The following is a 72,089-nucleotide window of genomic DNA, read 5'->3' on the forward strand; positions in this document are numbered from 1 at the left end:
TTAGCTTAAATATTATTAAGATGTCAATCCATCCTTTTTACTTGTTCAAATTAATTTTTGTGACCTTTGCCAGTGTATGGAGAAATATATATATATGTATATGTGTGTGTGTGTGTATATATATATATATATATATATATATATTCTCTGGCAGAGCTCAAAAGACCATTCTGACAAATGACCCCCTAATATTTCTTATTGAACTGGTTGTTTTAAGAACATTAGTCATAACATTTTTCTCTTGCAGTGTGCCATCCGGTGTTAGAGGAGGTGATCAAGAGGATGTGACCTCTGGCCGACTCTCCAGCTGGACCCAGACAATTGGAGGCTCCCTCCTCTGTCCTTGGAACGTACACTCTGTCTACTGTTCCCACACTGGGAGCTGTTCCAAGGACACAGCCTTAGGGTAGTAAGGTGTTGTTGAGACCATCTGAACTGAATACTTGATTGAACCCGACTGACTGAGGTCTCTCTATAAACACTTAAGACGCTGGCAGGCAAGTGCAGAGATCTACTCATCTTCTGGCCTCTCAAGATAAGCCTAGTAAGTAAGTTCTCTTGCTTATTAAAACTGCCACGTGCCAATGTGGCATGGTCTGCTTCTCTCTTCCGTCTCTCCTTGCCTGTGTATGCGACCAATTTGTGGTTTACTTGAAGGCTATGTGGACCTTTTTTAAATCCCCATTCTTGCAAGAAGCAAAAAGAAAACATCACTACTGATGCTTCAAAACTTAATAATATATTTGGAAACAAAATGATATATGATTTACTCTTCAAAATAATTAACATTTGCTAACTTTATTTTATTTCTTGTGGACTTTATAGTAGATTACATAATATGGGATCCTGAAGTTAGGAACATCATTAAGTCATTTATCTTAATCATACTTTGGAGCCAAAAAATGTAAAATAAGTGTTTAATGTTTATATATTTCAAAGTTTTATTAGCATTCAAATACATTTAAGGGAAAAAAAGAAAAAGAGAGAGTTAATCACAACAGAAACAGCAAATTCAAAGCAACAAAATAAGGATGGAGTTATAGAGAATCAAAATGAAAAGAAATGTAATGGGGACCGAAGTGAATGAGTTACAGAAATTGACACAATAGATAAAAAATGTACTCAAATCATGATATTATAAATGTTTGCACTTGGGACAAATGATGGTGTATTTTACATATTTGTAAAATTACTATCATTTATTGGTAATTGTCTTGCTGCAAAATCAGGTTAAATTAAATCTAACATTGGGTTCCTTCTATAGTTCCAAGATTTCCTTGCAAGCTAGGAAAAACTGTAGATACCTACGGTTAAAAATTATTAGTTAAATGGGCTTTCAATTTCAACTCGAAGATATAAAGAGTCTGGAAGTTGACATTAGCAAATGTTGGGCAAACTCAAAATCAATGATTTTTCTTGGATTCATCCAAGAATTGAGGTTGCCTGGCCAACTGCCATCCCAATATTTGGAGAGATGAAGCACACCCAGAGAGAGAGCAACGAAGATCTGCTTACCTGAAGCCAGCACTCCTGTCTCTGATAATTGCCTGTGCTGAAGTTGGCTGATGTATCCAGCCCAGAATATTAAATGCTACCATACATCCATTGTCAAGTCCAAGCATTCATCAACTCATCCTGTCACAAAAGAAGCAGGAGGGACAAATATCAATACAACCACAGGCTATATTTCTTAAATAGTGTCCTGATCAGCAAATTTTTAGCGATGGTGAAGATGTTTATATCATAGGTTGATGCCCTGCAGCCTGAATTTATTTGTCTTTGGGTAGAAAAGGGGGGAAGGATATACAAAAATATGGCTCTGACAGTCAGGAACTGGCCTGTTGTTGCCAGGAGTTAACCTGCCATTCACAACTAGGTAATTATAGCTAGGCTTTGTGTTCTACTGAATATAAAAATTCTCATAATACAAACAATAGATAAGACTACTCTTTGATCTTTATGAATTGAGACAAAAACAAGCCCACTCCATAGTCAGGGAGTGAACTCATATAAAATAACTGAACTCATATAAAAATAAACCACAGTAATGACCAGCATTCACCTATCCTGACTAATATAAATGGCCACTGCTTCTTCACCAGTTAAAGGTCCATCTGTCCATAGTTCCCCGTACATTATTACCCACACTTCATTCCTATCATTTTCTAAATAAAACTTAAGATACCCAGTCAAAGAATTACCACCATTTCCAGACAACACCCATTCCAGAGCAAAGCACCACTTTCTTTAAACTTCCCTTAAATCTAATAATATCTTTTATCAAGTAACCCTACAGTTCTCCACGGTGTTTGTTTCCTTTCATTGCAATGAGTCAACAGTCAACTTTTTAAAACTCTATGTGTGTTCATGGTAATCTTTAGCTAAAGGGCACTGATACCTGGAATAAGAAAGATTTTACTCTGATATGAATAATCAGCTATTATTTCACTGAGAGGAAGTTATCTTCCAATTTGAATGTAATTGTAATTTCCACATCAATTGTCTTCTCTCCTTAAAGTTGTCTTAAACATTTTATTTTCTTTAAAATGTTATGTCCCCCTGAAGTCCTTATGTGTGGTCAGGCCATGCATGCCCAGACTAAGAGACCCCAGAGAGCCTGGCTGCCAGGCTGAGGTGGGAGCGGAGCACGTACATGCACAGTTCACTTGCAGTGCACCTGCCCTCAGGTGTCCAGGACCTTTAGGCCTTTGCGCACAGGAGCCACCAAGCCCATAAAGCCGTCTTCTGAGAACGTTGATTCTCCACACTGCACCCTAGATGGAGAGCTTTGTAGGTCCTTTGAGTCAGACCCCTTATGGCCCTGTGCTGAGAAGATACACAGGGGCTCCTTGGGAGTCAGTTTTCCCAAGAGTGTCTAATCAGTGGCCTCCTTGGCATTGCCCTGGTTGGCAGGGTTAAGGAGTTCCCTTGAGATCTGGGGACAGGGGAACAAAATTCTGTCTGGCAGAGGGCTGGACCTTAACAGCACTGTGTGCCCTTCCCCTAGAAATCCCATCTCTGGCCCATTATATCCCTACAGGGGCAGGAACCAGGGCCAGACCCTAGAGGCCTGGAGGCTGAGTCATGCCTCTATACATTTTTAAATGGGTTTTAAATTTTCTCTCTCAATTTTTATCATTATCTTCCTCATTTTAATCTCTTTATTCTTACCCTTATACTCTGAGCAACCTTTCAAAGTTTGCCTCTCTTTGTTCTTTCTTCAAATAACAAATATACATGGAGTACCTCTAATATTAATTTTAGTTAAGCTTTATAAACTTAGATACATGTCAATGCTTCCTTTTCATCCTCTGCTCCATTTAATTTGCTTTTTTTGTCTTTGTATCTCTTTCTGTTCCTCCCTAATTTCCCTCCCTTTCTCTACAACCTGCAATTGTTAATTTCTGTTCATGATTTATGTTTATTTTATTATTTTGAGAATCTCAACCATTGCCTTTTTTGTTTTGTTTTGTTTCTTACAGAAAGTCAGTTTAAAAATATTTGTTTGTTCTTGTTATTCTTCAGAATGGACTCTCTACTTCCACTGGTTCACTAGTCCTTTTCAACTGTTATTTCATACGTTATTTTTCTTTAGTAATATTTTCCCTGATACAAATATGTCAACAAGGTGATAGGGATAGAGTAGGATAATCAAATAGTTAGCTCAGAAATCCCATTAGGGGATTGTAGATAGACAGGGAACTTTAGGGGGCTTTGTGAGACCACAGTAAATTAATGATCACTCAAGAAAGCAGGTTTGCTTAACCATAAAACCAAGCAGGCTTGCTTAGCAACAAAACCATGCAACAGAAGCATGAGACATGCCTCAAAACAATAAAACAATGGTGGCATGAGACCCACATTCTGTCCAGTGAGCTCAGTAAGTTAATGATCCCTAGGACATGCTCTCTGTACAAGTAAAAAACAATAATTTATGGAATGGTGACATTTCAAAGTGAAAGACCCTCATTGTACTGAGACCTGAAATAATTTTTCCATAGTGCTGTGACAGTCTTGGCTTGACCATGGGGATAAGAAAACTCCCTTGCCCAACCTGGAGGAGAAGCTGATGATGGAAGTGTGATGTCTACTCAAGAATGAGGAAGAAGGTAGTCTTTTCCTGCTCCCTACTTTTCTTTTGGTATAAAAGTGTATTCCACTAAGTACCTGGGGCAGCGCGATGCTTGCTCGCGCACTTGTAAACCTCACAGGTGTCCTATTCTCATAAATCACTTCTTATCTATCACTTTGCCTCTTGCTGAATTCTTTCTGCACTGAAACATAAAGGACCGGAGCTCCTTGGAGCCCCCTGAAATGCCACCTAGCGGTTTCAAAGTTATGAAGGGTTTTTTCTGGGTGTGTTCATTGACCAGTGTATGCTAGTTGACTTTTCTTTTCACGGTGTAGTGTAGGTTCTAGTATAATTAGGGAGGTATGGGGCATCTATCTGGTTTGGCTCCTGTCTTGCCTCAGCTCCCTGTTTCTGTGAAGATTCAGAATAGATAGGTTATTTGAAATGCTCCATACTCTTGGCATGCATCCTATCAGAGATTTTTGTCACTATACTAATACTTTTCCTAATTGAGCTCTATATGTTAGCATTGCACCTTCAAAAATGCATGCTTCATCACCATTGCTCCCCATTTCCTGCCTTAGTATGTTCTGGGCAGTTTTAACTCTGTATCGTGTGTGTGTGTGTGTGTGTGTGTGTGTGTGTGTGTGTGTGTGCCTGTATACATGTGCCACTGGGAGAAGAATGGTAGGTTGTCTCTCAATCAACTGGCTTAAAGCCCATTTGCCAAAATACAATTCACCGAAAGTCAATTCACTGAGTGGTATTATTCAGTAAATATCCAATTTGTTTAGTAACATATTTGCTAAATAAACAAAGCTTTCTTCATATTATTTACCTGAAGGCTTATAGCAGTTCATGGGAAAAAATGTGTTTATTTTCAAAGTATATATGTATCAACACGTTTTTTCTGGCTATATATTTGATGCTTCAATTTTGCCAAAATTGGATAAGTTTAGAGCACTTGTATGTTTTTAAAAGTCATTATAGAATGAACATTTCAAAGTCATAGTAAAAAGAGTCGAGTGGAAGGGTAGTTATTTTAGATGGAATTATGAATAGGTATTACAGCACACTGTGGAGATAAATGTGGTGTGTGGCTTCATAGTGGGGGAATGTTGTCTTTTTCTGTGTGTCCAAGCACTCCCTCTCCCTTAATGTCCATTAAATTTTCCCTGTAGTAAAGAACACCACTTGATGGGTTTGTTTTTGCTTATTGTTCAGCTTGTCTACACTGAAATATAAACTCCCTAAAACAGGGGCTTTGTTTTGTTCCCTGCTGAATTCCTAGTGCCTAGAAATAGTGTGCGCTCAACGATAAAACTAATAACTGTGGTAGATAGTAGTAATTCCAGTATGTATTCACTTTTCCCTCAGCACACCCTCTGTAGGAGAATTATACTTCCTTACTTCTTGGTACTAGGTTTAGTTACATGATTTGCTTTGGCCAAAAGAATGTGACTAGATTGTTGGCTGGCCCATTCTAAAAGAGGTTTTAACTGATTCATAGGCCAATGAACAAGAAATAAATATTTGTTGCTGTAAGTCAATGAGTTTTGGGGTAGTTTATTGCATGGCAGTATCACAACAAAGGCTGAAAAATACCATAATTCATACATATGTTTCCTATAAGACAGATACTATTCATAGTACATTACATATTTAACGTATATATGTATATATACATATATGCACACGTTTTCAACCTAATAGTAAGGTAGATACCATTATAAGCTAAGTTTTACAAATGAAAAATCTGAGGTGCAGAGTTTAAGTAACATACTCAAGTCCATATAAACTACCAATTGCAGAGTTAAGATATGAATTAAGCCTTTTGGCTCCAGAATTAGGGTTGTCAGATTTAGCAAGTAAGAATTACAGGATACTGGCTAATTTGAATTTCATATAAATGATGAATAACTTTTTTTTTAGTATAAGTTTGTTCCAAGTACTGTAAAAATGCCTTGTATTTTATCTGTAATCTTATCCAGAGTCATTTCTCTTAACCACAGTGTGGTGTTGTTCCTTTATAAATATTTATACAGTCTGTGTTAGTCCATCCATGCTGCTGTAACAGAATACCACAAACTGGATAGCTTATAAAAAACAGAAATGCATTTTCTACTGTTCTGTAGGTTGGGAAGTCTAAGATCAAGGTGTTGGTGGAGTCAGTGTTTGATGAGGTCCCATTTCCTGGTTCATAAACAGTCATCTTCTCATTGTGTTCTCACTTAGTGGAAGGGGAAAGGGAGCTCTGTGCGGCCTCTTTTATAAGGACACTAATCTCATTCAGGAGGGCTCCACTCACATGAATTAATGACCTCCTGAAGGCCCCCACCTCCAAATATCTTCACACTGGGAATTATGTTTCAACATATGAATTTTGTGGGGGGGAACATAAACATTCAGTCTATAGCATATTTCAAAAAGAAATTTAGCAAAGTCTTATAATGGATGTCCAAGTAGTGCTTTCTAATATAAAAAGGGGTAATATTAATTATTCAAGGTTTTTTTGCATTTACAAATTCAAGTCATTTAGCAATTCAAAAGCAGCTGTAAAAGAAAATAAAATAGCATATCTGCTTATTTTATAGCCAAAAAATGCTCAAGAAAAAAAATGGGATCGTGATAAATTGATATTGTTCTTGACTTTTATTCTGATGTTGGATAACTCTGTGTGTAACTACATTAGGTCCAAGTACAACTTTATGTACTACATTTACAGAAATAAATCTCATTAAGTAATTCATAACTATGTACTCTATAATCACCTACTATAAACCAAATAATGAACAGATGTAGTTCACTTATTCATTTTTCCATCCAAAAAATACTTTCTAAAAACTGTTTCCTATGGGCAAAACAGTACTTTATCGGCTGAAAATATATCTTTCTGTTCTCAGAGAATTCTAAAATAATAGTCATATTACCTACCCTCAAATATTTGACTTGAAGAAATATATGCATGCACATGTATTTATATTAAAACGTATCAGATGATAAAAGAGGTATTTCCAGAGAAATTTGGAAAGTGGGGCAGAACTAATTGCCTTGGTGAATTAGAAAAGAGTTTACTGATAAGCTGATACATGAATTTTATCTTTAAGGAATAGCGCATGTTGAGAAGTTAAACAGCATGAAACTTACGGAACACAAGTTCATGTAACTTACAGTGAGGCCAAACAAACGGAAACATTGGAGTCTGGAGCAGAGAAAGGTTTATTGCAGGGCTAAGCAAGGAGAATGGGTGACTGATGCTCAAAAAAACCGAACTCCCCAATGGTTTTCAGGGAGTTTTTATAGGCAAAGTTTGGGGTGAAGGCTGCAGGGCGTGTGACTTTCCTCCAACTGGTTGGTGGTGAGGTGACAGGGCGGTGTTCCAGGAATCTTGCGCTCAGCCTTAAGTTACCATCCTCCATCTGGGTGGGTGGGGTCTTAGTTCCTGAAAAAGAACTCAGAGACACTGTTCTGTATATCCCTTGAACAGGAAACAGAATCCTGCTTTAATTGCTGCACTATTGTTTCTTGATTGCTCCTCCTTTTTTTTCATCCCCTTACTTCCCTGATTAGTAACTGTTTGAATCTGTCCTTTGGTACTCAGGGAAGGTCTGGGAGGCTGAAGCCTTTATCCTGCACATAAGAAATGGGGGACCTGGAAAGGCTTTTGTGCCCAGGAGGGCCCCCTAGAATCCTGCGTGGTTTCATCATGTCTGAGAGATGTTACGAAGCTGGATGGGCTGCAGTAAAGGAAGTTTCATTTGAATTGGGTCTTGAGAAATGATGGATAATAAGAAAAAGAAGCAGCTCAAGGGTGGGAAAGGAAGTTGGCCCCAGGCGGCTGGCAGGTGCTCTGAGTTTCCACAGGCCGTGCCATTAGGTGGTAATCAGCTGAGAGGCGGGAAAGCGAGGGCAGGCCTGGGAGGCCCGGGGAGGTGGGGCATGGCCCACTGGGCTTCATCTGCGGCTGCGCCTCGCCCTCCCCTCCCCCTCAGCGCTGGGGCCTCTGAAGTGCCCGCCAGCGGCTGCAGCAGACCTGGGCCGCAGATGAGGCTTCGTGATCCACTTCTTGGGTGCGAAGGGGCTGCTGGACTGGGGCCAAGGCGGGCAGCAGCCCTCGGAGACCGTGGCGCAGAGGTGTTTCTGCCAGGTAAGTGGTTACTTGGATGATTATACCTGTGATGTTGAAACCGTTGATAGATTTAAGAGCTACAGGCTTTTCCTAAGACTTTCGAAACTTCTGGAAGGTCACTACTTTAGCTATTACAAGGTAAACCTGAAGAAGCCATGTCCTTTCTGGAATGATAAGGGACTGTGCTGTCGGGCTTTGTCAACTGGATGAAGTTCCTGTTGGGGATAAATCTGCGAGCTACAGGTATTCTGAGGAAGCCAGTAACCCCATTGCAGAATGTGAGCAGACCTAGCGCCTTGCAGCTGAGGATGAATCAGGGCGTGAGGAAATGCAGAAAGCTGCTCTTCAGTGGTCCAAGCATGATGATGACTCAGGCAGCTTCTGTGAAACTGATGGTATAACTTTTTTTTTTTTTCTTTTTGTGGTACGCGGGCCTGTCACTGCCGCGGCCTCCCCCGCCGCGGAGCACAGGCTCCGGACGCGCAGGCCCAGCGGCCACGGCCCACAGGCCGAGCCGCTCCGCGGCACGTGGGATCCTCCCGGACCGGGGCACGAACCCGCGTCCCCTGCATCGGCAGGCGGACCCCCAAACACTGCGCCACCAGGGAAGCCCTGGTATAACATTTTTTATGCTGTGCATACGGTTTAAAAGCGTGCCTAAGGAACAAAAATTCTTTTAAAATAATTTTTAAAAAGCCCTTCAATTTCTAACGGTTTGGCAGTTCCTCAAAAAGCTAAGCACAGAAATACCATATGACTTAACAGGTCAACTCCTAAGCATATACCCAAAAAGACCGAAGACATGGAAATGGATACTTGTACACCCATGTTCACGGCCATAGCCAAAAGGTGGAAGCAACCCAAGTATCCACAGAGGTATTTTACATAAAGAGCTAAAAGGTAGAGATTGCAAAAACCTGCTTTTGTTATATTGGCCTTGGATTGTTAAATATTTTCCTAATGATGCTCTGTGTTATTTTTGATAAAGAAAACAAACATCTAAAATTAAGCCAGAGTACTGGTACTCTTAACATCTAGGAGCCCTAGAACCCATTAGAATCATTTGATTTATGGATTTATGAAATTACATTTATGGATTCTCCTATTCTTCCTTTTTTTTTTAGTATCTCCTTTTTTGTAAGTTTAATTGTTAGCCTTTTAACTGGCTAAACAAAATCAAACCAAATTGAGTTTTTGTATCCTTTGATTCTTTTGGAACAGATTAATGATCTTTTAAAATATCAATGGAAAGAATGATACAGATCATTTTAGTTACAAGCAAAATATGAATTCTGCAAACTTACCACCCCCAACAAAAAAAGAGGAAGAAAAAGTACTTACTGTTAACTTGTGGCTTTATTTTGGAAAAAAGGAAAAAAGATACATATGCTTTCCTTAATAAAAGCCATGACCATATTTTGGCAGATACATATCTATAATCCTTGATTCTTAATTCCCAAGTTTGAAAATGAACATTTTTCTCTTTAAGTTTAGTACAGATTCATTCAGTGTGAATATTTATGTGTTTTACTGAAGCAATATTTATGTGTTCGATTAAAGGTTGCTACCCCACTCCCTGATGGGATAATATTCAACATATGTTGCGTGTACTGTTATTACCTTTCTAAAGTCTGAGAAGTTCTGGATTCCAAAACACGTTTGGCCCTTGGGGTGTTGATTAAGGAGCTGTGGACTTATATCTAGCTTTAGGCCAGTAAAGAAAGGGGGATAAAATGCTCTCCCAACCATCCTAACTTTGCCATCTTTTCTGCAAGGATTCTTTGGCCTAAACATTGCTGTGTGAGATAGAATTAAGAATAAAAAATGAGAAGCAACACCTTGTTTGTAAAGAGATAGATAGATAGATAGAAACATGTAAATAATTTTTTCTGGAGTTGATGGGAGGCACCACAGTTTCATAAGCAAGTATGTGTCATTCTTATATTTGTGTTTTGGAGGGAAAATGTCAAATATATCATGGTACTTCATGCTTTCCCTCTGGAAAGATGTGAATCCCAGAATTAAGGAATACAAAAAAAAGTCTTCCTAATTATATCAGTTTAGTAGCTCTGAATAGAGTTTAATGATGAAAAAGATATTTCTCCAACTGATAAAAAGACTTATATGCTGCAAAGACTGGAATATTCTGTGTCTATATCACTAACAGGAGTAAAGGCCTTCCATGTAGAGGTAAAGCATAATCACTGCTGTGGCTGGAGCTGAATGAATTCCTGGGGTGACATCTGGTCTGGAGTGTGTAGTCTTAGATGACCTCTGCTGTCGGGATTTCTTGGGCACTCTTTTTTTTTATAAGATTTTTTTTTTGATGTGGACCATTTTTAAAGTCTTTATTGAATTTGTTACAATATTGTTTCTGTTTTGGTTTTTTTGGCTGCGAGGCATGTGGGATCTTAGCTCCCTGACCAGGGATCAAACCCGCACCCCCTGCATTGGAAGACGAAGTCTTAACCACTGGACTGCCAGGGAAGTCCCTACTGGGCACTCTTTTTTTTTTTTTTTCCTGGCTGCGTTGGGTCTTCGTTGCTGCGTGCGGGTTTTTCTCTAGTTGCGGCGATCGGGAGCTGCTCTTTGTTGCAGTGACCGGGCTTCTCATTGCGGTGGCTTCTCTTGTTGCGGAGCATGGGCTCTAGGTGCGCGGGCTTCAGTAGTTGTGGTACGCGGACCCTAGAGCGCAGGCTCAGTGGTTGTGGCGCATGGGCTTAGTTGCTCCGTGGCATGTGGAATCTTCCCTGACCAGGGCTCGAACCCATGTCCCCTGTATTGGCAGGTGGATTCTTAACCCCTGCACCACCAGGGAAGCCCCCCACCCTTGGGCACTCTTAAACCTGGACATTGATTTGTTGGTGGGGTTTATAAGGTAGGGATGAAAAATCATCACCTTAAGTAAATGTGAAAAATTCTGTTGTTTTGAATAGTTAGTTGCTTGGATTCAGTCAAAGAAGTGGAATAAATAAGATTCTTACCTCCTATACACATTTTATGCAAACTATACACATTTTATGCAAACTTTAAAGGACCAATGAAAACATATGTGTTCATTTAGTGAGTACTGTTACATAGAGTAAGTAATGAATTAATAACTAGATTAGATAAGTCTTCCTTAAATATATTTTAATAAAAAATTTATTAGTTTTAAAATACAATAACAGTCTTTGGGTTGAGAATGTAGTATTAAAGACATTTCTTAGGCACTCCATTCTCTGAAACCAATTGAAGACAAGAATATCATGGAAAAGTAAAGGATAAAGTTAGTGTCAGTGAAACTAGAAAGCATCTCAGATTCCAAATTTCAAACTAAGAAGAATACTTTAAATACAGTACTTTGTATCTATAATGTATCAATACTTTGATTCAGGTAGTATTTTTCTAGCATTTGGGATGTATTAGTGGGGGAAAGAGAAAAGCAGGTAAAAATTCCTATACTTGCAAAACTTGCATTTTAGTAGAAGTTAGACAATGAACAATAAACATAAATAAATAAATTATATAAAATATAAAAAGATGATTAATGATGTGAAACAGAGAGAAAATATAGCAGGGTAAAATTGGACGGGGGATTTTTAATGGTGTCAAAGAGAAATTGCACCTGACAGAGTTAAATGGTCAAAGAAGACTTTATTCAAAACTGTTGCTGTGCATTACATTCCCAGTAGTGAAGGGAGGTTGAACTGAACTGTGCTGAAACAAAAAGTGGGAGAGGTTTTTTTTTGTTTAATTGAAACATATGCGATTTACAATGTTGTGTTAATTTCTGCTGTACAGCAAAGTGATTCAGTTGTATTGTACCTATATATACATTCTTTTTCATATTCTTTTCCATTATGGTTTATCACAGGATATTAAATATAGTTCCCTGTGCTACACAGTAGGACCTTATTGTTTATCCATTCTGCATATAAGAGATTGCATCAAAAAGTGGCAGCATTTTTAAGAGCTGGGCTGAGATAGTGGAAAATTGCTGGAGGATATTAGGGGGGGGATGTAGGTCAAAGTGATTAAGGCATCTGTGTTTGCTAATTGGCACTGATTGAAGTTAGGCTCCTACTCTCCCTCTGAGACTGGAAGATAGAGGCACTGTTTTCTTGATCATCACATTTCAAAGAGATGGCTCCCAGGTCCTTGACAAAGATATTCCTGGGTTGTAAAACTAGCAAGAGGCTGGGTGAAAATTTACATCTCAAAGGAGCAGAGAAAGAATATACAAATGCAAGTTATCTAAAGTAAATGCTCAGAGAAAAGGGAGGTCAGGGCCTCTTTAAACTTGTCTAAAGTTTAGTCAAGCTGAGAACTTCAAGGCTCTCTTGGTCCATGGTGGGGAGGTGGGATGCAGGTTGTAATCATCATTAACAGGAAAAACACTGAGGAGAGCACAGATACATGCCCTTGGAAGAGAGGTCTCAGCAGCTGTGGTAGGGAAATTTAAAAATTATCTGTATTAAAAATGCCTGTGGAGCCTGTTGTTCTCCCTGTCCTGCCCTTACACTACAATGAGCAAACCAGAGGCCCAGAGAGACTTGGCCACAGACAACGTGAAGGATAAAGAAACAGCAAGAGCCACATGCATAGAGACACAAAAAGAAAATTAAAGTTATAAAAGGATATAGCGAACAATGTTGATTAAAGCATACACAGACAAAAGGAGGTCTTAAAAATGCAGAAAATGTTTCTGACAAAAATTCTTGGTATTCTCAAAGAAATATTGTGGTTTGTTAGCTGAGAGACAAGGTGCAGTCAAAAAAGAAATGAAAGAAAAACCAATTGTTAATCTCATTCCATAAGTAAGGAAACTGAGAGTTTAGGTTAGGTAACCAATATCACACAAAAAGTATGGATTTTTATCTTATAAACTTGAAACTCCAGGTCCAGTGCTCTAAACCACTGTTCTGTATAGGCTCATCTATTCTTTCTGATGAAATATCTTGATAAAATTCCTCCAATAAAAAATTGAATTAAAACAGAGAGCTCAAGATTGGAGAAACTGTGGTATTTGAAATGACCAATGGTATTAAATTTGGTTACATCTAGAGAACTAAGGTTAATAACTGAGAACTATGTGTTTAGAAAAAAGTTACCGTAGCAGGCTTAAGGCTACTAATTTTAGAAAAGCCTACTTGTCAGTTTGGCCCTTGGCTGGCATATGGAAACTTGGATTTCAGGAGTATTCCAGCTATTCCCCAAACAGATAGGAATGTATTTGAACTATGCCTAACCTGTTTGTAAGCAATATGGTTTTATAGTGAACACCTGCTTTCCTTCTGGGAGTCTTGATTTTTGGTTCTTCCTAGGCAGAGAGTGCCTATGTGATCAGACCCCAAGAAAAACCCTGGACCTTTCACACATGTGCTGTGTTGTCACTACTTCTTGCTGGCAGAATTAAGCACTTCCTTTGTGACTCAACTGGGAGAAGCTGGCACTAATTTCCTCTGCACTTTGTCCCATCTGCCTTTGCTGATTTTATCGTTTCACTGTAATGAATCTTAGCCGTGAGTGTGACTATATGCTGTGTCCTCTGAATACTTCTAGTGAATCATCAAACCTATGGCTGATTTTCAGGACCTCAGGCACACTATAGTTTACCTAGTAAATTACTAATGCTATAAATCTTGAAAATGTAAAAGTACAATATTAAAAATAGTGAACACATATAATATTTGTGAGACTACACCACATTCTTTTTGGGAATCAAGGTGACCCCTCTCCTTGTCATATTGATACATACGAGTTTATCAATCACAACATCCTCTAACATTATTCTTGCCAAATAAATGGGAAAGTAACCTAGGTCAGGCCAGTTATAAAACTGTATGAATGACTATAAAACTGTATGAATGACAAGTATAAGAATTCAGCAATTTTCCAAAATTTCTTATTTTAATCATTTGGAGGTATGAGACCGTCTTGCATGTATCACAATGAAAAACTGTCTGAAGAAGCAGACAAATAATCCACAGTTTTATAAAAACAGATAATTATCAGCCGATGTAGAAAGAGCAAGAGGAGTAAAGAGAAAGATTGAGTTTGAACTTTTAGTTAAAAGAATAAAATTGACAAAATGCAAGTTTAGGGAAAGAGAGGTGAAAGGAATGTAGACAAGATGATTGCCTCATTTTTTTTTTTTACTATAGGGCATCAATAGATACTTTCTGAAACTTATAAATAAAACATGAGATTTAAGATATAAATTTAAAGGCAAAAAAAATAAGCACTAGATTATTTGAAAACCAAACTTGTAGGTTTCCAAAGAGAAACACACAGGCACACATAGTGCACAAATGTACAAATGCATAAGGTAAAAGGAGAGATCACACTGCAAAAAAGAATCCAAAGAAATATTTTAGAAAGTTATGTGGAACGCATTTGCTTATCTCTGCTTCCTCTATACGATTCAGTGAAATATGAGAAAGACATTTAGCATGTAGAATAGAATTGGTTATCCCCACTTGCCTGATTAATCAACGAATAATATGGCAAGAATAAAAATACATAAAACCCACAAGTATGAAGAAAATGGAAGAGAAAATGATAGGAGATGAGCAACACCAACAATCGTTGGAAATGGAAGAACAAATGGTAATTTTGCAGAATGAAGACAGTGACTTCATCTACTACAGAAAGACAAGCCAACAAGTCTTAAATTGGACTCAAAAAATGCCAAGAAGGGCTTCCCTGGTGGCGCAGTGGTCGAGAGTCCGCCTGCCGATGCAGGGGACACGGGTTCGTGCCCCGGTCCGGGAGGATCCCACATGCCGCGGAGGGGCTGGGCCCGTGAGCCATGGCCGCTGAGCCTGCGCGTCCGGAGCCTGTGCTCCGCAGTGGGAGAGGCCACAACAGTGAGAGGCCTGCGTACCGCAAAAAAAAAAAACAAAAAAAAAAAGCCAAGAAGCCTCAGAAATTGAAGGTACAAGTAGCTTTAAAAGTGAAAGATTTATGGATTTAAAAGCAGAGTTGAACTATTATACAAGGAACACTTATACCCTTAGATGCTCTCCTTTATTGTTTTGTGTCAAGACTAAAACCCCTTTGCAATTGTGGTTTAAGGTAAGGGATTTCTTTTCTGGAGATACTAATCATAAAAAGTAAAACAAAACAATATTTTAGATGTAAGAATACCAAGAAAATGGGGAAACTAGATCTAAGTAACATTTTAATCACCTGTAGGATGTATTCCTATATTCTTTAGTAAGTGAAAATCTACATACTCTTTATTCCCTTTCTTTCCACTGGGACCCCAGAAATGAGCAGCCAGTTCAAACTGGCCAATTAGGAGGACACACTGCCATAGTGAGCTCCAGTGAAACAGTCACTACTTTATTTGAAAAACTAGATTGTAACCCTCCAGCCATTTCATCTTTCTCATGCGTCAAAACAGTTTTTAAGGCCCTCAACTGAAAATATAAAAAAGAAAAGAATGAAAAATAAGAGGAGTTTACCGTGAATTTATAGAGATCAAAACATAAACAAAAGCTCCTAAAGCAGAGTTAAACTTCAACAAAAAACTATAATTCATATCACAATTATGGGAAGATACTGTAACCATGAATAGAAACAGTGCTATTTAAAAAAGGAAAGGAAGTGTTTCATGAAACAAATACGTCTTGAAAACTAATTGTGGTGTTAATACTTTGGAAAAAATCACAATAATAATTGAAAGCTACTTGCAAATAGGAGGGTAAAATGAAGATATTTTCAGCCATAGAAAATGCTTCATACTTCTGTTCATTGAAAACTGCTGAAGGATGTGTTTTATTGAAAGAAATAAGAAAAAAGAACTTACATGATTCAGAGGAAAAATAATTTAGAGTAGAATAGGGTCAAGAGTATTTCTTAGGGGAAAACGTGTGTGTGTGTGTGTGTGTGTGTGTACAAATCTGAACATCTGCAGAATTGTGGCTACATAAACACTAAAGAATAATTTAACCGAACATTATGAGTAAAGTCTTTTGAGAGGTTTAGAGGAGTACAAGTGTTTTCTTCAAGTGAGGATGAGAGTTTAAGAAACTAACATCCTCATTTAACATACTAGAAAAATTTGTATCTAAAACAGAAAAAAATAATGTGTATTACTCTACAAATGTATTTTTAAAAACACATTTAAAAGGTAAAAGAAAAGATACATTGTTCAAAATAAATTTTTGTTCTTCTAATTTTTAAGTACATTGCAGCAAATGCTGTCTAAAATTCCTGAATATTCAATCCAAAGCTCTAATTTTATTTACTGACCCCCTTATTCCCAAACACTTCCTATACTTTTAACATCTCTTCAAAATTAAAAAATATTATATGGGATAATCATCCCTAACATTTTGATCAGATACATTAAACTATAATAAAATAAGTTTCCAAAGACAACCCTCAATTTACCTAGGCCAAAAAAAAAAAAAAAGAAAGTGGGGGGTATATTCTTATTTTCAAAATAAACATCACTGCTGTCGTTTTATTCAGAACTATTTAAATTGTTAAAAATCATTGGTTCCAGTACCATGCCATACAAGCTTATACATTTATAAACAGTTTACACTCATACATAGAGTTTCACTGTCGGTATTTGTAAACTGTAAGACAGAATAAGTAAGTCACAGAACATGTTCATTCACTGAAGATGGCTTGCAAAGTAATAAATGCATAAAGTGTTTACAAATAACTTTTAACTGTAATGAAGCCAGCCAACTGACGTTTCACAGTGCAAAATCTATGCAGAAATTATGTGCCCTCAGTGACTTCATATGTGCTCCCTGAAGAGAGTGCGTGCAATGAGCCAACAGATATGTGTCCAAATTTACTTGGATTAGCATACATTTTAATTCTCTCCTAAACTATACTATTGCTATTTTACTTAGTGAAAGGGCTCATTGAGCAGAACGGCTGAATCTGAGGAAGAAGATATACTCTCCAGAATGGCAGGATTTTACTATTTTATATTCAACAAAATCTTGAGCCTTCTTGAAAAAGGAGGATATAATATCATTTATCGTAAAGTTTGATTTTTCAAAATGAATTTACCCATGAAGAAATATGTATTCATTAGGCAATCATATGGCTCTAATCTCTTACTGTACTCTATTTACAACTCACCTTACATTATTTTCATTGTTTTTGTTTTTGAAGGATATTTAAAAGTTTAGCCTGCTGTGTCCCACTTTAATATAATTCAGGGAAGTATCAAACAGGTAGCTGAGTTAACCTTTTAGGGAATGGTCTTCCCAGAACTCATAAAAATACATCACATGGGCTGGCTACACCTATTTACTAAACCAGTTCCTTATGAAGCTTTAGGGAAATCATCACTGGACAATAAAAAGTAGCATTTTTGACTGACGCATAGAGAAATTCCATAAATCTTATACAAATTTCCCCTGTTTTCAGGAAGCAGAGCTTTCCTATGAGACCTTTTGTAAACTGAAATGGCATAAAGCAAAGAAGCAACTACCTTAGGCCACATGTTCGTAATAGATGCACAAAATAAACTGACATAAAGCACAGATGCCCACAGATACGCGTCTAGGCTATGGTGGCTTGATGCTGAGATGCTGAGTGTAGTTCCCGGGGAAGGAGCTTGGTGGCGCCACTCTCACTGCTCAGAGTGCATGTTGCCTCTATAATGGCTCCTGCAAAACAAATGCTGAACGCAATTTTCCCATTTCACCGAAGCAGAAATCCTCTTCAGATTTCTCTCAGTTAGCAAAATCAGGTACTAATGTAGGTCTTTCGTAAAAGTGTTGTAAAGCAAACTTTTGAAAAGGGAGGTATACCTGTATTAAAATTAACTTAGAGTGTGGTCATATATTTAGTCTTTGAGTCTAGATACAAAGTAATCCAGTTCTCATATATAGGTCTATGATTTTTTTTTTCCTTCAGATTGCTTTAGTAAATGGTACTACAGTGATCTAAAATTGCCTAATTATGTGTTCTTCTAATATTGGGCTTAATACTTAGTATACAGTAGGCATTCCATAATTTATTGCTTAATCAAATAAAATTAAGTTACTAGCAGGAAATTAAGTTGCTGGGGAAGTTTTTAAAAAATTATTAAGTGTCCTTCTACCATTCCCAATTTAATTATTAGTACAAAAGTGTGTTCGGTATCAAGACGGGGCTCAACTACACTCAAACTCTTATTAATCCTCCATGGCTTGTATAAATGTTTAACTTTAAAATGGAAAAAGGTAGAAAGATATTACTTTAACATATGATTGGATAGTGGAAACCCAAAATTACAACATGGCTCTTTAAGATTTAAACAAAGCAATTTCTTGTACAGTGACTGCAATATCTTCAACTTAAAAAAAAATCCTGCAAATTTCTAACAAAATGTTATTTTTATTTACCATTTACACTGAAGGATATAATTACAGGGAAGGATTAACTCACAACTGAGTCAGACATTTCTATTTAATATGTGCAAAAAAATAATTGTACTTTTCACTTTAGAAAGTTTTTCCAAATAAATTCTTACAATTCTTTTCAGTCTTACAAGTAATTTGCTGCATTCTAATCTAATAAGGTTTTGCCTTCTACATTGCCACTTCATTTTTGATGGGCACTTAGGTTGCTTCCATATCCTGGGGCTATTGTAAATAATGCTGTAATTAACATAGGAGTGCCTCTATCTTTTCAAATTAGTGTCTCTGTTTTCTTCAGATAAATACCCAGGAGTAGAATTGTTGGATTGTATGGTAGCTCTATTTTTAATTTTTTGTGGAATCTCCATACTGCTTTCCCTAGTGGCTGCAACAATTTACATTCCCACCAATAGTGCACATACTATTGTGCACATACTGCACATAGTGCATTTTTCCACATACTCATTAACATATGATATTTCTTGTCTTTTTGATAATAGCCATTCTGACAGGTGTGAAGTGATACCTCATTGTGGTTTTGATTTGCATTTCCCTGAGGATTAGTGGTGTTGAGAATCTTTTCACGTGCCTGTTGGTCGTCTGCATGTTTTCTTTCACAAGTGTCTACACAGGTTCCTCTGCACATGTTTTAATCAGGTTCTTTGCTTTTTGACCTTGGGTTGTATGAGTTCTTCATATATATTGGATATTAATCCCTTATTGGATGTATCATTTGCAATCATCTTCTCCCATTCAGTAGGCATATTTTACTTTTGTTGATAGTTTCCTTCAATGTGCAAAAGTTTTTTAGTTTGATGTAATCCATTTGTTTGTTTTTGCTTTTGTTTCCCTTGCCTGAGAAGACATATCCAGAAAATAAAAAAATATACTACTAAAACTGATGTCAGAGATCATACTGCCTATGTTTTCTTTTAGGATTTTTAGGGTTTCAGGTCTTACACTTAAGTCTTTATCTATTGTGAGTTTGCTTTTGTATATGGTGTAAGAAAGTAGTCCACTTTAATTCTTGAGCATGCAGATGCCCAGTTTTCCCAGCACCATTTACTGAAAAATGGTGCTGTATATTGTATACAATTGTATATTCTTGCATCTGTTTTCTTTGATGAATTGCCCATATAAATGTGCATTCCTTTCTGGGCTATTTCCATTTATCTTTGTGTCTGTTTTCATGCCAGTACCATACTGTTTTGATTACCGTAGCTTTGTAGTATACTTTGAAATCAAGGAGCTTAGTATCTTCTGTTTGGTTCTTTTTTCTTAAAATTGTTTTGAAAATTTGGGATCTTCTGTGTTCCCCTATAAATTTTAGAATTATTTGTTCTAGTTATGTAAAAAATGCCATTGGTATTTTGATAGGGATTGCATTAAATCTCTAGATGGCCCTGGGTAGTATGGTCTTTAACAACGTTAATTCTTCCAATCCACGAACACAGTGTATCTTTCCATCTTCAGCTTGTGTCATCTTCAATTTCTTTCATCAGTGTCTTATAGTTTTCCAAATACAGGAATTTTACTTCCTTAGTTAGATTTATTCCTAGGTATTTTACTCTTTTTGATGTGATGGTAAATGAATTTGTTTTCTTAATTTCTCTTTCTGATAGTTAATTGTTATTGTATAGAAACACAGCAGATTACTGTATACTAATTCTGTATCCTGCAACTTTACCAAATTCATTGGTGGTTCTAGTAGTTTTTTGGTGGTATCGTTAGGATTTTCTATGTATAGTGTCATGTTATCTGCAAACAGTGACAGTTTTCCTTCTTCCTTTCTAATTTAGATTCCCATTGCTTCTTTTTCTTGCATGATTGCAGTGACTAAGACTTTCAATACTGTGTTGAATAAAAGTGACATGAGTGGGCATTCTTGTCTTATTCCTAATTTTAGAAAAAAATGCTTTCAGCTTTTCACCTTTGAGTATGGTGTTAGCTGTGGACTTGTCATATATGACCTTTATTACGATGAGCTATGTTCCTTTTATACCCACTTTATTGAGAATTTTTATCATAAATGAATGTTGGATTTTGTCAAAAAGCTGTAGAATTACTTTGATAAAGGGTTTGAAATTTGTGAAATCTTTAATTCATATTGATTTCCCATCAGGAAATATAAATTCAAGTCCCACCAAAAGTTTATAAAATGTATATTTCCTTGAATCTTTGCCAAAATAGCTATTATATATAAAGTCTCAATTTGTTAGAAAAATATCAATTTCAATTAATGTTTACTACATTTTAAAATTTCTTTTGTATTTTATCAGATGAGTTTATTTTGATTTTATTTCTTTTTCTCCCTGTGCTGTTTCATATTTAAACACTTTTAAAAGTTGAAGGCTTACAAAATGCTTTAGCTCAACAAGATAATATTTATTAAGTACAAAAGCAATACTCTAATAACAAATATCTTTTGAAGCCCCTAGGAATACCTATATATACGCAAATCCAAAATCAAGAGACTCATCCTAGACTTTGTGAATCAAACATCTACAAGTACAGCACACATACATTTTCATTTTATAAAATCTCTCAGAGAATTGGATGCATGTTTTCAAAAACCATTTTAATTTTGGATACATTTATGGGCTGTCTGACATGCATCAGTAAGTAAATAATGAATGGTAATAGATAAGTAGGACTCTTGTAGTAATTTAAATAGATTCAATATATTAAACCACAAGCAAATATATGATATGGTTTCCATTTGAATGCATTTGTTAAAAGAGGCTTTTGACAGAAATGGAACTCAGAAAATTACACAATGGGAAATTATGTGATTAAAGGAATATTAATTGTGTAATCAAATAAGCACACATAAGATGTATCCATATTAAAATGCATAAGAAGATTATTTAGGATGATCTTGGTAGAATTATACTATTTTTCTAGGCAAAATTACGTGCTATGGTTGAGAGTCACAGATTTCTTTTGATATCAAAGAGAAAATATTAGAAAATTAAAAGCAGAAGCATTTAGGAAAAGACATAGAAAAGTACAAAAAGACATACTAAGAATTTTTTTAAACATGAGCGATATCAACATTTCCCTCTATATTTTTAGAGCCCCTTAGAGAATTACTATGGACAGTTTGTAGTAACCACGGTTATGTGCCTTAGCTAATTCCCATAATAACCAGTAAAATCAAGCAAAGTGTTTATGATCAGGTTAGCTTTTTATTATAGGGCCAGTTACTACACAAAACTATTAGAAAATCTTGCTGACCATTTTTTATAAACAGAGGTTTTCATAAGACTGTATTTTGACCCTTTGTTTTATGAAAGCAGTTTATTGGTTTTGCTATATTTATACTATAATAATAGTTCAAATGGAATATTGAAATCATTTAAGACCATTTTTATGATAACAGAGAGTGCGTAAAAGAGATCAAGAATTAGTTAAAATGCTTATATGATCATTTTAAATCTAATAAACATTTTTACTGAAGTATTAGATTATATTTTGAGTCTATTTTATCTTCTTTGCTTTAAAAGATAATCTGCTACTTTAAGAAGGTTCTGATGCCTTTTAGTCTTATTCAGCATTTTGGCATCATATTCAAGATCAAAATTTTTAAAATTATTATTGGTTTACCCTACTATCCCCAAGTTACAAAGTCTCCAATGATTACCTCATATGAATGATTTTTATTTGAAGTATAAAAAATACAGTTGTTTTTGCAATTCTCATACTTGTTAGTCAATCACTTTGTGTAGAAAAAAGAAAAATAATGACATACATATTATTTACTTTGGGCCCTGTGAGTAGAAATCAGGAAAATCAATAGAAAGTTGCATTATTATTTAAACATTAAAATATCCATGGCAAACAATTTCATCTAAAATAATTTTTTATCAGTGAAATAAAAATTTTAATGATTTTTTTAAACTTGTTCTTATCTAATGATCCATCATATACTAGCATGACTGCAGTATCCACTATGATAAACATACTTATGCTTAGATGGATTTTAAGCACATGCTTGAGTTGACCAAAGAAGGAACTTGCCACTCTTGTCCAACTACAAACCTCCTCTTTTAACGTAATTTTAACAAAATCTTTTTGCAATGACTCTGTTAAGAAGGATGGGAATGTCCTAAATTATTATACTCATTTTTTTTTCTGGACCGTATCTCTATTTGTGACCTCTGAATTAGCCCATATATGGCTGTTATTTTGTTCTACGTCAATAGTAGTTTCTACACTTGTCCCATGTATCTCTTTCCACTGTTGTCTTTGTCCTCCTAATTTGAAGGGCTTTCTTAAATCTGTTTTCCATCTGCACCATAAGATCTTTTAAGCTAAATTTCTCTTACTCTCTCAACTCTCTTGCTCTCTCTTTCTGTCCAACTTCTGTCTCTGTCTCTCTCCCTGCTCCCTCTCTCTCAAATAATCAGTACAAGATATGACACAGATTGTTTTCTTGCCCAACAGATATTTATTGATTGCTTACCACTGTTCTAGATGCTAGAAGTACATCTGTAGAAAAATAGACAATAACCCATATCTCCATGGAGTTTATATACTAAAAGGGAAATAAGCAAAAGCATTAAGGAAACTATGTTGCATGGTCTACAGAGATAAATTCTAAGAAGGGAAGAGGGAAGGGAATATTGGAGAGGGGAATTTTGGTTTAAACAGTGCTTAGGGAAGGCCTCTTTCACAGGGTGCTACGTATAACATAAACACAAGGGTTGCAGCATCACACAACTCCAGACCGTCATTCACACTGTAATCTATGTGAATGATGCCTCTTGAGTTGTGCTGGCCACAGGCTATGCAGCCATCATCAGTAGTGCTCTGGTGAAGACCTGAAAGAGTTAGGGGAGAAAGGCATGCAAATGCTTAGAGAAGAGAAGTCTAGGCCGAGGACACAAATGTCTTATTTAAGACAGAAGCGTGCAGAGATGTTTGTGTATCATCGAAGAACTCAGTGTGTCTGAAAGGTGCTCAGTGAGTATCTGCATACGATTTAAATATCATCCACAATCAATTGTGTTGATTATGTACTGATCCAAACTGATATCTCTAACGTCCTAAAACTCTAAAAAGGACATTATTTTCGGTTTATTTTTCTAGTATTGTATAACTCAAACTTTGTCACAGTTGAACACTTACCATCATGAAGACTTTCATTTTTGGAACAAAATATAGCCAGATAAAATAAATACTGATGATGAATAAATATCATGTATTGACTGGCATATATATTATTATTCCTTTTCGTGTTTGAGAAAAAATTTCTGCAGATTAATAATATTCATCTTGTGGTCTGTGCAAGGAAGTTGCGTAACGGTGAATTGGTTTAGACATGCTGAAATAAGAACACACCATTTGCAAATATTAGTGGCTTTGGATTTCTTTCTAGATACTTACATTGTGAAGAATCTTATTAAAAATATTTCTACATTCTGTGCAAGGATGCCCATACTCAGAAAACATCCAAAAGCATCTGCGTAGTGATTGAAAAATAAATAGAGCAGTGTTTCTTTTGAATTGATGCCATGCTTCTTCCCATCTGGGACTCTTAGCTCAATCAGAACAAAAGGGTTGTTTTGGAGAGAGTAAAAGAAGTCATTTGAGCTTTTTCAGTTACACTGTCTGCTTTAACCCTTTTCAAGGTACAAGTTTTAGATCCCTCCTCCCCCACACCCAAAAATGTTCTAGGGAAATTGTAATTCTTTGTTCCAGTCCCAGAATTTTCTGTTTTTCCAAAAGAGTGCTTTAAATGTTAACAACACAAACTAAGCCACCAGTTTTAAAGCAAAAATAACAGCCAGCCCTCTCTAGCCTACACTTTGGGATATTAAATTCTAAGTGTATTGTGAGCAGCTCATTTCAACAACCAATTACTGCTTCAGAGACCAAATGAAGACTAAGTAAGAAAGTATCATCCACCTCACATTTCTGAAGTGTATGTGCTCTGTGTGAGCCAAGCCCCATGAAGCGTTGAACCAAACAACCACACCAGGTTCCTATCCTCTTGGTTATTCAGCATTAATTTCTTAATGCCTGGCTGGGCCTGCTGATGAGTGGCCTCTATCTCAGGTATTCTGCAACATTGATTTCCAGCCTTGGAGTGAATTATTTGTTCGTTTTCTCTTTGCATGATTTAGCACAGTTGGACTGCTATGAAGAGAGGGGGAGGGAAAGGAACCTCTTGAATAGATGTGCCCTACTTGAGGCTTCTGTTTAGTAATACTGATGTGAATGTACATGTTTTTTAAAAGACTGCTAAGATTTCTTCTGGCTACAAAGTTGTAATATTTTGCATTTAGCTACCAAATGCTTATTATTCAACATTTTTGTACCCAACACATGCAGTTTACAATTAAGATCACTGTAATAAAATATTTTCAATGCACATGAGTCCCTCCAACCAAATACCGTTTTTTTAATTTACTTGCAGAGATGTTTTATTAATGTATTTTTCCAAAATGTTTCTGAAGCCAGTTCAAAGGCTCTTTTGCATGCTTGCTATTTTATAATTTAGTACAATTGCTTTGAGCAAAATTGTCATCTTTTCAATTTCTTTTGTATTTTTCTTACTAATATAACACTGAATGAATGCTCTAAATTTTTGGCTACTAAATCTGGACAGCATTTAGCATCAATAAGTGTTTTAATATCTGAAAAATTGTCCTATATAAAATTATTTAGAAATGAGAACAGTACACACAAAACAGTGTCTAGTTCTGAGTCATAACCCCTTGTATTATGAATGTTCATGTTTTCATCTTTATCAACATTACAAAATTTTTCCATTAAAAATAAGTTATCCGTTATACATTTTAAAAATGATCACCTGTGATCAATATTGCACTTCATTAGAAATGACTTTCTATACTAACATATACAAACATGAAATATATCAAAAAAATCTTCTTAGAGATTTATAAAAAAAGTTACTTCTGAAAGAGACTCTTTACTGAAAGATGTAATGAATTTTTATATCAAAACTCAATTAGTAATTTTCCCACTGTCTCTCCAAATATAATTCTACTTTCAAATATGTCAAATAAGTCCTTAAATGGACACATATACTTCTGAGCACCAGAAATATCAATAGTATAATAATAATTAGCCTATATTTTATATTCAGAGAATACAGAGTCCACAGATTCATATAAAATAATTAGAACTTCTAGTTAAAAATGTTAAGTTATCCTAATGGTTTCAGACGTGTGTCCCCATATCTGAATATTCCTCAAAAAATGTACTAATATTGCTTTATAAAGTCAGTGTCAAAACATTTTTAAAGAGTGAAGTTTCAAAATGTTCCTGATATACCAATTCTACAAATTCACATGTTGTCATGAAGAGATAGAAATTGAATATAATTGGATATTATGCTGAGCATATTAAGTGCATCACATAGTCAACTGACCAACTAATTCTTTTGAATTTCATAAAGTATAGTAGTAACCAAAAGATGGAAGAAAGACTTTTCTTCTGGTGAAGATTTTAAACTTAATTCTATATCTTAAAGCAAAAATATTATTGTGAACTATCAAAAAGACCAACAAATAGATTATCAGGTTAAGATGTCAAAAACCTCTGCATATTTGACTATTTTGACTAATTTTCCATATTTTTGTATCATTTAAACACATGTTATACAAAAATGTTTGCATAGATATGAATTTTTTTTTTTTTTTTTTTTTTTTTTTTTCATAGATATGAATTTTAAATGGCCTATTGACACATCTAGGCAGTTTTACTTGTTCCCCCCCCCTCCAAATATTGGTCAATACGCGTGTAAATTCATATCACGACCCAATTTTTTCTCATAATGATTAGAACATTGACAACAGCAACAAGCAACAACATCATCAACAAGAAGCCACTAAAATTAGAAGCACTTTTGTGCTTTTCTCTCTGTGAAGGACATATGTGCATGGGTGTGGAGATGAAAGAGAGAAAGCCTCATAAATCCATCATAGCACAGTATCATAATTATAGATTTATTAAAATGAATTTAGTCTTTAATGGTCAGTCAGTATGCCAAAGAGTCATTCTAATTATCTTGTAAATTGTTTGCATCTATGACTAATTCTACTGTAATACATCTTTGTCAATCAACTTACACCGTTTCTGAATACTGCTTATTTACATCTTTGTCACTCTTCAATGTAATTTTACACTATACATGCGCATTTTTCTTCTTTGTAATTATTTTTCACCTACCTTACATATGTAGCTATTGTTTTTCTACTGAAAAATCACACAGGATTTGAATCAGATTTTTATAACCTCTGAAACAAAGTTGTGTTCTGCATACTTTACTCTTGTTTTTAGCTTTGGAAACATAAGTAGAGACCACTTATGCATAAAACTAAAAACCAAAAATATAATTAAAACATCTATTAAATTGGGAAATACTTGAACATTGTTAAGTCAGCATGGAAGGCAACTGAACAGCTCAAAGCTCTGAAATTTATCATCCTGTACTAGACTTGGCAAGGCTTTTATGGAAAAGAGAGAAAGGCATTATTTTAGATTAGCTCTCTAAGGTCCCTTGCAAACCTGAAATTCAAGAAAAAGAAAAGCAAATTTCATTATTAATAAATAAACAAAATCTTCCTGTGGGTACTTCTGCTTTCAAAAAAAGGAATAAGAGGATAGCTTTGTACCAGGCAAAAAACAAAATCTATAAAGTGTTCTCTTATGCTTATAAAGAATGATGGGGAAAGAAGCCACTCTTCACACTTGCTATTTGCCGAGAGAAAGATATTTATTTCAAAGTTTCTGCCTTTTTTTTTTTTTTTTTGGCCATACCACGTGGCATGCGGGATCTTAGTTCCCGGACCAGGGATTGAACCTGTGACCCCTGCAGTGGAAGCACAAAGTCTTAACCACTGGACCACCAGGGAAGTCCCTCTGCCGTTTTTTTTGTATTACTAATAGATAAACTCCTATGATCATGAGTAGAGAAATAAACTACAGTTAAGCTTCTTAATAGTGTTTGGGATATATAAAGGAAGGTCCAGAACTATATGAGACAAAGGGGAAAGAGAGACCAGAATAAACTAGTAAAGCTGGGAGGAACTTTCAACTTCTGGACACAACCAAAGTGAAACAGGTTGAAAGAACAGCAAAGAGAAATTCCAAGTCAGACATACCCTGTAGTTGTCTACCTAGAGGGCCACGAGACTTTTAAGAACAAAGATATATATTACTCAGTTTTACACTTTTAAAATCAGCTATTTATGATAATATAACCCCTGCATTCAACCCTGAATCTTTAGCAAAGCTTTCTACAGAGAATAAGCCTTAGAAGTTATTTTGGAAGGACTGATTTCCATGGGCACAAAGAAGTGACAGAAGAGTTAGCACGTCTGGAAGTAAGCTACAATAAGTATGGAATATAATTAAAGTAGAAGTTACTCTGAGAAAAAGAAGTACTCTGAATATCCTTTAAAATATTGAAAGAAATATGGGCTTTTATTTTAAAAAATAATGCAAGCTGAGACTTCTCTGGTTGCGCAGTGACTAAGAATCCTCCTGCCAATGCAGGGGACACAGGTTCGATCCCTGGTCCGGGAATATCCCACATTTCGCGGGGCAGCTAAGCCCGTGCAGCACAACTACTGAGCCTGCACTCTAGAACCCGCAAGCCCGTGCTCTGCAACAAGAGAAGCCACCGCAGTGAGAAGCCTGTGCACTGCAACAAAGAGTAGCCCCCACTCGACACAACTAGAGAAAGCCCAAGCGCAGCAACGAAGACCAACGCAAACAAAAATAAATAAATAAATAATAAAATAAAGCATGCAGTCTCATGACAATGGAGACAACCAACAAGAGAGGTGATACTGTCTTATAATTTAAAATCTGCCCTGAGCACAAATAAACATTTTTGGTTTCTATCCTGAATAATTTGTGTAGAGATTCACCAAGAAGCTACTCAGAAACTTTCAAACTTGGGGGTATTGGTGTTTCCCAATTATATATTCTTTCAGTTACTACATTCTGGAATAAGGTTGTAGAATGGGTACAAAAGAAATTTCAATCCTAGAGAATATTTACAGTTAAGACAATTGTAACAGTGATTTCAAATAGTAAAGAGTTGTAATAGTGATTTCAAATAGTAAAGAGTTGTCTGAGATCTAATTCTGTGACCTCTTCTCTGGTCACTGTCTCCATCACTATCCTGCTTTTGCCAAACTGACTCGTTTCTTTTCTTAAATCACAAGAATATGCACACTGCCATGTCATTGATCAAAGCAAATCACAAGGTCAAGCCAGATAACAATGTTGTGGGAAAGAATACTTCTATGGTGGTGCAAAGGCGTCCTTGATGAACAGCTATTTAGTCTACCTTCCAATACAATATGGATTTGGGGATTTCCTTTTAGCAATGTATAGCTTATACATTTTATTGGTATATTTGATTTTGTGTCTCCCTGAAGGTTGAAATTTCAGGAGGAGCTCTCATATCATTAACTTATTTACTCCCAAGATCCATCCAGGAAGATTAGAGATATTTATTTATCTACTTTTAGGAAGAAAAATTTTTACTTACTTGTATCATAATTTGTATTGTTGCCTATGATGATAATAGAAAATATTTCTGACTAATTACATATTTTAATGTGAGCATACTTAATATCTCTCTCTCTAAATGGTTAATATAACTTTGTTTCCCTTTTTCCTAAAAGAAATATCCTGTAAATTTTTTCTAAGAAAATTTTCACTCATATGCTAATACCTATATTCATTTTACTCATAAGTTCAGATGATGACACAGCTTTCAGAAATATCCTATTCAAACAAAATATATCAATTTTATTTATACTACTAATATAAGTTATTATTACAAGAATAAATATAATAGAGGTTGCCACAGTCAGTAAATCACAGACCTGGTTTTACTTCTGCTCCCCAAACTAAATTTTGACTTTATGTAAGGCAACATAAAATTCTCAGTAGTTGGTTGTCTTTGTTTATCTAATGGTAGTAAAAATATCTGTTTTATATTTTTGTTGTGAGGAAAGAAAAGGATATAAAGCTCTTAGCACAGTGCCTGACACAGGTGAATGTTGCTGATGGCTTACATGGTCACGGTTATTATAATTACCAAAATTAGCATTTATTAATCCCTTAATTTTTGTCAGGTACAGTGCTAAGCAACTTATTAAGTTAGTTTCATTTATGTACCACCCCTCCCCTCAGTAAAACGAACACAAATCCTTAGGCAGGTACTAATATTAGTCCCATGTTATAAATAAAGAAACAAGTACAACAGAGTTAATTGGCCAAGTTTACAGCTAGTATAAGTGGGTTCCCTGATGGCCCTCATTAAAATTTCTCCAGGGCACGGTATGTGAATATTTAGCTCAGAAGTAGCCACTACTCTACTTTGTGTCCCTGCATATATCAATAATTAGCCAGGGAGTGCTTATTCATTCAGCCTACAAGTGCAAGTGTTCTCAACCCAGACCTCTAGGCAGCCCCTACCAATTAATCAGAGTTTGTATTTAAATTGAAATATGTTTATCATCTGGCTCTAAAAGGATATAATTCTGTTAATGAACATTTTTATATAACTAGTAACTAGCCCACTAGCTTTAGTCAATCCCATTTGTACTCTGCATTTGGACTAGTTCCAGGTGGGATTTTATAATCAAACTGGGTGTGGAGTAGTAAAAGAAAGAATCAATTTGGACATGCATACGGACAGTAGGATCAGTGCTCTCATATTTTGAAACAGTGCTCTCTAGCCTTTGATTTTAGATGGTGCTGATGTATCCCAGGATTACTTTTGAATTAGGAAGGTTTCGGTGGAAAAAAAAAAAGTTGAAATAGTTTTTAAAAAACAAGTGGATTGTTTACAGAACTATTCTGTGCTAGTTAAAAGGACTAGATGAAATAAAATAAGTCAATAATGTCTATCCCCAGGGGGAAAAAAAATTTCAGACAATCAGACAATTCTGGGTGGCAAGCATGACCTGCCAAAGGTCGCAGAGGAAGTGAATCTGTGTTCTCTACCAAGGCAACTGTGACAACTGCAACCTTGTATGTAGTTATTCCCTTTTTTGTCCCGCTTTATTCCTACTTCTTGGGATCATTTACCATGTAAGCCACCTACATCAGAATTAGGTGATGTTTTAGGAGAACACAAACTAAATCAAAGGATTGTATATTTACTTGGGTAACCAGTGACTCTTTTTTTAAATTTATTTTTTGCTTGAGAACAAAATGAAAACTTCTATACCTTATTATCACTGATACTGTTTTCTAGGTTCTGTCTCAAATTTGTATACCAATAAGTACATGTAAATTGTTTTTTTCTATTAAATATCTTCATTTCAATACAGGACGTGCTAAAAATAGAAAATATTGGGCTACATTTATATATAACCTCTTCATTTCTCCAGCCCTTTGCCAACCCTCTATATGCTTACTTGTTCTATTGAAGTATAAATGACTACATGACCTTTACCTGAATCATCTTCTGTGCTCCGAAAGCACAGAAGAATTTCATACAACAGTGGATATTTGTGTGTTCTAAAGATGCTTTCTTTAATAGCCAATATTATAACTTTTCAAAGAAAATGTATATCTCCAATGTTTGGCTTCCATACTTTTTAGATGGGAATTGTCATCTGTTCGTCCATTTCTATGTGCAGAACAGATAGTACATTATTCTACATCAGTAGTTGGCAAACGATGGTCTATGGACCAAATCTGGCCCACCAATGTTTTTGGAAAAAATTTCATTAGTACAGTCCGTCCCATTTGATTATATGTCTATGGCTGCTTTCATACTACAAAGGCAGAGTGGGGTAGTTGTGACAGAGAGAGTGTGATATGAAAGCTAAACATATTTACTATCAAGTTTTTTAAAGAAAATGTTTGCTCTGTTCTGTGCTATAACTCTGAAATCTCTTCTGTTCATTTTGCTTCTGCCTGTCAATTTTTATGTTATATCACAGGGAGCTGTGGATTTATATCTTATTCTCCAGTTGCAAAACATAAGATTACTTAGCTTTAATAATACCTTCCAGGGTGGAAACCTTTGAAACGTGTATGAAACAGAGGACATTCCAGACAGGAATAAACTGTGGCTTTTAACTACCCTTGCAAGTTTTACTATCCTTGTTACAGCAGTTCTGTGAATGCTCTGATGAGATCTCTCAAGAGAGAACTTGTTTCTAGGAGTATATTTAGCTGACAAACTATACCTGCTAGATATTCGGGATCTGACAGCATATAAACGAAGCCCATGCTCTCTTCAGTCAATGACTGAAATCACATGGGTACTCTGAGACTCCTCTTGGGATTGTAAGTTTCCCAGAATTTCACTGCAGTTCTGTCCAGCCCTCCTTTACCTCCCTCTTCCCTTTTACAAGAGCCAGATTTGTATAGTTTTCTGAAAGTTCTCTCTGCCCAAAACTGCTTCCTTTCCCCTTTATCTATAAATCCTTTACTCCCAACAAGTATCTTGCATGTATAATTCTGTCGGCATCTATATTTGGAGAACCCAATCTTACATACCTGCTCTGTTCTTACTTCCTTTTGTTCTATGTTAGCATTCCACTCAAAACAAACAAATGAAAACAAAAGGAAAGTTGTAAATAATAACAAAATAAAGCATATCTGGAGAGTGGCAGTTTTTGAAAATTATTTATCAGATTATAAACTTGGAAAATCTGTTGGGAGATCATTTCCATTCGTCTCCTGCGTTTCTACACATCTTACAAGCAGAGACTTCACTCTGCTATATTTTTCTGAACTACATTTTCAAGGCTGAAAATAGGGATAGTTTCTTCCTGTGGGGCAGATAGCAGGTTTGATTGCTGTCCAAAATAATAAAGATAATCCGTCCCTTCAGGGTAAACATGAGGCAGGTTTCTAGTAGATTCTTTAAAAGATTGGGGTTTCCTAACCTTAAATTTCTCAGTTGTGATACAAACCACCTGTGTGGGCAGCATGCACACACATGGCTCCACATTGCCCCATAAGACACAGGGGACAAAGGGAACTAATGCAAACATGCAGCTTATGCTATATGCTGTGCCATGAACAGCAAAATCTTTTGTCCCTAACCTGGAACCTCTTTTTCTGCATCTGTTAAACTGTGACAGACTAACTTGTTAGCACACAGCTGGCAAAATCTCAAACCCTTCTCAGTTCTTGAAAAAGTCTAATCAAGAAATTTAAAGTATAAAAAAAATCTTTGCAAAATGATTGAATGTGGAATAAATAACCATTAAGTCTCCTTTCCCCAAATACAAGTGCTGCTCTCTTAACTCTGTGATAAGGTAAATACTCTTTTATTGCAAATTAGACTTTAAAATTCGATAGACTTGTGAAAGCCATTTTGGGTCACTGCTTGAGAATTCAGGAAGGAAAGAAAAAAAAATTTTCAGCAAACCTATAAAGACATCACTTAGGATTTCAAAATATTTTTATCAGTCAGTGTGCCCATTGATTTAGGAAAATAGATCACTTAAGTATTTTTATCCCTTCAAAATCTACAGCATTACTTTAGATGGAAGCAGATTTCTGGTCTAAATTATGGCTCTATCAGGCGTTGGAGAAATGAATGACAGGACTAAGCACCTCATGTAGGAGTCTCCTCGATTACCCTTCAGCAGTCTAGCTCTCTGTTCAGCTCATGTTCAGCTATGATGATTATTTTATGCTAATAAAGTAATATTATGTAGTTTTTACTGAGACAGGAATAAGCAAAATGAGCCTGGAGAGGACTCTGCAGCTGTGTGGGTTGACTGTATATGATCCTTGGGGGATGTGATTATCAGGCGACTGAACCATCATTAGGATAATTAGTGTACTTGGCAATTGCATTAGTGAAATTATTGTCATTGCTCACAGCTTGTCAGTGCAGTGTTTTTTGACTTGGTAAGATTCATTTTTACAAAGGCAACTGACCATGTGAATGAAATCAGGAGAAGTAAATACTTCCGTTATTTCTATTCAGTCAGTTACAGAACTAATAAATGAAAGGGGAATATACTTAAGCCTAAAGGGGGTATTTTCTAAAATTAAATGGTTAACTTGCAACTGTCTTGGATGTAAACTTAAATAGTCAACACGAAATCTCTTATTGTTTATGAACAGATAATCTGTTTAATTGTCAGCGCTCATTGTGAGTCACTTCTTTTTTTTTTTTTTTTTTTTTGCGGTACTCGGGCCTCTCACTGTTGTGGCCTCTCCCGTTGCGGAGCACAGGCTCCGGACGCGCAGGCTCAGCGACCATGGCTCACGGGCCTAGCCGCTCCAGGCATGTGGGATCTTCCCAGACCGGGGCACGAACCCGTGTCCCCTGCATCGGCAGGCGGACTCTCAACCGCTGCGCCACCAGGGAAGCCCGTGAGTCACTTCTTAAAAGATAAATGCTAAGGCCATTGAGGCTATTTTTTTTTTAATGGAAGTATGGTTGATTTACAATGTTGTGTTAGTTTCAGATGTACAGCAAAGTGATTCAGTTATATATGTGTGTGTGTATATTTCTAAATATTTTTTCTTTTTCAGATCCTTTTCCATATAGGTTATTAGAAAATATTGAGTATAGTTCCCTGTGCTCTACAGTAGGTCCTTGTTGGTTATCTGTTTTGTTTTTAAAAGGACACTTTTTAAAATTTATTTATTTGTTTGTTTGTTTGTTTATTTATTTATTTATTTTGCGGTACACGGGCCTCTCACCGCTGTGGCCTCTCCCGTTGCGGAGCACAGGCTCCGGACGCGCAGGCTCAGCGGCCATGGCTCACGGGCCCAGCCGCTCCGTGGCATGTGGGACCTTCCCGGACCAGGGCACGAACCCTCGTCCCCTGCGTCAGCAGGTGGACTCTCAACCACTGTGCCACCAGGGAAGCCCGGTGTTTTATGTATAGCAGTGTGTATATGTTAATCCCAAACTCCAAACATATGGAATGCTTTGTGAATTTGCATCTCATCCTTGCGCAAGTGCCATGCTGATCTTCTCTGTATCGTTCCAATTTTTGGTATATGTTCTGCTGAAGCAAGCATGAAGCTATTCCTATACAACTGTCGTAGTAATTACTTTTTCTGTTACTCTTTGGGCCTGCCATGACTATTCACAAGTGGCTTCCATTTCTATTTTGGAAGAAATCATACCTTGAAAAAGTACAAAAGAACTACTCACATACAGTTAGTGCTCAGTGATGCTGTTTTTCTTTGTTTATTAAATATGCTGAATTTCTGATTAAGGATGACTGATCGCTAATAATTCTGATGACCCAACCACAGCAGAGCACTGACTGTTAGGGTTTGGCACAGTCATCTGTTCTACCCTAGACAATGATATTTTTGTTCCACATGATGTTTATGATTGTTTTCAATAGACCGAACCTTTAAGCACAAGGTTGTCCTGCTTGACATTTTGCTTCTTTCATGGGATTGATAGGGTGAGTACGCACTATATGGAAACTCAGTCTTTTCAACTTCTCTTTTCACCAAGTTTATCTAGCTTTTCTCAATAAGAGAGTGAAGGACCACATGTCTGTCCTTACTGAAAGACTATGAAATATTGCTGGAAGTCATCTTATTTTTTGTCATGTACATTTGGGCCTTACATTGTTTTCTGGACCCTCTTTCCTCCATTTGTTTTTTCATCTCTCCTGTCCCCATGAGAGTAGTCAGTCTTGGCAAAAGTCATAGAGCTGACTTGTGTTCAAGAATACAGGGAATAGGAGGAAGCTCCTTGACATTGATCTTGGCAGTGATTTTTTGGATATGACACCAAAAGCAAAAACAACAAAAGCAAACATCAACAAATGGGAGTACACCAAACTTAGAAGCTTCTGTACAGCAAAAGAAACAACAACAAAAAATCATGCAGAATGAGAGAAAGCTTTTGCAAATCGTATTTCAGCTAAGGGGTTAATAACCAAAATATGTAAAGCACTTATACAACTCAATAACAACAAAAAATCCAATTAAAAAATGAGCAGAGGAACTAAATAGACATATGTCTAAAGAAGATATCCAAATGGCCAATGGGTACGTGAAAAGATGAAAATATCACTAATCCTCAGGGAAATACACATCAAAACAACAATGAGATATAACCTCATACCTGTTAGAATAGCTATCATTAAGAAGACAAGAGATAACAAGTCTTGGTGAGGATGTGACTAAAAGGGAACCCTTGTACACTTTTGGTGGGAATGTAAATTGGTGCAGCCACTATGGAAAATGACATGGAGGTTCCTCAAAAATTAAAAATAGAACTTCCATATGGTCCAGCAGTTTTACTTCTGGGTATATACTCAAAGAAAATGAAAACAGGATATCTAAGAGATATATTCATTCCCATGTTTATTGCAGCAATTTTTACAATATCCAAGATATGGAAACAACCTAAATGCCCATCAACAGATGAACGGATAAAAGATGGTGGTGTATATGCCAACCCTCCCCACAATGGATAAATGGAGTATAACTTTATAGATAGCCCTCCATTTCCTTGGTTCCATATCCTGGGGTTCAACCAAACTTGGATCATGTAGTATGAATATTTTAGTGGAAATAGAATCCTTTTATAAGTGGACCCAGGAAGTTCAAACCCATGTTGTTCAAGTGTCCACTCTATATACATTGGAATATTATTTAGCTATGAGAAAGAAAGACATCCTGCCTTTCCCAATAACATGGATGGACCTTGAGCACATTATGCTAAGTGAGATAATTCAGACAGAGAAAAAAATACTGTACAATATCATTTATATGTGGAATCTAAAAATGCCAAACTCATAAAAACAGAGAGCCAAATGGTGGTTACAGGGGACGGTGGTGGGTGGATAGAACATTTGCTGTTTAAGTGTACAAACTTGGCATTGAGTGGTAAATAAGTCCTAGAGATCTAGTGAACAGTATCATAAATATAGAGAACAATATTGTATTATAATCACTAAATGTGCTAAGACACTAGAACTTAATTTTTTTTTTTTTTTTTTTTTTTTTACACCGTAAGCAAGAGGGATTTATTCCTGGAATGCCAGGTTGGTTTAACATACAGAATCAATCAATGTAATACACCATATCCACAAAATAAAGACAAAAAACACATGACCATGTCAGTAGACATTTGACAAAATGCAATATCCTTTCATGATAAAATGAAAAAACACTCAACCAACTTGAAATAGAAGGGATATTCCTAAACTGATAAAAGCCATCTATGAAAAACCCACAGGCAACATCATACTCAATGGTGAAAGACTAAATGCATTCTCACTAACATCAGGAACAATACAAGGATGTGCATTCTTGTCACTTCTATTGAACGAATTTAATGTTTTAAACCACTAAAAAGAAATGATAATTATGTAATTCAGTAAAGGTTCTAATTATCACTACAGTGGTAATCACATCACAATGTATTAATGTATCAATTTAACATGTTATACACATTATATTTGCACAATGTTATATGTCAAATATATTTAAAAAAATGAATTAGGGGAATCTGATAATGGGACACAGGAATATCAGAACCCATTCCTCAAACCTACTGTCTTTTTTATGGAAGATAAAAAAATCATTCATTGGATTTTCTCCTTTAAAAGAAGACCCAGTATATGTACTTTGAAAAATATTTAAAATTTTTTACCCAACAAATAAAGATCACAACCAGCCAATGTATAAAAATTAAGTATTTAGAGAAAAAAATTCAGACATATGAAAGCTTGTAATGAGAAATAATATTTTTCAGTTATGAGGAAAAATAAAAACAGAACTAGAACACTGAAAAACTATGGGTTGGCCAAAAATTTCCTTCGGTTTTTAAAGTAAAAATAAAAGACACATTTTTCATTTTCACCAAGAATTTTATTGAACAATGCATTCACTGTTTTGTTCCACTACCTTCTGCCATTTTTAAGGCAACTTCATAATTCCATCTTCCCAAAACTTTTTATCTTTTTGAGCAAAGAACTGTTCCAGGTGCCTTTTACAGTCTTCCAGGGAATCGAAATTTTTTCCATTATGAGAATTTCGTAAAGACCGAAATAAATGGAGATCCGAAAGTGCAATGTCTGGTGAATACGGCAGATGAATCAGAACTTCCCAGCCCAGCTGTAACAGTTTTTGCCTGGTCATCAAAGAAACATGCGGTCTTACATTATCCTGATGGAAGACTATGTGCTTTCTGTTGACTATTTCCGGGAGCTTTTTGTCAAATGCTGCTTTCAGTTGGTCTAATTGGGAACAGTAGTTGTTGGAATTAATTGTTTGGTTTTCTGGAAGGAGCCCATAATAGAGGACCTCCCTTCCAGTCCCACCGTATACACAACATCACCTTCTTTGGATGAAGACCGGCCTTTGCTGTGGTTGGTGGTGATTCATTTCTCTTGCCCCACTATCTCTTCTGTTCCACATTACTGTACGGTGTCCACTTTTGATGGCCCATCACAATTTGTTTTAAAAACGAACGTATTCATTATGTTTCAGTAGAGAATCGCGTGTGGAAATACAGTCAAGAAGGTTTTTTTCGCTTAACTAATGTGGAACCCAAACATCAAAGTGATTCACATAACCAAGCTGGTTCAAATGATGTTCAATGCTTGATTTGGATATTTTGAGTACGTCTGCAGTCTCCCACATGGTATAATGTTGATTGTTCTCAATTAATGTCTCCATTTGATTACTATCAACTGGTCTACCTGACTGTGGAGCATCATCCAGTGAAAAATCTCCAGCACAAAACTTCTCAAACCACTTTTGAAACATTTGATCAGTCACAGCACCTTCTCCATGCACTACACCAATCTTTTTTTTGCGTTTCAGTTGCTTTTTTTTTTACCTTTCTTGAAATAATAAAGCATAATTTGCTGAAAATGCTTTTTTCTTCCATCTTCAGTATTAAAATGATTACCCCCAAAATTCACCAATTTTGATAAGCTTTTTTTTAATGCACACTAATATGACAGCTGCCACAATGCAATCTAACAGAATTGTTTTGAATGAAGTTAAAGACAGCTAAGCGCTACTAGAGCCATCTTATGGAAAAAAACCAAACGAACTTTTTTGGCTAACCCAATATTTACAATATAACCAACAGATGATAAACATTATAACTCATAATAGGAATGGATTTGAAAGTGAGCATATAACATAATTCTGTGTCCACAAACCGGGAAAGGGATACATGCCTTTTTTTTTTCCTTTAATCAACCTTGTCTCTTTTTGTTTTAACTTTTTGAAAATTTTTATTTAAAAAGAAAAACACAGACTTCTTTCACTTCAGTATGTGGTATGATGCATTTTCCAGTTTGTTCAATGCTTTAAAGCTCAAGGATGCCTCTGCTTTCAACTGTACATGGGCCTAAAGCATTCTAGCTTTTAGCAAGCAGGCAGGAGACTCAACAAAAATCAAAATAAAACAAGGCAGACTAAATGCAGGGCACATCTGTAAACATATTATACATTTGAAAATTACAATATCTGTAAAAGTTTCTTCAGGCATTACTGAAGTGTAGCCCATTTTTACCTTCTCTTTTTAACTTCATCTCCTCAATTCTATCAATTCTTTATAAAATCTCTGTGCCAACAGATTTCATAATACTCAATTTATTGAATACAATAAGAGCTTACTAAAATCAAGAGACATTAAAGAACATTTAGTAAACAACTAGATGAATATAATTAGCTCTGATTTCATTTTATATAAATTAATTGATGTTAGCTTGGAAAATCCAACTATAGCTAAAGCACCAGCGTTTTCCCTGCATGAATCATTTTATTAGGAGTATCAATATTAAATGGTAAATGATTTGAAAATTATACTGACAAAATCACTGCAGCCTACTAAATATTCTACTCAGAATATCTATGTTTCATTCTAAACCATTTATACTTGTTACCATTAAAAGTCTGCTATTCAAGAAAAGTGTTTTTTCATTAGAGGGAATTAATCCTCTTGATAAATTCCCCCTATACTTCAGGTCCTTGTGCTCTGTAATTTTTATTTTACCTAATCTTTTGTTTATTGTAACTGTTATGTGTAATGGATGACGTTAGTCTTTTTTCTTTGCCTTTACTTTAAGTCCAAGTGGATCTAGACACAAGTACCACAAGTGAATGTGCCACATACATTTCCCTATGTTACTTTATATACTGAATTAGAATGTAGGTACAAGAAATTTCACAAGTTCATAGTTGACTGTAAAAGTAGAAATGCTTTATTTATTTATTTTTTCATCTTGTTCTTCTAAGAATGCTTTAATATCTGAATAGGTTCAAAATGCCTTGACACTTCTGTTAATTCCCTGAATGATTTACCTCTTCATTCTGTAGCTTTCCCTATAGCCAAAACTCTTTGTTATCAGTGAATTATTCACATCCACAGACAAAGACGATAGTATGCATCTGTGTCTGAGACCTGGACTCCTAATTACAGAAACCAAAGCCCTTATTTCTTTAAATTTATGCATGTGGTTTCTAAGGTGCCATTTTCTTAACTATTTGAGCCACATTCAGATTCATGATTGATCATAATCTTAACCTTACTCTACAGATAGAGAAAATCTTAGAGCTAACATTGCATAACACTTACCTTGCTTACCTACTCAGAGCCAGCTATAATATTTTACATATTATTTATTCCTCATGTAGTACAGTGTTATTATATCCACTTATTCAGCTGAGGAAACAGTCTCAGAGATGTAACTTATCTAATTTATGGTCCTGCAGCTAAAGATGGTAGAAATAGGATTTAATCTTATTTCTGTCCGACACCATAGTCCATGTTATATATATTTTGCTATTAAACACATGCATGCTAATACTGTAAAATAGATTATGGTGTCCATGAGTATGTGCTTGTCAGACTGCAATTACAGGGAGTGTCACTGATCAAGGACCCCAGTCACTGGACTCTGAAACCCACTGAGACATCTGCACCAAAGCCAGGCTTTCCAGTCTAAGAAGGAGCATGCCAGAGATACCAAGGCGAATCCATTTCTAGGATTCACAGGTCTTTTCTGAAGGCTCATCTTGGCTTGAACACTCCCCAGTGCCTTGTTGGACCTTTCTTAGACTGCACAGTAGCCTAAGACTCATTCACCTCATCTTTTCTTCCTCTCCTTTCCTCAGGGTGTGACTTGCTTTGCAGTCTTAGTGGTGGCTCTCAACAAGACATTTTCCCTAGTAAAATCCTGGAACACTTAAAAAAAAAAAAAGTAGCAAACCATTTCCATGAAATTTTTAAGGTTCCAGTGATCTGGAGTGTGCTAACACATGCCCTCCGAAATAAAAGACAAGGGCTAAATCTTGCATCATCCCCTATCACAGAGAAAGATGCACAGTGCCTGGTAGGTCTTTTTTGGATTCTAGAACACTGCAAGTGCTTTGCCAAAACTTCTTAAAACTGTGTGACAGTCTAGGAAGTTTCTTCCCAACCGTCTGTCCTTCTCTCCTTAACCTGAGGCTCTCCCAGTCTTACCTGGCTTCTTCCCTAGTTTGTCTCACATGGACATTTCTCCTAATATAAAACCTGTGCATTTTAATCCTGTCTTGGCATCTGCTTCTTAGAAGACCCTGACTTACATATATTCAATATGTTAATTAAAAACTATGTTAAAGGGCTTCCCTGGTGGGGCAGTGGTTAAGAATCCTCCTGACAGTGCAGGGGACACAGGTTCGAGACCTGGTCTGGGAAAATCCCACATGCCGCGGAGCAACTAGGCCCATGTGCCACAACTACTGAGCCTGCGCTCTAGAGCCCGTGCTCTGCAACAAGAGAAGCCACCGCAATGACAAGCTTGCGCACTGCAACGAAGAGTAGCTCATGCCCATGTGTAGCAACGAAGACCCAATGCAGCCAAAAATAAGTAAAAAAAAAAAAAAAAAGGTATTAGTACATTAAAAAAAAAACTATGTTAAATTGTATGACTTACTGATGACGTGATTAGACTAGGCAGTATAGGATTAATTCTACTAATAAAAGCAATTTCCTATTTCATATATTGATTAAAATTTGTTATAAATGAGTTAAGCAAGGTTCGTTATAAATGAGTTAAGCAAGGTTGCTAAAATCGTGAAAATGACATTAATGGGAACTGTGTTTGTTACAAATGTAACAACCAACTAAAAACATTGTTATTCAATAATCTACATAAAAATTATGAGAACTACAATTAAAATGTGTAAAATTTCTAAGCAGACAATTAAAGGAAATATTTTTTTTTTATGGGGGACCAATTCAACTCACTAGAAATAATTAGAGAAATAATGAAAAGGTCAAGAGACAATTTGCTGGCAAACAGTTCATTTATTAACTTTCATTCCTGGCTAGCATGCAGTGAGAGGGACGTTCTCATAATATTTATCAGATGGTACTTTCTCATTAATAATTTTCAAGCATTTATCAAGAACTGTAAAAGATTTATACCCTTTATCCCAACTATTTTTTCCTTGAAAATCCTTAGAAAATAATTTAAAAGGTTTATCTGAGTTTATAGATATAGGTATGTAATAATAATTATAATAATGTGTAATTAAAATATTAAAAACAAAATAGATGCCTCGGGAAAAATGTATTTGTATTGTTTACAAATATTGTATTTGTAATTGTTTACACTTACAAATTGTCAAGTGTAAGTTTCATACTGGGCTACAGGGTACATGAAGGTCTTACCTATGCTTATTCACAACAGAACCACAGAATCTGCATTTTTATAAGCAATTAGTAAATAATTATGGAATAAATTTACAAATTGTTAATGACCAGTTAATGCACATGAGATGATATAAATGAAAATCAATAATAAAAATAGTATAAACTATGACTACTCTGTGTTTAAACATATAAATTAAAATGTGACATGCAGTAACCAAAAGTCATTATTCCAAAGTTAACAACCTTTAGTTTCTAATATACAGATTATTTGCGATAATTTCCTTTGCACTAGTCAGAATTTCTTTTCTTTTTCAGCAAAATTGTGTTATCTTACGTTGGAAAATAAAGTATTGGAAAGGAATAAATTAAAGAGAAGTCTTGAGAAACAGATTTTGACAGAAAATCAGGAACAAAGAAACAGTCTGCTTAGAACACCAACTATATGATGCCATTTTATATATTTTAGAGAAGGAAACACTGTAGGAACAGAGATCAGTGGATGTTAGAGGTTAGGTTTGGAGGGAGTGTTCACGACAGATGCAACACAAACGAGTTTTTGGGGTGATGGATCTCTTCTGTGTCCTGATCATAGTGGTCATTAGACAAACCTATACATGAACTAAAACTCATAGACTTCTACACCAAAATCAGTAAATTTTAATGCATTATATTTAAAAAATAATAAAAATATTAGACATAACACAAAAGGAAAGAATGAATGGAGGTAAAGAGAGGAGAGAAGGAAAGAGAGGAAGAGGGGAGGGGAAGTTGGAACAAATATTGTTTCATGCTAACTTGACAAAACTGTGGAAATCCTTCTTTAGTTATTCCTAAGAAAACTTCTGAGAAAATGGGCACCAGTTTGCTTCATTTACAATATCCAATGATTAAAATAATTCAGTCTCCTAAATAAGATAGCAACGAAATCTGTTTTTACTTTGTATATTTGATGAGACCTAAAGCATGTTAGCAATTAAGTCCAATATAAAAATTACCAAATAAGTCTTGCATTTTATAAAAATTGTTTGAAATTAAGACTGATGTACATTATAAACACAATAACAAATAAATTTTTAAAATTATAACCTTTTAAAAAATTGCATGTGCTTTTATATTAAAAATCCATGCCATTATAATACTCCACATTCTTTTATTAATTCTCATAAAATATAATCACAATTTTTATTGATGAGCTAATTCTTTAAATTCCATATTTAAATGTCCCGCCATTACATTGAGTGCTGATATAAAATAGGTATTGAGATTTTACGTTCAGGAGACAGAAAACTTGGTGTGAAAATGGCATTTGCCCTTACAGTATAGTATATTGTCCTAAAATACAAATTCTTAAGGCTGAGTTTCCTTTGTTATAAAATATGAGTTACATATTTTAGGAAAGGAAGAACTATAGGAACAGAGATCAGTATGAGTTACAATAATGTGAATTGATCTGGTTGTTGTAAAGTTAAAAATGCTGCTACAAATAAAACAGCACAGTTCTTGTCACAATAAATTCTGTTATTATTATGATTGTTCACAAATACAGCTGTAGTCAATACATACTTTAAAATTCCCTAAAACTACTAAATTCTCATTATTTCATCAATAATTCATAGCCCCTACAGTGAAACATACTCAATAACCTTATAACCTATACTTAAGTAGGCGCTTTATGTATGTAACAATTGAGTGTATCTTACTGTTTATTTGCATAAATGAATTGAGGGTAATTATTTCAAAAATTACAATGCAACATGAACAACTTGTGCATGAGCTTCATAAATTTTATTTTAATTACAAAATATTTTTATTATTGCTTTGAAGATGTAAGCATTGGTGTTTTTTTTTCTGTACCAATAGAGGCCATTATACCCTTTCTTAAACAAATAAGTACATACACAAATCAAAAGCTTAATTTGAGAGGCATTTATAAATAGTCTAGAAGATTTCATATGTTGTATAATAGGATGGATACCATGTAGATTCAGGGTGGATCGTTCTTCTCTACTCCACTGCTCTGCATACTTGATTTGCTCGGTAGCTATAACTGAAGGCGACTTGATTTTCTAGTAGAAAGACTGACTCTTGTTACAGCAAATTCAAAGAAATTAAAAAAAAAATAGTAAAAATAGAATGAGAGTATTTCAGAATTAACCAAAAATTTTGTCATATAAATTATTTTTGGTTGCATTCTTTGTAATGTAACTTTGTGATGTAACTTTGAAGGATAAGATTCCAATTGAGTGAATGAAAAACATTAGAATTCTTGAAGTATAGTACCTTATAATGTGAAGTGATGATAACCAACAATGTTATGGCATTTATTTCTCTTAGGAAAAACTGTGTGAGACATTTTTAAAGAAATACAAAATAATATCATGCATATGTGAAGGAAAAAAGTATGAAAATACTGAAATAATTCCAAAAGTTAGCATGTGGCTTTATCATAAAATTTCCATCTTATTTTTAATTTTAGTGAACCTAGATTGTATGGTTTGCATAATAGCCTCTCAAGATGTTTTTCTGAGGTTAGAACACAAAATCAAAAAGTTTATTGCTATTGTGCCTTTATCATTAGGTGATCTTAAGAGTTAATCTAAGAAAAATTTTTATAAATTATTGTCATGACACATTATTTATTTGTATGAAGTTAACTCTTCCCAAAAACTAGTAATGGGAAAACAACATTATTAAAAGTGATATCCATATTAACAGAGTATATATGGAGTATATTTTGAAGATCAGGTATAAGAATTAAACCATAAAATAACTCTTGTAATAATTGCAACTATCTTTTTTTTTAACATCTTTATTGGAGTATAATTGCTTTATAATGGTGTGTTAGTTTCTGCTTTATAACAAAGTGAATCAGTTATACATATGTTCCCATATCTCTTCCCTCTTGTGTCTCCCTCCACCCTCCCTCTCCCACCCCTCTAGGTGGTCACAAAGCACCGAGCTGATCTCCCTGTGCTATGCGGCTGCTTCCCACTAGCTATTTTACGTTTGGTAGTGTATATGTGTCCATGCCACTCTCTCAGTTTGTCACAGCTTACCCTTCCCACTCCCCATATCCTGAGGTGGATGGACCTAGAGTCTGTCATACAGAGTGAAGTAAGTCAGAAAGAGAAAGACAAATACCTTATGCTAACACATATATATGGAATCTAAGAAAAAAAATGCCATGAAGAACCTAGGGGTAAGACGGGAATAAAGACACAGACCTACTAGAGAATGGACTTGAGCAACTATCTTTTGAACATGATCTATGTTATTACCAAAGTATAAAAATCATTTGAAATCATGCTATTATTTTTAACAGTTTAAGAGCAGTGTTAAACCTTAATGACCCTGATTAAGTGATACAGAAAAATTAATTGTCTCCACCATAATTTTGTATTTAGTTTTATGTAGAACCACTGATGTAAAATATCACTGCAACCTTCTTAGATAATTACAGGAGAGGTAGGAGATTTTTCAGAGGCAAAAAGACTTGCTCTTGAATTTCAGAAAATAGAACCAAAACAAAAGCTGAATCACATGTTCTCAGGTTGCATGACATATTCAAAAAGCCATATCTGTGTTAATAGAGAAAAGTCTATTTTAGGTTATTTTACAGTGCAAAGTAACAAGACTAATGCATATTATTTTATTAGCTGGTAGATAAAACTTCTAAAAATGTAATCAGTGCTTGTTTATAATGGTAGAATTTTTCATTAAAATGGAACAAATATCTTATGACTTCACTGAGCTTGACATGTCTAAATCTTAGACACTAGCAAAAGTAGTCAATTTAAAATGAAGCTAAAAATTATGAAATTACATCAGATAACTTTTGTTTCAATTTTTAAAAAATATCCAAGATAAAGAATATAGCCAAATTAGGTTGTAGTCTTTTGTTACTATCAAGAGATAGGAATTTATTATTTTACTGTTTTCCTTATCCATTCATTTGTTGATGAACACTTAGGTTGTTTCCATATTATCTGGAATGAACATGGGAGTATAGGTGTCTCTTGATATCCTGTTTTCATTTCCTTTGGATATATATCCAGAAGTGGAATTGCTAGATCATATGTTAGGTCTATTTTTAAATTTTTTGAGGAATCTCCATACTATTTTCCAAAGTGACTGCACTAATTTACATTCCCAAGAAGAGTAAATGTGGGTTTCTTTTTCTGCACATCCTCCCCAACACTTGTTACCTTTCTTCCTTTTAATGATAGTCATTTTAATAGGTATAAGGGGATATTTCAATGTAGTTTTGGTTTTCATTTCTCTGATGATTAGTGGTATTGAGCATCTTTTCAGGTACCTATTGCCCATTTGTATGTTTTCATCAGAAAATGTCTATTCAGTTCCTCTGCCTATTTTTCAATCAGCTTGTCTGCTCTTTTGCCATTAAGTTATGAGGATTTTATGTATTTTGGAAATTAACCCCTTATTATAACTATGATTTGTAAATATTTTCTTTTATTCCATAGGTTGCCTTTTCATTTTTTGATTGTTCTCTTCTGTTGTGCAGAAGCTTTTCAGTTTGATGTAGTCCCACTTATTTTTGCATTTATTGACTTTGCTTTTGGTTTCAAATTCAAAATATTGTTGTCAAGACCAATGTCAAAGTGCTTACCCCCTATTTTTTTCTAGGAGTTTTATGGATTCAGGTCTTATGTTCAAGGCTTTAATGTATTTTGAGTTGATTTTTGTCTATGGTGTAAGATGGGAGTCCAGTTTCATTATTTTTGTATGTGGCTGTCCAGTTTTTCTAACATCATTTATTGAAGAACCTATCCTTTCCTCATTATATATTCTTGGCTCCATTGTTGGAAATTAATTGACCATATATGCATGAGTTTATTTCTGGACTCTCTATTCTGTTATATGGATCTTTGTGTCTTTTTTTATGCCAATACTAAACTGTTTTGATTACTATAGCTTTGTAATATAGTTTGAAATCAGGATGTGTGATACTCCAGCTTTGTTATTCTATCTCAAGATTGCTTTGGCTATTTGGAGTCTTTTGTGGTTCCATATAAACTTTAGGATTTTTTTTATATTACTGTGAAAATGTCATTGGAATTTTGGTAAGGATTGCATTGAATCTGTAGGTTGTTTGGGGCAGTATGGACATTTTAACAATAATAATTCTTCCAATTAATGAACATGGGATATGTAGTTGACCCTTGACTAATACGAGGGTTAAAGTCACCAACCCCTGAGCAATTAAAAACTCACGTATAAATTACAGTTGGCCCTGCGTATCTGCAGTTCTACATCTGCAAATTCAGCCAACTGCGGATTGGGTAGTACTGTAGTATGTATTTATTGAAAAAGAATCCACAAATAAGTGGATCCCTGCAGTTCAAACTCATGTTGTTCAAAGGTCAGTTGTATTTCTATTTGTGCATTCTTCAATTTCTTTTATTAATGTCTTATAGTTTTCAGTGCAAAGAACTTTCATCTTCTGGTTAAATTTATCCCTAGGTACTTTATTCTTTTTGATGCAATTATAAATTAGTTTCTTTTTCTGATACTTTATTGTTAGTGTATAGAACCTCAACTGATTTTTGTATATTAACTTTGTATCCTGCAAATTTACTAAATTTGTTTATCAGTTCTAGCACTTTTTTGGTGGAGTCTTTAGGATTTTCTCTATATAATATACCATCAGCAAATAATGACAGTTTTATTTTTTCTTCCCAATTTGGTGATTCCAGTTTTTTGTTTGTTTGTTTGTTTGTCTTTTTCTTGTCTAATTGTTGTAGCTAACAAGCACTATGTTGAATAAAAGAGGTGAGAGTAAACTTCCTTTTCTGGTTCCTGATCTTAGAGGAAAAACTTTCAGTTTTTCACTGTTGAGTATGATGTTAGCTGTGGGCTGGTCATATGTTGTGTTCTGTCAATTGCCAGTTTGTTGAGAGTTTTTATCATGAAACAGTGATGAAATTTGTCAAATGCTTTTTCTGCATCTATTGAGATAATCATGTTTTTTATCCTTCATTTTGTTAATGTGGTGTATCACGTTGGTTAATTTGCAGATGTTGAACCATCCTTGCATTCCTGGAATAAATCCCACTTGGTTATACTGTCTGATTCTTTTAATGTATTGTTGAATCTGGTTTGCTAATATTTTGTTGAGGATTTTTGTATCTATATTTATCAGATATAATGGCCTGTAATTTTCTTTTCTTGGGGCGTCCTTGCCTACTTTTGGTATCAGGGTAATGCTAGCCTCATAAAATGAGCTCGGGAGTCTTTCTTTCTCTTCTGTTTTGAGAGGAGTTTGAGAAGGTTTGGTGTTAATTGTTTTTCAAATATTTGGTAGAAGTAACAAGCAAAGCCATATGATCCTGAACTTTCCATTTTGGGGAGGTTTTTGATTACTGATTCAATCTCCTTACTGGTAATTGGTGTTCAGATCTTCTAATTCTTATTGATTAAGTCTTGGTAAATCATCTGTTTCTGGGAATTTATTCATTTCTTATAGGTTGTCTAATTTGTTGGTGTATAATTGTTCATAATAGTCAATGTTCTTTTGTATTTCTATGATATCAGTTGTAATGTCTCCTTTTTCATTTCTAATATTATTTACTTGTGTTCCCTCCCTTTTTTTCTTAGTAAGCCTAGCTAAAGTTTTGTCTATTTTGTTTATCTTATCAAAAAAATAGATCTTAGTTTCATTGATCTTTTCTATTGGTTTTCTATTCTCTATTTTATTTATTTCTGCTCTGATTTTGTTATTTTCATTTTTCTACTAAATTTGTGCTTGTTCCTTGTGGTGTAAAATTGGGTTGTTTATTTGAACTTTTTCTTTTTTCTTAGTGTAGGCACTTATTACTAGAAACTTTCCTCCTAGAACTGCTTTTGCTTCATCTCATAAGTTCTGGTATGTTGTATTTCCACTTTCTTTTGTCTCAAGATATTTTTAAATTCTATTTTGATTTCTTCTTTGAACCATTTGTTATTTAGTCACATGTTGCTTAATCTTCATATATTTGTGAGTTTTCCAGTTTTCTTCTTGTAATTGATTTCTAGTTTGATACCATTGTGCTCAGAAAAGATGCTTGATATTTCAATATAGTTAACTTTTTAAAGACTTGCTTTGTGGCCTAACGTATGATCTGTCCTGGAGAATGTTCAGTGTGTGCTTCAGAAGAATCTATATTCTGCTGCTGTTGGATAGAATGCTCTGTAAATGCGTGTTAAGTCCATCTGATTTAATGTGTAGTTTAAGTCGAAAATTTTCTTATTGACTTTCTGTCTGGATGATCTATCCATTATTGAAAGTGGGGTATTGAAGTCCTCTACTAATATTATATTGCTGTCTATTTCTCCCTTCAAGTCTGTTAATATTTGCTTCACATATTTATGTGCTCCTATGTTGGATGTACAGATTTTTGCAAATGTTATATCTTCTTGCTGGATTGACCACTTTATCATTATATAATTATTATTCCTTCTTTTGATTAACCTTTTATATCTGTGATAGCTCTGAATAACAAAATCAACTCCATGATAGCTCTGAATAGTAAAATCACATTAAATATCTTCTAGAATTTATATAGGTCAAATAAACATCACTCTTTTGCTACTCTAATACAATCATCTTTACTATAAAACACCATATTTTATGTAAGCATAATGAATTAATATGCTCAAATCAATATATGAGATATTTCAGTTTTAAGTTATTTAAATTTAAATTATGCTTCAAATATTCTTAGCACTGAGCCAGTCAGTTAGCACTATAACATACTAACTAAATATATGCATTAAATATACCAAGAAACAAATTTAACAGGCAATAGATTTGGAAATCTATTGAAAATTATATAAAAATAAAATTAAATAAAGCTATAGTTTTAGCACACAAAAGAGACACTTGCATATAATAAAAAGCATAATTTATACACTAAAACCTAGCTCTTGACACAAGATATAAACAGGTGGACGATCTCCTAAAACATTTAAAAATTTTTTCTTTATTTGTATGCACATAAGTTTCTGGTTTGTGTCCTCCTGAATTTCTTCTAAAATTATCAAAATTGTATTTTAAAATTATATTATCTCTTATACACAGTCTCATTTAAATCTCTATGCTCTGAAGTGAGAATTTAAAGTTAAAATACCTCATTTTTTAGTTTCTCTATACATAAATGATAATCATTATTATTAAATAAGTATTTATAACTGAGCATACTCTGTTAGTATATTTACAATATAATAAGATATACACCATAGGAAGATTTTTTTACAGCTCTTTCACATGACTGATGAATAGATTTTCACAAATCTAAACATTAGTGTAGGTAGAGTTTCAGCATACTTTTAAGCAAATTTTAATCACCACAATTACTCAATTTAGTGATTCTGAAGTGAATTTGAGAGATCCAGATGGAAGCGGGTGGGAGAGGCAGATAAAAGTATGAAGAAAAGCTCACATGTAAATTTGTCTATCTGCTTTTTAATTGAGGTATATATATTTTTCATTCTTCCCCATATTTTTCAACGCTCTCATTTTTGGTGCTGTTGTTAAACAAAGTGATAACGCAATACAGCAGAGTTGCACGTGATAATATGATGTATTGATGCTTACGTAATTGCTGTTTGCCTTGGAATTTAACTTTAGTTGCAAAAATATTTCTCGTGTTATATTTTCAAATGTTATAACATAAAATGGACTTGTTGGTTAATAAAGTCTAAGATATATCTTATGTTTATCCTAAAATATTAACCTAGTACCAAGTAGTGTGATATAAAGTAAATGTTGTCTTCCTTATTTACCCCCTTTGATTTAGCATGTAGTTTCCTTATGGATTCATGTATTCATATTGTTTTTAAATGCCATCCATAAGGGTACTTTCCTAACTCTATATTTTCATTATGATAACTCTAAAAAGAGATACAACTCTTGAGGATCTATATATGATCAATAAATACTGTGTACCTTTTAAGGTTAAGAGAATTTAATTCTTAGAAAATGGGTTATTCCATTCGACAAATCAGTATTATCTCCTCTATTTTTATTTATACACTGCTCTTCAGTTTTCTTGCTAAATAATCTAAATCAGCTTAATGGGCATTCTACTTGGAAAACTACTAGCTTAGACTTTAAACATCCAAGTCCAACCAGACCAAACAAAATAACAGCAGCAAGAAAAACAATAAAGCAAATACTGAAGGACAAAGAGAAGAAAATATGCCTGTGTTAAGTAGTTGAATAAAAAAAAGTTATCAACAAAAGTGAAAGCAACTTAAATTTTTGTTTAAATATAATTAAAAAATTTTAAAACCAGAAAAAAGAGGAAGGGGAAAGCTGATGCATGAAAGCTCGCTATAAGAATTACTAATTGCATTTATGTTTATCAGTGATATTGGCCTGTAATTTTCTTATTTTTGTGATATCTTTGTCTGGTTTTAGTATCAGGGTGATGATGGCCTCATAGAATGAGTTTCTCAAAGATACCACAGAAAAAGAAAACTACAGGCCAATATCACTGATGAGCATATATGCAAAAATTCTCAACAAAATACTAGCAATCTGAATCCAACAATATATTAAAGGGATCATACACCATGATCAAGTGGGATTTATCTCAGGGATGCAAGGATTTTTCAGTATCTTCAAATCAATCATTGTGATACACCACATCAACAAATTGAAGAATAAAAACCATATGATCATCTCAATAGATGCCGAAAAAGCTTTTGACAAAATTCAACACCTATTTATGATAAAAACTCTCCAGAAAGTGGACCTAGAGGGAACATACCTCAACATAATAAAAGCCTTATATGGCAGACCTACAGCTAACATCATACTCAGTGGTGAAAAGCTGAAAGCATTCCCTCTAAGATTAGGAGCAAAACAAGGATGTCCACTCTTGCCACTTTTATTCAACATAGTTTTGGAAGTCCTAGCTACAGCAATTAGAGAAGAAAAAGAAATAAAAGGAATTCAAATTGGAAAAGAAGTTAAACTGTCACCTTTTGCAGATGACATGATAGTATACATAGAAAATTCTAAAGATGATACCAGAAAACTACTGGAGCCCATCAGTGAATTTGGTAATGTTGCAGATTACAAAATTAATACACAGAATTCTGTTGCATTTCTATACACTAACAACAAAAGATCAGAAAGAGAAATTCAAGGAACAATCCCATTTACCATTGCATCAAAAAGAATAAAATACCTCGGAATAAACCTACCTAAGGAGACAGAAGACTTGTACCCTGAAAAAACTGTAAGATGCTTATGAAAGAAATCGAAGGCAACACAAACAGACGGAAAGATATACCATGATCTTGGATTAGAAGAATCAATATTGTCAAAATGACTATACTACCCAAAGCAATCTACAGATTCAATGCAATCCCTATGAAATTACCAATGGCTTTTTTCATAGAAATAGAACAAAAAATCTTAAAATTTGTGTGGAGAACAAAGGACCCTGAATAGCTTAAACAATCATGAGAAAGAAAAACGGAGCTGGAGGAATCAGGCTCCCTGACTCCAGACTATACTACAAAGGTATAGTCATCAAAACAGTGTGGTACTGGAACAAAAATAGAAATATAGATCAGTGGAACAGGATAGAAAGCCCAGAAATAAGCCCACACATTTATGGTCAATTAATCTATGACAAAGGAGGCAAAACTGTACAATGGAGGAAAGACAGCCTCTTCAATAAATGGTGCTGGGAAAACTGGACAACTACATGTAAAAGAATGAAATTAGAACATTCTTTAACACCATAAACAAAAATAAACCCCAAATGGATTAAAGACCTAAGTGTGAGACCAGATGCTATAAAACTCTTAGAGGGAAACATGGGCAGAACACTCTCTGACATAAATTGCACAAGATCTTTTTCAATCCATCTCCCAAAGTAATAGAAATTTAAAAAAATAAAAATAAACAAATGAGACCTAATTAAACTCAAAAGCTTTTGCATAGCAAAGGAAATCATATACAAAATGAAAAGACAGCCCACCGAACAGGAGAAAATATTTGCAAATAACGTGACCTACAAGGGATGAATCTCCAAAATTTACAAACAGCTCATGCAGCTTAATATCATCAAAATAACCCAATCAAAAATGGGCAGAAGACCTAAACAGACATTTCTCCACAAAAGTCATACAGATGACCAACAGGCATATGAAAAGATGTGCAACATCACTAATTATTAGAGAAATGCAAATCAACACTACAATGAGATATCACCCCACACCAGTCAGAATGGCTGTCATCAGAAAATGCACAAATAATAAATGCTGGTGAGGGTGTGGAGAGAAGGGAACCCTCCTGCATTATTGGTGGCATGTAAATTGGTACAACCACTGTGGAGAACAGTATGGAGTTTCCTTAAAAAACTAAAAATAGAGTTACCATGTTATCTGTTAGTCCCACTCCTGGGCATATATCTGGAGAAAAACATGGTCTAAAAGGATACATGCACCCAAATGTTCATTGCAGCACTGTTTATAATAACCAAGACATGAAAGCAACCTAAATATCCATCGACAGAGGAATGGATAAAGAAGATGTGGTACATATATACAATGGAATATTACTCAGCCATCATAAAGAATGAAACAATGCCATTTGTAGCAACATGGATGGACCTAGAGATTGTCATACTGAGTAAAGTAAGTCAGACAGAGAAAGAGAAATATCATATGATATTGCTTGTATGCAAAATCTAAAAAAAATTGATAAAAATGAGCTTATTTACAAAAGAGAAACAGACTTACAGACTTAGAGAACGAACTTATGGTTACCAGGGGAGAAGGGTGGGGGGTGGATAGTTAGGGAATGTGGGATTGATATGTACACACTGCTATATTTAAAATGGATAACCAACAAGGACCTACTGTAAGGTACAGGGAACCCTGCTCAATATTATGTAACAACCTAAATGGGAAAGGAATTTGAAAAAGAATAGAAACATATGTATATGTATAACTTAATTACTTTGCTGTACACTTGAAACTAACACAACATTGTTAATCACCTATACTCCAATATGAAATAAAAAGTTAAAAAAAATTACTAATTAACCACATTTAGAAATTAACTCATTTGATCAAGTCAGCAAACATTTATTGCATGCTACATTTAAGTCAATGATATTTCAATGAGATTGATTCATTATTTTGTCTTCAGTTATTATATGCAGTATGAATGGTATCCATTTCTCCCTTCACTCACCCCTTTATTTTAGTGAAAACTAGGTATAAACAAACATTTTGCTCTGCTAAGCTTATGCGTTTAGATAAGTAGTTTTGACTGTTGATATAGATGATCAAGCTCTGTATGAAACTCATATTTATTCTATGAATCAGGTTGCCAATTAGCTGTTAATAATTTCTGGAAGTCTCTGTCCTTCCCATTCTCATTATGTTAGTTCTCTTTAGAGAACTGGAGAAAGTGTTTATTTTTGACCTAACTTGCTATAAGACTTCATTGATTTTTTCTCTTCAATATTAAGAAATAAATCTGATTTTCATCAGTTGGCCCAACTAAAATATGGTACAGAAGTCAATGGTAGATTCAATAGAAGTAATTTAGAATGTTCAATAGCAATTGCATTGATTTCCATCATCTTCTTTAGCCATGCATGTGACTTTGTTTAGACATTTCTGCATATTGCTCTGAGTTGGTCATCCTCAAGCATAAAGAATAAGCAATATATTTTATGATATTTTGGTGTTTTCTAATCTAGTCAGGTATGATATCAGATGGAAAAAGAAATGACCTAGTCACCATCTGCTGCCAGAGCCTTGTCATTCATTATCTCTGGGGGTGGAGTGGTCTATGCTCTTTTATGGATTTGTCTACATGACAACAACTAACACTTTGGAAATTAATTAACATGAACATATGGCAGTGGGTGTTAGTTTCATAACATACAAACTGGTTCAGTTTTATAAAATGTTTCATCCAAATATTTCTTCCAGTGTAGATAAAATAGACTCTTAGAATCATTTGGAAACTTGAAGGAAAATGTGCCTTAGTGATTCAGACTCACTAATTTCGATAGAAGACAATGTGCTTTCATGGAAATCTTTTCTATTTTTGCAATTAAATAGGAAATTCTAAGACAAAACAAGAGTTTACCTTGAATTACCCAGATTTTTTTCTTTCATTTTTTATTAAAGTATATTTGATTTACAATGTCGTGTTAGTTTCAGGTATACATCAAAGGGATTCAGTTACATACATATATATTTTTTTCAGATTCTTTTCCCTTATAGATTATTACAAAATATTAAGTATAGTTCCATGTGCTATACAGTAAGTCCTTGTTGGTTACCTATTTTATATGTAGTAGTGTGTATATGTTAATCCCAAACTCCTAATTTATCACCCCATTTCTCCTTTGGTAACCATAAGTTTGTTTTCTATATCTGTGGGTCTACTTCTGTTTTGTATATAAGTTCATTTGTATCATTTTTTTTAGATTCCACATGTAAGCAATATCATGATATTTGTCTTTCTCTGTCTGGCTTACTTCCCTTAGTACGATAACCTCTAGGTCCATCCATGTTGCTACCAATGGCATTATTTAATTCTTTTTTATGGCTGAGTAATATTACATTGTATAAATATATACCCAGATTTACTTTTATAGACCAACTCTCAATGTTTATACTGATAAATTCTTTTCAAGGGAAATAGTCTAAATTTTGCTTTTGTCTATTTTAAATAGTCAAAACTGTTAAATTGAATTAAATAAAATATTTTAAACTTGTGAATTAACTGTGACATATTTTTACAATTACATATTTCCAAATAACTGATTTGATTAATTTTTCATTTGGGCTGGGTATTTATTGGTGAAATTAATAAATGTGCAAATGATAGCATTAAAGTTATAAAACCATCATAGAATATCATTTAATTGGATACCAGTTCTGCCTATAGTACAGTTAGATCCAATTTACCCACCAACCTTCCTTTGAAGTGGGAACCAATCAATATGATACCTCTGCATGAATCTAAGCTACATTTCCCCATAATGATCCATGGTCTGTCCAAGGCAAGTTTCATAACAAGGATTGCACTAACATGATATTATTTTTGATAGATTTCAGAGATCTGTACATAAAAATATAAAATTTTTAAATGGGATGTATATTGATAGAGAATTTTTTTAAAAAAATTCATTACTACCTTCATATATTTTTGTGTAATATATTCTTTTAATGTGTTTTCATGTGAAAATAGAAAAACGTGTTTTTTAAAGTGGCTATTTTGTCTCAGAAGTAACATATTTTAAGTTCACCATTAGGAAAAATGTTTTTCATATTAAATTCTAAAATCCTTATTTTTGTAATGCCATTAAGGATAAACATAAATAAACAAGCTTTAAAAAAACTTTTTTGACACTCAATTATTTTGTAGCTACCAGAATCTGTGTAATACATAAGAATATAGTATAAGTAGTACTGGTAGTTTGCTAGAACTATCAAAAATGGGATTAATTTTAAAGTAGTTAAGCTGAGTTGTTTTGCAGGGTATGCTATGTTTTATGAATAACATTCTGTAATTGTGCATACATAATATATTTATCTCTCATTTCATATAAAATTAATGTAACTGTTGCTGCCTGACCAGCATAATTATAGCAAATTGCTGCCCCAAAAGAAATTTTCAAAAGCAGATTCACTTTTGGCTTAATGAGTGACACAATGAACCTTTAACAAAGGTTTGGTCCCATAATCATTTTCTGTGAGAAAGAAGATATATGTATGTAACAAAATGGAAATGCAGGCTCCACTATTAAGGGCAAATATCATTGAGTACATTTATCAAGGAAGAATAATAAAAAAGATGGGGAAGCACTTATTGCAGGTAGAACTCCCTTACTATTCTAAAGCTGTAATCTGATGGACTGCAGGGCACCAAACCCTGGAGCTTCCATTTGTCCTAGACTGAATATATCTGCAGAGACTGGAGGAATTTGTAATTTCAGTCTGCAGTCAGGCAGCATATACATTACTCTACATTTCAGATACATGCGTATCTTCTGTCTCACTCTATTCTCCCCCTGATTTTGTTTTAATTAATTGTTAAATGCTGGTTATGTTCCTTGCCGTAGATCAGTACATACATACATAGGCATATATAAAACATATTATTAAGCAAATATTTCTACTGTGTATTTTAAAAGTCTTTTTGTTTGAAATAAACTTTATTGTTTAGCACAGTTTTAGATTTACGAAAAATGGAAAAGATAGGACAGAGGGTTTCCATCTACCTCACACTCAGTTTTCCCTATATTAACATCTCATGTTAGTACAACATATTTGTTACAATTACTGAACCAATCCTGATACATCATTATTAACTAAAGCCCAAGCTTTTTTCAGATTTCCTTTACTTTTGCCTAATATCCTCTTTCTGTTTCAAGGTTCCATCTGGGATACTTCATTACATGTAGTCATCATGCCTCCTTATGCCAAGTATTCTTGGCTGTGACTTTCTCATACTTCCCTTGCTTTTGATAATGTTGACAGTATCAAGGAATACTGGTCAGGTATTTTGTAGGGTAGCCCTGTATTAGAATTGGTCTGATATTTTTCTCATATTTAGACTGGGGTTATGGGTCTTCAGGAGAAAGAACACAAAGATAAAATCTCATTTTTGTAACCTCATATCAAGGGTAAATTCTATCAACATGATTTTCACTACTTATGTTGACTTGATCACTTGGCTGAGGTAGTGTTTGACAGATTTCTCCACTGTGAAGTTACTGTGGAGTCAATTTACTCCACAATTTCCACTGGAAATTTAAATGTCCCATTTCCATAGTGTACTTTTTGGAAGAAAATTACTATGTGTAGCCTACATTTATGGAATTAGAAGTTATGCCATACCTCTCTGAAGGTAGGGTATCGAAATAAATTATTTACAATCCTTCTGCATGGGAGATTTTGTTTCTTCTTCTGTGATGTACTTATTTATCCAATCATTTATATCTATGTGGACTCATGGATATTCATTTTATCTTTGGGTTATAAATGAATACTAATTTATCTATTTGGTTGTTTAAATTTTTCTGGCTGTAGACATTAGCAGTTCTACTCAGTTGTCTGCTTTATGACCCTTTGACATAACGCCATCAATGTAGAATAATCATGAGTCACGGTGATACAGAAATTATTGAATAAGTAAACAAGTGAGGGAGAAGAGACAAACTTCCTGTTCAGAAGAATTCAAAATAATTCATATAGATATCTACCTTCAAGGAAATGCAGCATAAATCCCCAGTTCTTAAGCGTAGACTGTGAATAGTGATTTCCTTCGAAAGATTCACTCTGAAAAAGGGAATAAAACTAATAATTTTACCGTGGAAAACCTGAAAAACACTACTTCATCCAGATAACTAAGGTCAACATTAACAATAACAAGTAATGCTGAATAGTATGTACCCTTGATATTATATGATAAAGACAGTACTTTATTTCTGAAGTCCTCCCCATCAAAATTTATAACCTAGGTCTGAACATGAGAAAAGCTTCAGATAAATTCCGATAGAGGGTCATCCTGCAAAATACCTGACCAGTATTCTTCAAAACTGTCAGTATCATCAAAAATAAGAAAAGTCTGAGAAACTATTGCAGCCAAGAGTTGCTAGCCTATAGAAACATGATGACTAAATGTAATATGTCATCTCAGATGGGGTCCTAGCACATGTCCTTTAGGTATACGATTTACCTAATATACCTAAAGGACATTAGTTTTTACTGTGTTCTTCAGTTAATAATGTATCTACATTATTTAATCAATTGTAACTATCTTTCTCATGAAAGATGTTAATAATAGGAAAAATTAGTGTGCAAAACATGAAAATTCTATAATAGATTTTTTCTATAAATCTAAAATTTTTCCAAGAATAAAGTTTATTTAAAAATAATACAATGTTCTTTAGTCATAACAGAGTTAACATAGAAGATTGAAATAAACAGATATCTGAAAATTTCTTAAATATTTGGAAACTTAATAACATACTTCTAAATATGATTAAAAGAGGAAATCACTGGGGAAATTAGAATATATTTTGGATTACAAAAAAATTGAACACTCAGTGCATTAAAATTTGTAGGGAGCAGCTAGAGACCTGCATAGGAGGGTATTTATAGCACTCAAAATTCATATTAGAAGAGAACAATGGTGCCAAATCAATAATCTAAGCCTCCAACATAGAAAATTTTTTTAGAAAGAGCAAAATAAACACAAAACAAGCAGACGAAAGAACTAGTAAGTATAAGAATAGATTTCAGTGAAATTCAAGACAGAAAAACAACAGAAAAAAACAATGAAACTGAAGTTGCTTTTTGTTTGTTTGTTTTACTTTTGGTGCTGAAACCTGGGATTGAAAGAAAGCTGAAGTTTTGAAAGGATCAATAATACTGATAAGCCTACTCAAACTGAATAAGAAAAAATAGAAGCCACAAATTACCAAAATCAATAATGAAAGAAGAATATATATAAAAAAGTATACATATTTTATGTATATTTAAATATATATAAAAATATAAATAAAATATATATTTAAATATGTAAAATATTTATGCATTCTGGTATATAGTTTTGAGGCTCTGACCAGAAGCAGGTCAGTTCCCCTTAAGCAGCTGATTAAGTCAACAGTTGTACAGGGGTTTTCCCCCACACTGACCGATTCTCTGATACCAGCTGGGTCTCCTACAATTTATTTTAGTTCTGACACTATCTACTTGCATCAGATCCCACAAGTTAAGGAAGGGCTCAGTCCCACAACACTGCCCCCACTTCAGATGCCAGTCACGAGTCTCAGGTTGTCATTTATACTTTGACTGACTAGGTAAATCCAGGTTCCCATGACTCCTTCCTTGAGTTCAGTCATTTGCTAGAATGGCTCATAGAACTCAGAGGAAATTTATTTACACTTACCAGTTTGTTATATAATAAACGATGTGATAAAGGATACAAGTGAGAAGCCAAATGAAGAGATACATACCACAATATCATTAGCTGTTGGGAAGATAAAAATTTTTTAAAAACACCACAACTACTTCAAACCTATGAAAGGGGCTAATACACACAACACCAAAGGATGATCCATAAAATAAATAATTGATAAGCTGTATTTAATTGAAATTGATAACTTTTGCTATTCAATAGACATTAACAAGAGAATTAGAAGATAAGCCACAGGCTGGGGAGAAAATATTTGCAAAAGATACATTTAATAAAGGACTATCATTCAAAATAAACAAAGAACGCTTAACCCCAAAGTAGGAAAAGAGACAACCCAATAAAAAATGGACCAAAGACTTTAACAAATACCTCACCAAAGAAGATATACAGAGGCAAATAATCATATGTAAAGATGTTCCACATTACATGTCACTAAAATGCAAATTAAAACAATTATAAGATGCCACTAAACACTCATTAGAATGGCCAAAATCCAGAACACTGACAACACCAAATACTGGCAAGAATATGGAGCAACAGGAACTTTCATACATTGCTATTAGGAATACAAAATGGTACATCCACTTTGGAAGAAAGTTTGGTGGTTTCTTACAAAACTAATCATACCCTTACTACAAGATCCAGCAACCACACTCTTGGAATTTACACAAAGAAGTTGGAAACATGTCCACACAAAAAACACACAGATATTTTCTTTTAAATTTTATTTTATTTATTTTTTATACAGCAGGTTCTTATTAGTTATCTATTTTATACATATTAATGTATATATGTCAATCCCAATCTCCCAATTCATCCCACCACTACCACCCCCCCACCCCACTTTCCCCCCTTGGTGTCCATATGTTTATTTTCTACATCTGTGTCTCTATTTCTGCCTTGAAAACCGGTTCATCTGTACCATTTTTCTAGATTCCACATATATGCATTAATATATGATGTTTGTTTTTCTCTTTCTGACTTACTTCACCCTGTATGACAGTCTCTAGGTCCATCCACATCTCTACAAATAACACAATTTCATTCCTTTATATGGCTGAGTAATATTCCTTTGTACATATATACCACATCTTCTTTATCCATTCGTCTGTTGATGAGCATTTAGGTTGCTTCCATGACCTGACTATTATAAATAGTGCTTCAATGAACATTGGGGTGCATGTGTCTTTTTGAATTATGGTTTTCTCAGGGTATATGGCCCATAGTGGGATTGCTGGGTCTCATGGTAATTCTATTTTTAGTTTTTTTAAGGAACCTCCATACTGTTCTCCATAGTGGCTGTATCAATTTATATTCCCAACAACAGTGCAAGAGGGTTCCCTTTTCTCCACACCCTCTCCAGCATTTGTTATTTGTAGATTTTCTAATGATGCCCATTCTAACGGGTGTGAGGGGAGACCTCATTGTAGTTTTGATTTGCATTTCTCTAATGATTAGTGATGTTGAGCATCCTTTCATGTGTTTGTTGGCAATCTGTATGACTTCTTTGGAGAAATGTCTATTTAGGTCTTCTGCCCATTTTTGGTTTGCGTTGTTTGTTTTTGTGATATTGAGCTGCATGCGCTGCTTGCATATTTTGGAGATTAATCCTTTGTCAGTTGCTTCATTTGCAAATCTTTTCTCCCATTCCGAGGGTTGTCTTTTCGTCTTGTTTATAGTTTCCTTTGCTGTACAAAAGTTTTTAAGTTTCATTAGGTCCGATTTGTTCATTTTTGGTTTTATTTCCGTTACTCTAGGAGTTGGGTCAAAAAAGATCTTGCTGTGATTTATGTCAAAGAGTGTTCTTCCTATGTCTTCCTCTAAGAGTTTTATAGTGTCCAGTCTTACATTTAGGTCTTCAATCCATTTTGAGTTTATTTTTGTGTATGGTGTTAGGGAGTGTTCTCATTTCATTCTTTTACATGTAGCTATCCACACACAGATATTGATAGCAGTTATATTCATAATTGACAAAACTTGGAAGTAACCAAGATGTCATTCAGTCAGTGCATGGATAAACTGTGCTACAGCCAGACAATGGGATATTATTCAGTACAAAGAAAAAATGAGCTATCTAGAGATGAAAAGACATGGAGGAACTGTAAATGCATATTTCTAAGTGAAAGAAGCCAATCTGAAAAAACTGCATACTGTATGGTTCCAACTATATGACATTATAGAACAGGCAAAATTATGGAGATAGTAAAAAGATTGGTTGTTCCAGAGGTTTTGAGGGGTGTTTAGGATGAATAGGCAGAGCAGTCAACTTTTAGGGCAGTGAAAATACTCCATCTGACATTACAGTGATGGATATATGTCATTATGCATTTGTTCAAATGCATAAAACATCAAGAGTGAACCCCAAGGTAAACTATGGACTTTGGATGATTATAACCTGTCAGTGTTGGTTCATTCCCATAAAAAATGTACCATTCTGGTGAATAATGTTGATAATGGGGGAGGTTATGCATGTGTGGGGTGGCAGGAAGTATGTGGAAAATCTCTGTACCTTCCACTCAATTTTATTGTCAACCTAAAACTTTTCTTAAAAAAGTAAAGTCTATATAAAACAACAACAACCCCAACAAAATGACTGCAAAGTACATTATGCTGAGAAAAATAACTTTGTTAGAAAGTGCTAAAACTTGCAGTTTTAGAGACCTTTAGCTCACAGACATAGTAATTAGAAATGCTGGTGTTAATTACGTTACTGTTGTTCCAGATACTCAATGTCTGACCCAGATCCTTTGATAAGCGCTAGCAGTAATAATAGGTGAATGACCTTTTCAATTTTGGAGCCACTAGTAAGATATAAAATGTGAAAAATTAATAAAATATATTTTAATGAGTACCTGATTGATCATGATTATTTATTTAAATTCAGATTTATTTAAATTTATGTTTGATAATATAATAGAATATAATAAAGAACTTATTTTTGCTAGATTTTTAAATTAATAGCAAACAGAAATTACAGGAAGGAAAGATTATTATTATTTTACCTTTGTTAACTTCATCTTGTAATATAATAGCTCTTTACACTTTGACTATATAGACATCATATATATTTATATATTATATATAATATAAATCTATATTATACATTTTTTATTTCCAAAGCCAACCTTACTCCTTTTGTCAACTAAGCCATGCTAAGAAACACTTTCTAATTTGTGAATAGTTGTATTTTTCCCAATAATATTGTGATACCAATGATCAATTGAATTGCTTACCTGAAAGTCATTTTAATAATTTTATTTCCTCAAAAAATTGGTATTACAATATAACATTAGAGAGTATATGACTACCATAATAAGTTGGATTTTAAAAGGCTACTATTGATACTGATAAAATAAAAAAGGTAATCTACCTTACCATAGCTACCATAGCTCTCCAGAAATTATTCTAACATCTTTAAAGAAAGATGGCTAACACTAAGGTCACGAATACATTTTTGAGATTAGACTATTATAATTTTATTTTTTTACTGATCTTTTATTGTTAAATCCTCCCTTTTAAATTCATGATGACAAAAGTAGAAAGTAATTTGAAAGAATCTCAATGTCATTTTTAGCTAAAATGATAATTTACTTGAGTTTTAAAAAGTTGTTTAAAATGCTCAAAATATTATTAGGCATATCATTTAAAGAACTCGAACTTTTAAAGTGCTAAGCTTATGAGATTTGCAAAATTAACTTTGTAACTACTGTGTGTCATAAAACACAGTGCTGGGCTTTCCTGGTGGCGCAGTGGTTGAGAGTCCGCCTGCTGATGCAGGGGACGCGGGTTCGTGCCCCGCTCCGGGAAGATCCCACATGCCGCGGAGCGGCTGGGCCCGTGAGCTATGGCCGCTGAGCCTGCACGTCCGGAGCCTGTGCTCCTCAACGGGAGAGGCCACAACAGTGAGAGGTCCGCGTACCACAAAAACAAAACAAAACAAAACAAAAAAACAACAACACAGTGCTGACAGGCATTTTCCAACTGAATGAAGCTCGCCTTAAAGCACTGAAAGCTATGCACAGCAGAATATCAGTAAATAATTTTGTCATCACCAAACCTTGTTTGTATGAAGGCATCAGAAAATATTCAAAAATTTTGTATAAAATTTATAAAATTTATTTATTACCTGATTTGGATATTCCACTGAAATATCTATAGTAATTAAATCAATTTTATAATGTGTGCTTTCAATAACAAAATAAATTTCATTTCCTTTTTGAAATTTATTTTTATTTGAATTATGACACTAAAACTGTCTCTAAACATGCTTTTGTCTGTTTTGATTAGTGTATTATTTATTTATTAAGCAAATGATACAAATAAACAATTACAGTTAAATGAAAATTTGCTTCACTACTGTTTGTTTAATCCTGTAATAAACTTGAAGCAAACAAAATACTATAACTTGAAAAGTAAATATTTTATGATTTTTAATACATTTTATTGTTTATTGAAAAACAAATACCCACTTTTTCTATATCATTGTGCAGTACTACTTATCTTGAAAATGTCATAATAGAAAAGCTGTTCTCCTATTTATAATCTTGATTTCTAATCTTATAACCTCACATATTAAAATTGTAAATCTAATAGCATGACATGAAAATTATATAAATTTTAAAAATTAGTCATGAAATGCAGTTCAAACTGGGTTATTGAAGTGAAATTAAGTGATTCAACATTATTCTGAAGACTCAACTTATTTTACCTTGCTTTATTTTTATTTTTTTTATTTTTTGCGGTACGCGGGCCTCTCACTGTTGTGGCCTCTCCCGCCACAGAGCACAGGCTCCGGACGCGCAGGCTCAGCGGCCATGGCTCACGGGCCCAGCCGCTCCGCGGCATGTGGGATCGTCCCGGACCGGGGCACGAACCCGTGTCCCCTGCATTGGCAGGCAGACTCTCAACCACTGCACCACCAGGGAAGCCCCAACTTGCTTTATTTTTGATGTTTCAAAATAAACTGTAAAGAAAGTGCTCTACATCACATATTTTTCACTATCCATTTCCTCCCTAATCAAGTCGGACTTTATATTTTAGTAATGGTTGATAACATAGATAATATCTTTAAAATAACCTTCAATTAAAGTTTATGATATGAGCTCTGTAGGTGTGTTATGTGATCCTGAAAAATATAGGTGTCGGAAGGATTGAAATAAGATACTGATGGGTAGTTATGATGAGAACACCATAAATAATGGTATTCTATACTGACTCACATCAGAAAAATCCAAATACACCACATCTTTCACTAAAAGCTCAGGCCATTTCTGCAATACAGCAATGTGCCTAATATAAAAAGACTTAAAATATCCTGATTAAAACTTTAATTCCTCGGGCTTTTTCCATTACTCCTTGGCATTTACACACCTAAACTTTTGTAATTGGTATAATAATGATTAGAGGTATGTGGTTCAAAACTGAGATAGCATAGGGTTAGTCTGGGGACGTAGTGTGATTTTTCTCTGGCTAAAATGTAAGTCTTATTTCTTATGTAAAAACGACTGCTAAAAGATCATGTTGTTCTCAAGTCCAGAACCTGCACATTCAAAGAAAAAAGCATGTGGAGAAAAGCTGTATTTTCAAAGGGGGAAAAAGGCAGGTGGGCATTGTTTATTTTATGCTTTTGACATAAACATACATGTGTTCTCTCAGTGTGTGGCTCTCCCTACATTTTATAAAATGAAGTTCATTTTGACATATGCCTTTCCACTAGGCAATAATTACGTCTAGGGATGTTTTCTTTAGAAAATACTGCTACAGAATGAATTGAATGAACTGTAGAATTAACTAATTTTAAAACATTCTTCTCTTCTAATTCTTCTATTTTCTCAAATCCTTCTATTTTTTGAATAAGCCCTAACAGATGCAAAGTTGCAAAGAAATGTTCTTCAAATAGATTTATGCAAAATTCAGTGACTGAAACAGTAATTCATCTACTTAGAGAAACTTTTTTATTACTTGAGATTTAAAATGTGTTCTTCTGGGTGGTTCCCTTCAGAGCTGCTGCTAGGACCAGGACTCAGGAAGACTTCTACAAAGTCGGAAAATGTGGGTTAAGGAACAGAACTTATTGAGATGGGAGAAAAATCACAAGTGCAGAATCAGCAAGGCAAAGCAACATGTAATGCCTCAGGCTCCACATCATTCAATAGCATATTGTACCAAGGCCAGAGTCTCAGCTGCAGTCAGCCATGGGGGAACCCCATGTCACTCTGTGGGTCTCCTTTTAGAGTGTGAAAAAATGGGCTACATGGCTGATTGGTGCCATTTAGTGTGGATTCCTTTTTTTTTTTTTTTAACATCTTTATTGGAGTATAATTGCTTTACAATGGTGTGTCAGTTTCTGCTGTATAACAAAGTGAATCAGCTATACATATACATATACCCCCATATCTCCTCCCTCTTGAATCTTCCTCCCACCTTCCCTATCCTACCCCATCTAGGTGCTTTGTCACAAAGCACCGAGCTGATCTCCTGGTGCTATACAGCTGCTTTAGTGTGGATTTCTTGCTATTTATAGGAGTTGCCTGGGAACTTGGCTACAATGCATCTAAAGAACAAGGTCCTGTGGTGCTTGTGTAGTGTCACAGCCCCACCCATGTTAGCATCTTTGTGTAGTGGTGGGGATGCACAACTGGGAAGATGTAGCGTTGTGCAGACCACCCAGGTCATTCTTAGGCAGTTCCACTCCTGGCATAATCAGTGTTTCTCCACAGTTGACTAATTAATGCAATGACTGTGTTGCAAATTGGGGCTTCTAGGGCCATTTACTATGACTCTAAATTTTAGTTAAGAAATTATGATTCTTGAGTGACATCATTGCAGTTTTATACATGTTACAACCCCTGTTTCAGAAGTCAGCGTTTCATCTGACACTCAGGGCGCCACTGGTGCTTGAAACCTTTCTTAGACAGCATATCCTCCTTCTTTTACATTTAGATTAGTCTCTTGCTCTGCTTCTTTTCTTCCCTGGACAGTAGGTCTGTTGGCACTTAATAGAAGCAGAAAAAAAATTTAGGAAGAAGATCCCAAAGTTGAATTATATTTCCTCTGATAGAAAAACTCAATTTAAGAGAAGTCAGAGAAAAATCCAGTCTGGTCCAATCATTTTAAGTTAAAAAGAAATGAAGAGCTAACGGGTCAACTTCATCAGAAAAGTAAGAGAGAAGCTTGAAATCTATGTCTTTTTGACTACAGGACCAATATTTTTCCCTGGTTCTCAAAAAGTTCTAGGATCACAGTATAGGGAACACACTAGTAGTTTCCAGTAGGGAGAGGGAAGAAGGAAGGGGCAATATAGGGCTAGGGGATTAAGAGGTTCCAACTATTTTGTATAAAATAAGCTATGAGGATACATTGCACAGCACAGGGAATATAGCCAATATTTTATAATAACTATAAATGGATTATAACCTTCAAAAATTGTGAATCACTAAATTGTATACCTATAACATATAATATTGTACAGCTGTTATACTTCAATAAAAGAAAAAAGTTTGATAGAGTATGCTAATAAAAAATATTTTTATATTTAGTTATAAAAAATGTTCTAGGATCCTGCAGACTATGTAGATCTCAGGTTAGTAAATGTTTGGAAGACATTTATATATGAATTTTCAGCTAAATACATTCCCACAGAGGTGAGCATATTTAAAAAAAATGCTTAAAAAATGCTTTGCAAAGGTCGTGTGTAGCATTCTGAAGTTAATATTTCAGAAGACGGCAACAAAATCCTAGGCAACATGATCAAAACAATGGAAAACTGGAAAATTCATGGGCATCAAAGGAAACCCATTTTCCTCTGTTGAGAAATCAGAACTCTAGAGCCTTCTCTGGTGTGGGAGGCTTGAATGTTTTCACCATACTAGTAAAGTAAATAATGAAAAATCCATTCTTACCTGTAAGATTGCAGATGTATAAGCCTTAGCATTAAGTGTAAAATACTAAAATTCCAAAAAGGAGAAGCAGTTAATCAACAACACATGTTTTCTCACACTGTCTTTAAAATCTCGTGATGCATTGTTTATTCATTTTTGAGAAATGACCTATCAAATATTTTTTTAATTCTAATAAAAACTAAGGTATATAATTATATTAGTAGTAAAATATACACTTCACATTTTCACTCCTTGGAAAGATTTTTTGGTTTCACAGTTCAGCATATTCATAATTTTTTTATTCCTACTAAGATGCATTGAAACCCATAATTGTCTCATTTGAGCTCAGCATGGTTACCATTTAAAAGCTTTTTTTTTAAGGTGTCCATACTGCTCTAGTGCATAATAAGCTGTATGCAATCTTGTGATAACATGATGAGATCCTCACTTGAGCCTAGAATGATTGCATCTTAGCTCGGTATGAATGCTGTAATGATGCTTTGTATTTCATGCTTTGAAAAGAAGAAACAATAAATTAAAATAGCAATTGAAACCCAGTATATCATTTCAGATTTCAAACCAGAGGTGCTCTATGTGCCTTAGATACGTTGTGCTAATTGAAAGCTTATTTCATGTGAAAAAATGATGTAATTAGAACATGTCTTTCATTAAGACATTATAGTTATTATTTGGTTATTTGGTTTGATCTCAAGTAATTTATTGGTTATTCAGTTAAGTATATTTGAAATGTTAACTGTAGTTCCAGAGTATTTTAATTAGCTTTTTCATGGAATTTCAAAGTAAGTATATTATTAAAACAAATACATGTAGTTAATGAACTGTGATAGTAAAAAAAAGTATTTTGTGTTCCCATATATCATTATAGCTACATGTTGGTGTCATTTTATTAATCTATATTTTTAAATAATATTTCACTAAAATATGATTTTCAATTCAAATAAATTTCTTAAAGTCTATTTCACTTTAATCAGTGATTTTAAAAAGCCCTTTTTTCTGTATAATTACTATTCAGAGGATAGAAAAAATGGGCAATTGGAAAGAGCATATTTCATTACTACTACTTTTTGACACCTTTTAGTTTTGTAGTTGGCTTGTGTTTTTTGAGTACATACTTTTTCAGAATAGCAATATCTAAAAGCACCTAAATAGCATTATTTTAAGACTATGTAAAGATGTCATACAAAGGAAAAATCAGAGTTAATTATTTAATATATTTCTTTTAGATCATTAAAATGAAAAGTAAATGGAGTATCTATTTCGGTAACTTTCTTTATCTGGACCTTATTCATGGTAACTCAGTGCATAACTAAGAAAATAAAGATCATCTGAGGAGGCTTATTAAACCCAAAGGACTGTTTTTGGAGAGCATGTATTTGTCTCATACAAGCACAGAATATAAAAAGATACTTTCAAGATATAAATTTACACATGTAAGAAAGTTTTAGCTTATCAAAACAAGAGTATTTAATCTTCTGTTTTAAGATATTCAATATATTCAGTAATTTGGCATAACTTTATACTGCATAATACATCTTTTTCTCCTTTAATTGCCTGATATTTACATTTTTATAACTCATAATTCACTCCTCCTCCATTGTACCCCTTGTCTGATTCATCATTAGGTACATATAACTGAACTCTTCTTATTTATGTGACATGTAAAGTGCTAAAATCGGTTATGAGGGGAATCTCATTACATAAGTAATTAATAGTTGTGGTTCTAAACTATAAATAATCAAGTGATATTTTATGAAATATATACAAATAGTATAGGGATATGTTTTGAAAGTAATTTATAATCTAAAATTTCTGAAGGCTATTTAAATGAAAGGAATACTCTCGTACATTTTAATGGAACAAAAATTTAGATAAATAGTAGTAACCCATTCTTACTTTTCCTTTTTTCTTTTCAAAAGGTTGCTGTTAATTTAAATGCAACATTGAAGTACTTTTGAAAATTATTGAATGAGACTGTACATTTTCACTCAGTGTGAAAATAAAAGATGCTTCATTTAAATTTCCTTTGCAATTTCAGAAATGTTTATAATGGTCTTCATTCTAAATTAGAGATCACATTGATTAAGTAATTGTTTGACATTAATACTAGAAGTATACAAATTTTAGTCTTTCAGATACATAAGTTGGACCACAACTTAAGAGATAAAAGGAAAATAGAGTTTAGTTAGCATTCTTTCAAAATACATTGGTAGCAAAAAAAGGAGACATTTTACTATGTAGTGAATGACTGTATTTTATCAGGGTGTTTTACAATCTTGTTTTCATTAAAATCTGTTGACAGTAAAACAAACATGTCATTATTTCTGAAAGCAACACTAACCCCAAAAAATCCATCAGTATGCTCCAAGCACAAAGAACCTATTTGCAGGCATCACTTGAAGTTTTTTTTAAAAGAAAGTGAATTCAAAAGAAAACCAAAATTTCAGATGAAATTGAAACAGAAACATTTCTTGTTTCAATACCTTGTAAGTAGAATTATTGTCATTTTCATGAGAGCAGCTCTTATGATATATGAGTAATATTTAAAATGAAATATATTACTAAATTATTTAAGACATAAAAAGTTAAGGCTTTATTTCATAAATTTTGGAAACATTTTATATGTGTAAAATATGTATATACAATAGTTTAGATGTCATATTTTCCAGTGACATCGCAAATAAAATAAGATCATTTTTAACTACATGCCTCATTATGCAGTTTAATTTCAATTTTAGTCCACGGTTGGTGTGAGTTTCTTACTGTGTTGCATACAGAATTAAACTGTATACCACACACCAGATGTAAAATAGCATTTTTCCTCAATAAATCATAGTTTATATGCACATTTTATTTCCTGATTAATGGAGTACCAAAATTACTATGCATAATTTCTGCATAATATCTACAATTGTATTATTGAAATGTAACTTAATTCCATTTTATGACTAAAATAAAATATAATCCAGTTATACCAGTGGGAATAAATAAAACTACAGATATTACTTTAGGTGATTTTAGAAGGGATAGATTTATATAAAGTCATATTAAATTATAGTATATCTATATTTGTATTGAGAAATGTTTTTTGTTTGTATTTAGAAGTATATATCAATAAACCAATTTTTCCATCAAAAATGAGATGCCCCCTCCAGTTAGATTTTAATGGTTGGTTCAAAACTGTGTTGTGCTTTTTTATATCCCACAATTCCTGAAATAACAAGATGTAGTTACCCAATATCTACACTTGGAATGGGTGATCATTTTCTTTTTAAAAATACACAAAATGAAGAATATTAACTTTAAATTAGAATAAATAATTGTAAGCAATTATTTCCAGACTTAGATTACTATTTTTATGTCTTAAAAATAGCAACAGAGCACATTTTTAAACAAAAAAATCACATCTATTTTTTTATAAATATATAACACATAAATGATAAGTTATAACTGTAACATGTATCATGACATAATACAGATTTTAGAAAACACCTTTGTTATTCTTTCTTACATTAAGTGGAGTTGCATTTTAAAAAATTAGATAAATGCCAATTTAAAAATTATTTAGACATATGAGAAAACTGTTAAAAGGATTTTGCTTCCTGATAAGTAAAACAGAATAAAATTAAACTGAAGTGAGCTGGCAAATTAAAATTGGTTTCTTTCTGGTTTTAACATTCTATTTTTCTGAGAATAATGAAACTAAATAACAACCCAAATTATTTTACTGTTGGTATTGATTACTTTCAAAAATATATCAAGTACCACTCTGAATCCCCTATTACGTGATCTCTGTTTAGTGTTCTACATTGTTGACCATTTTCTCCATCTTGAAATTCTTAATTCCTTTGATTTCTATGATGACATTATTTCCTACTTCACCTTCCTCCTTAACTCCTCCTTTTCAGTGTTTCATGTCCCTTCTTTTACTCAAACCTTAAATGGTATCTTTTAATATTATAGACTTCCATTTTTTGTTTTTACTCCTTTTACTTGTTTTTACTCCTTCCATGTGGATTCCCTTAAAGAATCAGTTTCCAC

General features: G+C 34.1%; 1 non-coding gene across 1 annotated transcript; it reads right to left on the minus strand.

Moving 5' to 3' along the window:
* Positions 1 to 34,459: 34,459 nt before the first annotated feature.
* Positions 34,460 to 34,565, minus strand: LOC115863767 (U6 spliceosomal RNA). The gene has a single exon (XR_004043661.1). It is a non-coding gene; the product is annotated as a U6 spliceosomal RNA (small nuclear RNA).
* Positions 34,566 to 72,089: the final 37,524 nt, after the last annotated feature.

The sequence above is a fragment of the Globicephala melas genome, chromosome 5 (genome assembly GCF_963455315.2).
Source record: "Globicephala melas chromosome 5, mGloMel1.2, whole genome shotgun sequence".
NCBI classification, from domain to species: domain Eukaryota; kingdom Metazoa; phylum Chordata; class Mammalia; order Artiodactyla; family Delphinidae; genus Globicephala; species Globicephala melas.